Source organism: Nicotiana sylvestris, chromosome 5 (assembly GCF_000393655.2).
Source record: "Nicotiana sylvestris chromosome 5, ASM39365v2, whole genome shotgun sequence".
Classification (NCBI taxonomy): domain Eukaryota; kingdom Viridiplantae; phylum Streptophyta; class Magnoliopsida; order Solanales; family Solanaceae; genus Nicotiana; species Nicotiana sylvestris.
The window spans coordinates 121,002,126-121,074,214 of NC_091061.1; the positions used below are offsets into that span (position 1 = coordinate 121,002,126).

A 72,089-nucleotide genomic window follows, 5' to 3' on the forward strand; every position below is an offset into this window, starting at 1 on the left:
ATAGTAATAATAATAATAATAATAATCGTTACAGCGTGCAGCCCGATCCAATATATATAGTCGACTACGCTCACTACGGGTATACAGACTCTGAAGGGGCTCCTTCAGCCCAAGCGTCATATCTCTGCATGCACAGCCTAATCTAGTATATCCCTACGGCGTGTAGCCCGATCCATATATATATATATATCACTGCGGCATGCTGTCACGACCCAAACCGATGGGCCGCGACGGGCACCGGTACCTTACTTAACCGAGTACCAACGTAATGTATCTTTCATATCATTTTATCATAGGAAAATGAACCGGAGTAAAGTATGAGAGAATACAAACTTATACATATGAAGTACGGGCCTATAAAACTAAAATAGCCACTCCTGTACTGAACATGAGCCGACAAGTCCATACAATCTTTTACGTACATGACATCTATCTACAAGCCTTCAAGATATAATAATATCGCTCTCGTCACTCATGACTCAGCTCTCGTAACATAGTACTCACACTCAGCACTCTGACTCAATAAATATCTCATAGTAATAATAATAATAATAATAATAATAATTGTTGCAGCGTACAGCCCGATCCAATATATATAGTCGACTACGCTCACTGCGAGACATCTGTACTTATTCAGAGTCCCCTTCAAGATATAATAATATCGTTGCGGTGTGCAGTCCGATCCATATATATAATATAGTCCTAACCATCCGGTCCTCGACCTCGCTTTCAGTCATCAACCTCACAGCCACTCGGGCATTTCAGTAAAAAAATCAGGGAAACTCAGCCCCAACAGTTCTTGTAGTTTAAAAATAGAGTAATGAAAACCGGGCTAAGCAAATAACAGGTAAACATGACTGAGGATGCTTTCAAATAAATAGTGTGAGGAAAATCGGTAAAACGCCCCTAAGAGTCTAAACAGTTCGGCACGAAGGCCCCAAACATGGCATTCAGCCCAAGTTAACAAAACAACTTCTAAAACACATGGATATCATATACAATATATCAAAATACGCAACTACACAGTCTCTACGGGATGGACCAAGTCACAATCCCTACGGGTGCACGCCCACACACCCATCACCTAGCATGTGCATCACCTCATTTATCAAAACAGTAAGATATTCTGAGGTTTCATACCCTTAGTCTAGATGTACAATTGTGACTTATCTCAAGCCGGATGAAATACTACTCCGCGATGCCCTTTCCTCTTGACTCGGCCTCAACTCGCATCGAATCTACCCAAAATCATAATCATAACATTAGAATATGCTAAGGGAACGAAGCCCGTGCGAAAATAATCAAATTATATCAAGAAATTCGAAATTGACTAAACCTGACCCCTGGGCCCACGTCTCAAAATCTGATAAAAATCATGCCAATAGAATCCTTATCCTCCCACAAGTCCATACATACCAAGAATACCAAAATCCGACCAAAAACGACCCCTCAAATCCCTAAAATAAGGTCTCCAATTTCCAAGTCCTAAACCCCCAAATTTTTAACCATTATTTACCACAAAAATTTCAAGCTTAAATAGTTAAAACCCATCATAGAAACAAGTTTAGGGTCCAAAAACCTTACCTCCACAAAATCCCCTCGAAATCCCTTTTCAATTTGCTCCCTCAAGCTCAAACCCGAATAAAAATGGTGAAGAACAACTCAATTTTCGAGAAGGAGGGTTTATATACTTTCTGACCCAGGATTTTCGCACCTGCAGTCCCTTTACCGTACTTGTAGTACCGCTTCTGCATCCAAACAACTGCTTCTCTGGTTTCCACTTAAATTCCCTGAGCCGCACCTGCGCATATCCTTCCGCACCTGCGGTCTCGCAGGTGCGATCAACCTTCCGCACCTGCGCCTTCAGCTCCTCTCTCCTATTTCCGCATATGCACCTACTCTTCCACTTCTAGGGTTCTGCACCTGCGGACCCCAATCCGTAGGTGCGGTTATGATAGCAAATTCAGCAACTTCAGCTGCAATAATTCTAACTCTCAACCTCCCGTCAACCATCCGAAATCACCTCGAGGCCCCCGGGACCTCAACCAAAATTACAAACAAGTCATATCCATAACCGAACTTATACCAATCTTCAAAATACCTAAAACAACATCGAATCAACAAAATACCCTCGGATTCAAGCCTAATGATTCCAAAAACTTTTGAATTCCGCATTCAATCAAAAAGTCTATCGAACCTCGTCCGAATGACCTGAAATTTTTCAAACATGTCACAAATGACACAACGGGCCTATTGCAACTTCCGAAATTCCATTCCGACCCCGATACCCAAATCTCCATTACCAACCAGAAAACACCGAAATTCCAATTTCGTCAATTCAAGCCTAAATCTACCACGGGCCTCCAAAATACATTTTGATCGCACTCTTGAGTCCCAAGTCACCCAAAGGAGCTAACCAAATCATAAAAATCCAAATCGGAGATCAAATACTAAAAAGTCAAGACTGAGTCAAACCTTTCAAATTTAAAGTTTCAAGATGAGAATCATCCTTCCATATCTATTCTGATTAACCTGAAAACCAAAACCGACAATTTACATAAGTCACAATACATAATACGGGGCTAGTCGTGCCCAAAAACTGGCGAGCAAAGTACAAATGCTCGAAACAACCGGTCGGGTTGTTATATGTGCCATCTGCGGTAGAGGACACTTGGCCCAATGCCGAGCCAGTTTCGATGCTTGCTATACATGTGGAAGTCTGGGAAATATGATGCGAGATTACCCAAATAGAAATTCTGGGGGTATGGCGCAACCAGCAAATTTAGCATCAGGATCATCTATGTTTGTGCATCCTTCAAGGCGTGAGTCTTAGTCTTCGGCTGGTAGAGGTCGAGGCAGAGGTAGAGGTTCCAGTCCAGGTGGTAACCAGAATCGTTGCTATGCGTTAGCAGGTCGGCAGGACCAGGAATCCTCACCAGACATTGTCACAGGTATGTTGACCATTTGCTCTCTCGATGCTTATTCCTTGATAGACCAAGGATCTACTTTATCATGTATTGCCCCATTTGTCATGGGAAAGTTTGGTATAATGCCTGAAATACTAAGTGATCCTTTTGCGGTATGTACACCTGTTGGAGAACCGATTATTGCTAGACGGGTTTATCGAGGTTGTACAATATCAGTTTGTGGTTGTCAGACCTCAGCCAGCCTAGTTGAGCTAGAGATGTTAGATTGTGACACTATCATGGGCATGGACTGGTTGGCAGCTTGCTATGCCACAGTTGATTGTCGAGCAAAGATAGCTAGATTTCATTTTTCGAGTGAGCCTTTACTTGAATGGGTAGGTAATACAACGACACCCAAAGGTAATTTTATTTCCTATCTGAAGGCGAGGAAAATGATCGCAAAAGGGTGCATTTATCATATTGTGCGAGTTAAAGATGCAGATGCTAAGATACCTACACGTCAGTCTATTCCAGTAGCCAAAGAGTATGCAGATGTATTTCCAAATGAACTTCCAAATATTCCTCCAGAGCGAGAGATTGATTTTGGCATCGATTTGCTTCCGGGAACGCAACCAATATCCATCATTCCATATAGAATGGCACCTGCTGAATTGAAGGAGTTGAAGGAGTAGTTAAAAGATTTGCTAGAGAAAGGTTTCATCAAGGCCTAGTACTTCACCTTGGGGTGCACCGGTACTATTTATGCGAAAGAAAGACGGCTCGCTGAGGATGTGCATTGATAACAGGCAACTGAACAAGGTAACTATTAAGAATAAGTATCCACTTCCAAGGATAGACGATTTGTTCGATCAGTTGCAGGGATCTAGATGCTTTTCAAAGATAGATTTGAGGTCGGGGTACCACCAGGTTAGGGTTTGGGAGAGAGATATCCCTAAGATAGCTTTCAGGACCAGATATGGCCACTTTGAGTTTCTTGTCATGTTCTTCGGGTTAACGAATGCACCTGCCATATTTATGGACTTGATGAACAGCCTATTCCGGCCATATTTAGATATGTTCGTGATAGTCTTTATTGATAATATTTTGGTTTATTCACGTTCAGAGGATGAGCATGCAGACCACCTGCTAGCGATACTCCAAACCCTCTGTGATAATAAATTGTATGCTAAGTTTTCTAAATGTGAGTTCTGGTTGAAGTCTGTAGCATTCTTGGGGCACATTGTATCTGATGGAGGTATAAAGGTAGACACTCAGAAGATTGAGGCTGTGAAATCCTGGCCTAGACCTATCACTCCAATAGATTTTTGTTGCTTCTAGGATTAGCGGGATACTACCAGAGGTTCTTAGAGGGTTTTTCTTCTCTTTCAACACCATTAACGAAGTTGACACAGAAAGCAACTAAGTTTCAGTGGACAGAGGCTTGTGAGCAGAGTTTACAAGAGCTTAAGAACAGGTTGACCTCAGCGTCAGTTTTAGCTCTTCTAGAGGGTCCAAATGGTTATGCCATGATTGTGATGCCTCAAGTGTCGGGTTAGGGTATGTCCTGATGCAACATAGGAAGGTAATTGCATATGCTTCAAGGCAGTTAAGGAAGCATGAGCGGAATTACCCGACCCACGACCTCGAATTAGCTGTGGTTGCCTATGCACTTAAGATATGGTGGCATTATTTATATGGTGTTCATGTTGATGTGTTCACAAATCATAAAAACCTGCAATATATCTTCAAGCAAAAAGAGTTGAATTTGCAACAGATGCGATGGCTTGAGTTATTGAAAGATTACGATGTTAACATTCTCTACCATCTAGGGAAAGCTAATATTGTAGCAGATGCCTTAAGTCACCGATCTATGGGTAGCTTAACACATGTAGAGCCCGAAAAAAGAGAATTAACTAGAGAGATTCATCAATTAGCTTGTTTGGGGGTTCGGTTAGTAGACTCTGGCAATGGTGGAGTTATACTCCAAAATACTGTAAAATCATCTCTCATAGCTGAAGTAAAGGAGAGGCAGTACGAGGACCTAGAGTTGGTCGAATTGAGAGAGCGAGTTCCACAGCTACAGGGGTCGTTTGTGTGCTCCAGATGTAGTAGGGCTACAAGACAAGATTATGTCAGAGGCACATTATTCGTGGTACTCCATTCACCCTGGGTCTACGAAGATGTATCATGACATTAAGGATATGTATTGGTGGAACAATATGAAGAAGAACATTGCTGAGTATGTCGCTCAGTGTCCTAGTTGCTAGCAAGTGAAGATAGAGCACCAGAACCTCGGAGGGCTAATGCAGACTATAGAGATCCCGACATGGAAATGGGAGGCGATAAACATGGACTTTATCACAGGTTTACCTCATTCTTATAGTAAGTTTGATTCCATATGGGTGATAGTTGATAGGCTCACGAAATCAGCTCATTTCCTACCGGTCAGATCTACATATACAATAGAAGATTATGCAAAGTTGTATATTAAAGAGATAGTGCGACTACACGGAGTGCCAATATCCATTATATCTGACCATGGGGTCCAGTTTACAGCATATTTTTGGAGGTCATTTCAGAAGGGTCTAGGGACTCAGGTGAATATCAACACATCTTTTCATCCACAAACTGATGGACAGGCCTAGCGCACAATTTAGAAGCTCGAGGATACGTTATGAGCATGTGTGCTGTATTTTAAAAGAAGTTGGCATGAACATCTACCTCTTATCGAGTTTGCATATAATAATAGTTACCACTCCAGTATCCATATGGCTCTATACGAGGCTTTGTATGGGCGTAAGTGCAGATCTCCTATAGGGTGGTTTGATGTTAGAGAACCTAGGTTACATGGGTCAGACCTGGTTCAGCAGGCCATAGAAAAAGTAAAGCATATCCGGGAGCAACTATTGATAGCTCAAAGTCGTCAGAAGTCATATTCTGACGTGCGGCGACGAGATTTAGAGTTCAAGGTTAATGATTAGGTATTCTTGAAGGTGTCACCTATGAAGGGTGTGATGAGGTTTAGCAAGAAAGGCAAACTTAGACCACGGTATATTGGGCCATATAGTATTATTCGGAGAGTGGGCCAAGTAGCTTATGAGTTAGAATTGCCCTCGGAATTGGAGTCTGTCTATCCGGTATGTCACGTATCTATGTTACGAAAGTGCATCGGTGATCCTACCCGTGTGGTGCCCACGGATGATGTACATATTATAGAGGACTTGTCATACAAGGAAATTCCGGTTGTCATCCTAGACCGACAAATCCGCAAGCTATGAAATAAGGAGATAGCATCCGTGAAGGTTTTATGGAGAAGCAAGAAGGTGGAAGAGATAACGTGTAAAGTAGAGGAAGAAATGAAGTCTAAATACCCCCACCTATTTCAAACTGAAGATAAGGATCGAGGTGGGATACCTCAGCACAACTCTATTCAGGCTAGTAGGTCATCAGGTAAGCTCTCATTTTTTACTCTCAAAGTTTATAATGGACAGTTGTGTGAAGCCAAGTGTTGCTATTTATAGACAATGGTCATGTGTGGCATGTATAGTATATTTTCTAGCTGCATACAGGTTGGTTTTAGTCTAGTGTACGAAAAAGACTCCGGCAAAAATTTTCCCAAAGTATCTAAGAGTAGACATTCGAGGACGAATGTTTCTAATGGAGGGAAGGATGTTACATCTCGCATTTTTCGTACGTTAAAGTTTTGTCTTCAGTTAATTGACGTAGACTTGGGGATGAGATTATCTGGATGTTAGTATATTTATGCTATTTATAACAAGCAATAAGTAAGTGGCATGAAGGAAAGGGTACACGAATTAAAGAAAATGAGTTTTGCTGAACGTTGTCGATTTGGGATAAAATACGAGTCAAGCGATAATACCCGATATTTATGGACTAGTACCATACAAGGTACTATATGACCGTGATAGTAAGATGTATAAAGAAAATAAGTAGAATTTTAGATAATTTGAGATAATTCTTAATTATGCGAGTAATTGGTTAATTACCGGATAACGGGACATTACCTAATTACCTAATAAGTGGATAAAGATTAAAAAAAACCACCCCACCCCACCCCTACGTAGCAGCAAGCGACTAGCAAGTAAGTGACTCATGGTCACATTAGATTAAGTGGCATCGTGATACGATAATTGGAAGACACCTCAAACACTTTAAGACTTCCAAAAATGACCATACTACAATTCTTGCAAAAGCTCATTTCCTAATATTTCAATACTAAGGCATTATCAGAAGAGGGAGACATTAGAAATTCTTGCAAAACCCATTCCAAATATTTCAATACATGGACATTACAATCAGAAGAGAGAAAACATTAGCCATTCTTGTAACTCTTTCAAATTGCATTCTCAAAGACACTTAAGTCAGATCCTAAACGTTAGCCATTCAAATTTCATTCACAAATAATTATTGGAACTTTAGCAGCGTAAAATTTTGCAATTCTAACGGAGTACGGTGCAACATTGTCCAAGAATATCATACAGAATTTTTTCCTACTCTAGATATGTTAAGGCTAAGCTCTTCTTTCATTTTGGCATGATCTCATAATTACACGAGTTTGATAAAGAGGCATAAAGAAAAATTCATATCCCGGAATTTACGTATATTTTGCTAGACTCGCAAGTTACAATATTTTCTTTATCGAGACTTCATATTCATTTGAGTATTTTCTTCTTCTAGTCAAGAGAGCAGAGAGTCTATATATATACAGTACCACAGTATTTTCATTACATCGAGCTATAATCGATGGGCAGGTCCCTATTGGACAACCTCTGATCAGATGGTAAGTTATATACCGAGCTTACTGTGGTCGAGCGCCTATGAGCGAGCCCATCATGGCCGAAATACAGAGCCTAGTATGGTCGAGTGCCTATGAGTGAGCCTACTACGACAGAGCAAATATATATATATATATATATATATATATATATATATATATATATATATATATATATATATATATATATATATATATACCGAGCCTTAAAAGGCCGGGCAACTATTTTACTCACTATATTAAGAGAGTTGAGTCAGTATCAACAAATGAGCATATATTTAGATTTTCTTTGACTTCCAGTTGCTATCAGATATTATATTATCAGTTCAGTTTCAACTTTCAGTATATTGCCTTACATACTCGGTACATTATTTTGTATTGACGTCCCCTTCTAGGGGAGCTACATTTCATGTGTGCAGGTTCAGATAGACAGACGGGTAGACCTCCTCAATAGGTGTTGCCCGAGTTCAGCTTTATCGGTAAGTTCCCCGTCCTTCGGAGTTGCCGGGTCTAGAAGTTTGATATACATCTTGTGTATATATGTAGATAGGTTATGGGTAGGTCGGGGCCCTGTATCGGTAGAGGCTTGTAGACATATCCTGTCAGTTAATACAGTATGCTGGGCTTGTAGGCCCTGTACGCATATGTTGTTGGCTTGTCAGTTATACTAGTTATGATGGCCTTGCCGTCCCAGCTTTATATTGACATTTAGTCAGCATTAGCTTCCATTCAGCTTTATATTTTGCTTCGCAAATTATCTTGCAATGTGGCCTCTGGCCAAAGTATGACATTATATGTCCAGAGTTCCTGAGTCGCAAGTTAGTACGCAATGATAGATGAGGCACCGAGTGTTGGTCTCGCCCCCGGGCTTGGGGCATGACATAATCAACAAAAGTCAACCCCATGCTCGCTTGGTCAGAATCCAAAATTCAAACCAAAACCCAATTAACTATTCACCCCCGAGCCCGGTTATGTGATTTGTTTCGAAATTCGACCTAAATTTGAGGTCTAAATCTCAATTTTACAAAATTCTCAATTTTACAAAATTCTCAATTTCTACCAAATTTCCCAATTTCTCCCATGAAAAATCCTAGATTAAAGGTTAAAATCAATGGGTGTTTGTGAAAATGGAACAAAGCAAGTGAAAATTTACTCACCAATGAAGTTGGGATTAAAAAGCTCTTCAACATCGCCTCTAGGCTGAGCTCTAACTTGAAAATGATGAAACATGGTTCAAATACCGACTTTTAGATGTTTTAATACCTGTGCATCAGGTGTTCTTAGCGTTCGCGAAGCACCTGACGCGTTTGCAAAGGGCAGCGGCCAAAAGACCTTCGCATTCGTGAGGTACTATTCGCATTCGTAAAGTCTTACTCCCCCTGCCTTCGCGTTCATGAGCCAACATCCGCGTTCACGAAGAGTAACTGGTTGTCCTTCCCCAGATCCCCACAAAGCTTCACGTTCATGGTAGGCTTGACGTGTTTGCGAAAGGTAAGCCCCCCCCCCCCAACTACTTCGCATTCGCGACCAGATCCTCGAGTTCACGAAGAACAAATCTGCCCCAATACCAAACTCCCCTTCGCGATTGTGAGAGTAGTTTCTCGACCGTGAAGCACAAAACACCACACATCAGAAACAACTGAAAACCAATAATTCCTAAGTTCGAAATGGTTCGTAGGCGTAGCCTATCCAAAACTCATCCGAGCCCTCAGGCTCCAAACCAAATATGCACACAAATGTAATAACATCATACAAACTCGCTCGAATGATCAAAATACCAAAATAACATCTAGATCTACGAATCAGACATCAAAATGCATGAAATTTCAAAGAAAATTCAAGAACCTCTAAAATCACAACCAATCATCCGAATCCTATCAAACTAACTCCGACCTAGACCAAATTTTTCCAACAAGTTTTAATGAGCAAAACGGACCTATACCAAGTCCGAAAATCAAAATCTAAATCCAATAGCCACAACATAAACCTACGATCAAACCTTCAAATACTAGCTTTCGGCAAATTAAACAAGTTAAATCAACCTAAGGAGCTCTGAATTCACTTTTGGGTATACACGCAAGTCCAAAATCATAATACGGACCTACCAGAACCGTCAAATACCGATTCGAGGTCGTTTACATAAAATATTGATTATAGTCAACTCAAGTTATTTTTAAAGCCAAAAATCATATTTTCTTCAAATTTTTACGTAAAAACTTTCTGAAAAGACATGGGTTATGCACGCAAATCGAGAAATGTCAAATGAAGCTAATAGAGGTCACGTAATACAAAAATAAGGGCTAGTACTCAAAACAACCTATCGGGTCATCATACTTTCTAGGTCTATACATGCTGAATTTCACTCCCTTCTCCTTCTGCTGTTGTGGCTTGTGGGTAGGAAACGAAGAACATTTTCACCATGCATAACTACAACTTATGCATGCACCCTTGACTCGACATTTGTGTATTGTTAACTGGCAAGATCTTTACAATATATCTCCTCTCTACACCGTTCAAACTCAAGAGTCAAGAAGAAACATAATGATACTACTGCTTCATTAGAGCCTTGAAAAAGTTCCACCAAGGTAACTGTGAACCTGGCAATTTTGAAAGATTAAAACTTCAAGAGAATGGGATTATGTAGAATATTTTATATTTTTAGAAAATTTTTGTCCCAAAAAATTACAATTACTTAACACAAAGATATATTGTTTACATTAAAGAAATGTAGAAAAGTCGAATTTAGTATAAATATCAAAATAGTATAAAGTGATGAAATACTTATGGAACAAGAACAATATGTCATTGTAAACAGATGTTTTACGCTGGAACTGAGCAGAAAATTCGGGTACTTTATCTTTTGATTTTTTTTCAACTTCATGAGCAAAATCATATTAATGCAAAATATACCCAAACAACTTTCATTAAGAGAAAGCATAAGAACACTTTTTAAATATCCAAATAAGAACTTGTAATTGTGTCTTTTTTCCTCCACTTATTTAAAATTGTAGTTGCCTTTGATAAAGAAATATTGATGTTGTTGATAAAAAATCCCCTCTAATGTTTTAAATTAAAGAATATATCCCCTCTAGCATGGCAGGAATTAACATCAGCTCACACATATAAACTGCATAAATCCATCCTTGATGTGGAATCAAGAATTGTTGATACTATAAAAGCCTCCACATCAAAATCTACATATAGTTATAAATTAAAAAACATATAAAGCATATCAGCAACTAAGAATATTACCATGTAATGTAATATAATTATCAGGAATGTTAAATTTTTGACTTGCCTGCAACACACGGTAAAAATGCCAATATTGTGCATTATCGATTGGCCCAATTAATATTAACAAAAGACATAGCCTTGCAGTAAATTCTACATAAATTTTCAAAGCCCTCCATCGAGTATGCGTGAGCCACAACAAGGCACCATATAGTGAATATGTTAAGCTAAAAGACAGTCATAATAATGGAGATTGAATGAGAGAAAACCCTAGTCTCTAAGACGAGGAGAGAGAACTGATGTTGACTACATGAGGAAAATAAAAGAATGATTCTCATGAATTAAAAAATAGAAGAGAAGGTTCTATTTATATTTATAATGTATCTAACTAAACCGGATAAGGGTTGAAGTCCTTAAATGAAAATAAAGCCCAACTACAAATAGTCCCAATATGAAAAAGTCAGCCTGGATCTGGGCTTAGTATCTGAACTCCATCACCTCCCTCAAGCTGGAGGGTGGGAACACACCCAACTTGGACAACAATCTGTGATGAGGAACACCTGTCAAAGCTTTAGTCAAAATATCAGCAAGTTGGTGAGTAGTGGAGATATGCTGAAGAGAGATTAAGCTAGTGGAAAGAACATCACGCACATAAAGACAATCAAACTCTATATGCTTGGTACGCTCGTGAAATATGAGAATTTTAGCAATATGAGGTGCAGCTTGACTGTCACAAAACACAGAAATATGGGAAGAGATCATCAGACCTATATCACAAAGCAAACGAACCAACCAGGTAACCTCAACAACAACCTTTCTGAGAGTTTGATATTCAGCCTCTGCAATAGATAAAGAAATAATTTGTTGCTTCTTGGATTCTAAGAAATAGGAGAACCCCCAAGAATAATGTAGTACCCAGTGACAGATTTCTTGGAGATTAGGAAAGCATCCCAATCTGAATCAGAGTAGTCCTATAGTGAAAAGTCAGCTATGTGTTGAGGAGAATACCCTTGGAAGGAGAATTGATAAGATACCTAAGGACATGTAGAGCAACCAACATGTGAGGCACCTAAGAAGATACCAAAAACTAGCTGATATGCTGCACCGATAAAGAGATATGTGGCGTGATGTGTTGGAGGAAATTTAGCTTGCCAATGAGCCTCATATACAATGAAGGATCAGGAAGGGGATCCCCAACATCGGGGGAGTGCTTAGTATGCGAATCAAGTGGAGTAAGAACATGCTTCACATCAAGATAGTGAAATTCTTGAAGGAGGTCCCTAGTGTACTTGTACTAGTTGACAACATAACCTTGAAGAACTTTGGTGACCTCAAGACCAAGGAAGTAGTGCACAGAACCAAAGTCCATTATTTTAAACTGTTGATCTAGAAATGATTTCAAGGCAACCATTTAAATAGAGTCATTGCCAGCCAAGAGAATGTCATATACATAAACTACCAAAAGAACAATGGAGGAGGTAGAAAGCTTGGTAAATAGAGATGAGTCATTCTTGCTGGGGGAAAAAAGCTTGGAAAACTACTACCTTGAGGCCTGCTTGAAGCCATAAAGAGATTTCCTCAGCCTATAAGCCAAAAGAGGATCAGAGGATGTAGTGGTGACAGTGAGGCCCAAGGGGATCTTCATGTAGACCTCTTCATGAAGGTCACCATGCAAAAATGCATTGTTGACATCCAATTTATGAGCAGTCTAGTTGTGTTGGATAGAAAGGGTCGGGTGATATTTGATGGTAGTAATTTTTACCACATGGCTGAAAGTTTCAGTCTAATGTATGCTTTCTTGTTGAGAATACCCCTGATGACCAGCTTGGACTTATACCTTTTAATAGACTCATCACTCCTCTGTTTGACCTTATACACCTACTTGCAAGTAATAGCCTTCTTGCTAGGTGGTGAAGGCATAATATCTTAAGTATGATTGGCATCCAAGGTCTGAAATTCCTTGAGTATAGCATCTTGCCATGCAGGGTGAGGGGCAACTTGCTAAAAATGCTGAGGTTCATGAAAAGAGGAAGCTAGTGGGGAAAACTTGTATGGAGTAGCAGAACTGACAAAGGTACAGATGTAATTCTTAAGATAACTGGAGGATTAGTGTCTCTAGTGAAATGTATGTAAGGAAAAGGATCTAAAGAAGGTGCAGGAGGAGGGGCAAAAGAGGGGGGAGGTGTAGAAGAAAAAGGTACCTTAGTAGAAGGAGAAGAAGGGAAAGAGAGGAAAGGTGTAAAGGGATGGTCAGAAGGAGGAGTAGGAGCAGGAGGTTGAATATCCTCAAAGAAGGCAGGAGTAGGGGTAGACACTAAATAAGAAGGAGGGACAGAAGAAGGAATAGAAGAGTGGTAGGCAAAGATGTGCTCATGAAAGGTGACATTCCTAGAAAAGAAGATAGAATAAGTGTCTAAGTTCAAAAGTTTATAACCTTTTTTGCCCAAGGGGTAGCCCAGAAATATGCATAGAGAGGCTCTAGGTTGAAACTTGTCCCTCTTTATTTTAGGTAATGTGGCATAACACAAGCAGCCAAAAGTCCTCAAATATTTATAAATGGGAGGATGACCATGCAAGTTCTCATAGGGAGAGATGTTCTGAATAACATGGGGAGGAAACCTATTAATGAGATAGGTAGTTATTAAGACACAGTCACCCTAGTACTTTATAGGAAGTTTGGACTGAAAAAACAAGCCCCTAGAGGTTTCTAAGAGATGCTTATATTTCCTTTCAACCACCCCATTCTGCCGGGGAGTGTGAGGTACAGTGGTCTGATGAATGATGCTAGATTCATCAAAGAAGAAAGCAACTTATAGTTGGAACCAAGTTCAAAAGCATTGTCTGATCTAAGTGTTTGAATAGAAGTGTGAAAATGAATTTTGACCATAAAGACAAATGCTTTAATGAGATTGAAGGCATTGCTCTTACAAGAGAGCAAATGAGTCCAAGAGACTAGAGTAGTCATCCACAATAGTTAGAAAGTATATGAATCCATGATATGTTCTAGTATGATAGGGACCCCACAAGTCAACATGAACAAGTTGAAAGGGATGAGTAGATTTAATAGAACTATCTGGAAAAGGAAGTTTTTGTTGTCTAGATAAAGGACATACAGAACATATAAAAATTGCTTGGAAGACAACTTATCAGACAAATAAGAAATAGTTTTCATTTTAGAAAAAGGCATATGACCTAATTGTTGATGCCAAAAGAAATCAGCTTTATTGCTTGAAGTAATATGATTACAAGAGGTAGTACAAGCACTATGATCACATTTGGGTAAAGAAGTAGTAGCTGAAATGGCATTTACAAATGAAACAAGTTTAGGAAACTCAAAGGATGATTGAATGACATATAACCCATTTAGTGCTCTACCAATTTCCAATGGCCTCTTCAGAGAAAGGCCATGTATAAGACAAGAAAATTTGGTAAAGATGATTGTAAAGTTGAATTGAGAAACTAATTGGGGAACATAAATAAGATTGAACTGAAAAGAAGGAACTAGAAGTACATTAGACAAAGTAAAATCAGCACAAAGATGTAGAGAACCAGTGCATTTGACTTTTACTTTATAACCATTTGGAAGTGTTGCTAGAAAAGGAAAGGTTAAAGGTTGAATATTATGTAAGAGATCTTTGTGAGGTGTTATATGATTTGTTGTTCCTGAATCTAGAATCCAAGTGTTTGCTTTTAAATCTGAAAGACAACACAGGGCAACAGAATATACAGCAAGGCTACAGAACACAGCTGCAAAAGCACCCATGGCAGCATTGCTAGTGGGAGTATCCTGAATTAGTGTGGTCAAATGAGATTGTTGAAAGAGATTCATCAAGTGCTGGTATTGCTCCTTGGTGAATCCATCAGCAGGAGCAGGTGTTGTACCTTCAAAGGAAGATGAAGAATCCATCCTAAGTTTATCAACTTGAGCAGAAGCTGCAGACTTCTTTCCCTTAGTATATTTGAAGTCCATTGGGAAGCCATGGAGTATATAGCACTTGTCAACATAATGTCCAGGCTTCTTACAATATTTGCAAATACTAGTCACCCTCTTGTTGTCAAAATTGACCCTCTGAGTGCATAAATCTTGTTAGTATTATTGGGTTGAGAAAGAGCAGGAGAGGACTTGACAGAAAAGGAGGTAGACTCTGAGAGGAAGTTGACCCCTGATGACTGAATTTCTCTTTGATTTTCATCATTAAGAAGCATAAAGTAAGCTTTTCCTAGAGTTGGCACAAGAGTCATCATTAAGATGTTGCTTCTAACATTGGAATAGGTGTCAGTGAGCCCAGTTAGGAAGTGGATGAGTTTCTTCCCTTCACCACATTGTGGCTCGGTCGCACATGTGCAAGATGGACCAAAGGAAGCAGTCTTCAGCTCATCCCATAGCTTTTTAAGTTTGGTGTAGTAACTAGTAATATCAGAAGACCCTTGAGAGACACCAGTAATCTCTCTCTGAATTTGATAGTACCTACTAGCATTAAACTGCCAATACCTCTCCTATATATCTCTACAAATCTCCCTTGTAGTGTCACAATGCAAGACAAAGAATTGCTTAACTATGCCAATACCATGTTGTTGCATCTCACCCAGTGGCCATAGAGAGGGTAATCGAGAAGTAGCTGGGAGATTCTTCCGTTGATCATCCTAGCCTTGTTCTTTGCAGACAGTACAATAAGAAAAATTTTCTTCCAGGATGCACAACCAGTTCCATTAAAAGGTACTGGTACAAGTGAGCTTCTTGGACTATCAGATAGATGTACATATAGAGGATGGGAAGAGTCATGGAATGACTAATGGTGGATTCTACAGTTGAGGAGGTTATGGACGCGTCAATACTCATTTTCATCAAACAATACTATTGTTCAACTAACAATTAAATGGTTCTCGTAGTACATACAGCAAGTAATTGAAAGTGTATACATGCATCGAACAACAACCTCAAATACAATATTCAATATAAAAGAAATACCTAAAATTCTCAAGCTAGGTATAGAACTTATGACATCGATGAGAAATCTTGAGGAAATGGAAGATATTACCAATTCTAGTTCAGCTAATCGAAGGAGAGCAAGCTTCCATAGTGATTTCCCGAGAAACCCCCAAAATTATCCTGATGAAAAACACGAATTGTCCGTCGCCGACAAAATGAAACTCATGCAAATAAAAAAAATGAACCGATGAATCGACAAAACTCATCGAGAGCTATGTGAATCTCCGTTCTGATACCATGCTAAGCTAAAAGACAGCCATAAAAATGGAGATTGAATGAGAGAAAACTCTAGTCTCTAAGACGAGGAGAGAAAACTGATGTTGAACACATAATGTAAAAAAATGATTCTCATTAATTAAAAATAGAAGAGAAGATTCTAGTTATATTTATAATGTGTCTAACTAAACCGAACAAGGGTCAGGTCCCCAAATGAAAATAAAGCCCAACTACTAATAGGCCCAATATGAAAAAGTCAGCCTGGATCTAGGCTTAGTATCTGAACTTCATTAGAATATCAGTTCATTAACAATATTTAAAAAATACAAACAATTACCATGCCAGGTGAATTTTGATGACTTATAAATCAATGAAATTCTACTAAGGTGTAGGGTTCAGTAACATCTCAAAGCTAAGATATGGACGTTGCCATTCTGCTCACTTTGGGCTTTGGGCTTCTTTCTTTTATGGAAAACTTACAGAAATGTCCCAAATAGGTTTCAACTTACCAACCTCTAGCCATTAGTCATAGACTTACCGAAATTAGCCAAGCACATATAAAAATTGAAAATCCAAATAAATAAGGTTCTTTATCTCAAAGAATCACATACAAAAATCTTCTTCCATATTTTTAAGTATGATTAGTAATATTAGATGTAAGATGGAAAGGAAATTTCATGGATGAGGTAGCAAAATAAGGTGATGAAATACTATATATACACACAATATTCCAAAAATCTAAGCAAAAAGGGAACTTTTTCAATGGATATAATTGAAATTCATTGAAAACATATAGATAAGTCAATATACAAAATTCGAGGAAGATTGGAGGTGATTTGGACTGGGATTATCAAAATTCGTAATTAAATCGATTTCAAAATATTCTTCTGCGACACATGTATCAAACATGTATCACGCATGTATCTCACACACAGGTATACATGAATATACATGTGATACATAATTGATAAAAAGATGATACATATGTGATACACATATGATACACATATTCTTTTTTTCATGTTCAGTTTTTACTTAGAATTTTCAATTTAAACCACCTCAAAACTTCACCAAATCATCCCAAAACTGAGATTCAAGCTCCTTAAGATATACCCAATCTATTCTAATAACACTCACTCAAAAGAAAGAAAAAATTTGACATTTTTTGGCTACAAATAGCTAACTGACTAATATTAGTAATATTTTATGAATTAGCCAATTTTTGTAATGAGCTACTTATAAATGAACATAGCTGGTAGTTTTCCTTCTTTTATTATAGGTATCTACTTTTTAGAGATTTTTACATCGTAGATCACATATTTGAGACTATTTATCTAAAGAGCATTTTTTATTTATTCCAAATATAGCAGATTTATTTACAAAAAGAATGGATTTTTAACATTAAACGCCAATGACTTGCCCAAAAATCAAGGGATCAGTTATGATCTATTTTAATCTCTCTCATCATTATACTAAAACTATAGTTTTTCACTCCTAATTTATGCCATATTTTTAGCCTTACAAATATTCTCTTACATTCTTCCAAATCTAAAAAAATCTAACCTAATTTACTTTGTTGAATCAGCAGCTATAGAATCGTTTTCTATTTTTTTCTACTGATCTGTTTCTAATGTAAAAACCATTGGAATTCCAATTACCTCAATGGAAGCACTACCAGGTTCTGCAATCCCATACATATTCTCACTCGTAACTCTTTCTTGACTTTTTATTCTGAAATAACTCTATGTATTTCAGCCAAATATGAGAACGGAAAAATAATTGATTTTATCTCTTTTATGTGGAGATGGACTCCTCCAAAATAATCGTTCCATGGATTGTACATACTCACGATCACAGAGGATTCATTCCATAGGTACGAATCACATCTGAATCACCCTAAGGGCGTTAAACGGGTGGGCCGGGTAGGGAAAAATTGAAATAGGCCGGGTTTCGAATCGGACCAATTACGGGTTAGGATTTACCGGACTTAACGGGTTTATTTGGGTAAAAAATGAACTGTAAGGGTTACGGGTCCAAGAGGCCGGGCTAGGCCGGGTTAATGTTTTTTTTTTTTTTTTGTATTTTGTATAACTATTGTAATTTATATTAATATAAAGTAAAAATATAAAGAATACAATGAAAATGGAAAAAAAAAAATTGCACTTATAAATTGCAGGTGCTACATTTATTTCAAAATTTAAACTTACAAATTGAAAGGTTTACATTTAACAAGTAAATTCAGAGGTTTTGCATTGCCTTAGTAAGTTCTTCATAATCAATATGAACTGATTGGCCTTCTTCTGGAGTGTTAAATTCAGATGGGTTACCATGTGTTAATATATCTCCAAGTTTCTCGTATTCTGGGCTATCAACATCTTTACATCCTTGATTTCTTCGTTCTGATTTAATCCAATATCTGAAACTTACTAAAACTTCCAAAGCATTGCTTTCCAATGAGTGATGGGTGTCTCCAAGTTGTTGTCTTGCTTGGCTAAATGCATTCTCTGATGCAACAGTTGAATTGGGACATTCAGCACGTCCAGAGCCATAGTGGAAAGAACAGGAAATTGCTTTTCATTCTCATGTCACCATCCCAACGGTGATTTTTTTTTTTGTGCGAGGCTCTTTTTGCTTTTGCAAGTAGAATTGAAGTTCATTAATGTTCCTGCTACTGGTTTGAGTGTTAGAAAATATAGAAAAAATATTAAAACTGTCAAGGCCTTCATCATCATCCATAGTAGTAGAAGTGGTACAATGCATAGTGGGATTAACATTGCCTACATTAAGAGTAGCATCATCGAATATTTTTGCATAATAATTATATAATTGTTGTAAAGAATCATTTAGCTTGTTCATACAAACATATATATATCTGGGGTTTCAGTTGGTCCAATCTCCATATAAGTATATAAAATATTGATTAATTGGTGACAATCAGACATCTAAATAGAAGGATTTAAAACAACACCAATTAAGTAAATCGGAGAAATTAAAAAGAAATATTTTTTGAATTTTGCTTGCAATTTTTCAACAACATCCTTATATTTTTCTTTCTTCTTAAATTAAGATAATAGAAAAGAAATTTCAGCTATATGTACTAAAGTCATGGTAACAGTAGGGTAATATGCTCCACAAAACGCAACAATAGTTGTATAAAATTTATGTAAAAATTTAACATCATTTATGGCCTCCCAAGTAGTAGTTGTTCACATACGGTTTGGATCAGTACAGTGCGCATTAGCAACTTTAGTTATTGGGAATCTATATTTGTAGCAATATTTTAAAAATATATATGTATAATTCCATCTAGTAACAATTTCGCCTGGCATGAATCTGGGCTTAAGGTTATGCTCGGTACACTTATTCTTAAATTCCTTAATTCTAGATTGTCTATTATTTCATTGAATAACACCAACTGCTCTTCTAACATGAGTAATCTCAGTTGAAAATAAATCAATGCCACTTTTAACAATTAAATTACAAACATGACATGCACACCTAACATGAAAAATTTCGTCAAGTGGTGGTTGCAAATGCAGTTTTAATATTGAAATTGCGGCATTATTGTTAGAAGCTTATCAAAAGACATACACAATACTTTTTTCTAAAGATTATAAAATTTAACAACTTCACAAATAGTAGTACTTATAAACACAACATTATGACTCTGATCTTCATCATATTTAAAAGCGATAATACGTTTTTGCATACAATAATTATCATCTATCCAATGACATATAATTATCAAATAATCATTTCCATTAACAGCATGGCTAATATCAGAAGTTAGAGAAACTCTACAAGGAAGGTGGCTAAACAAATAACGTATGTATGTTTGATATTATCCATGAAATTTAAAGATATCAGATCTACAAGTACTTCTAGGGCACTTTTAAATAAAGGATTATAAATCCTTTGAATATACATAATAAGATATGATGAAGAAGCAAAAGAAAAAGGTAGACAACCCAAAGCAATCATTTTTGCAAACTCCTCACGATCCTTCATTTTATCGTATTTCATAAGTCCTCCAGTCAAAGGGTTTAGAGTTGCTTGATTTCTATCTCCATCAGAGCCCCATTTTATAGGAGTGTCCCAGTCCCCCCTAATTGTCCTCCAGTCATATGTTTAAAATCACCATTACAAAGTCTGCATTTAACTCTATCAGTACCTACTATTTCGTCAAAAAATTTCCAAACCTTAATTCTTTTTCTCCAATTAGTTGTTGGGGCAACATGTGGTCTACTACTAGCACCACGACCACACCCCTTCTATCAACTCCAACATTACTAGGTGTAAGTGGTGTCTCATCTTTAATTTCTAATTCATTATCTTCTATACCGAAATCTTCATGTAATTGTTCATAATCTATATTATTATCAGGCAATGTTTCAGAAATATGTGTAGATTCATTTAAATTACTACCAGATGCTGAAGTAGTACCTCTTTTTCTATTTCCCCGATTAGTAACCTTATTACAAATTCTTTTTGCAACATTAAACATATTATAAAAATTTAACTACTAGCAAAAATTAAATATGCAAATAAAATAGTAAATAAGAGAAAGAGTTGGAAGGAGTGCACCGAATTCGGCAATAAATTAAACACTTGATGATTTCGCAACTTCAATGTTACCACGAAGAAACGTCAATTGTTCAAACTTCAAATAATAAATAATACGATAAATTAAATTTTTAAAAAAATGAGAGCCAAATACTTGATTGCACTATAGGTGAAGAATGAGAGAATGATAACTGAGAATACGAGTTTGAGAATATGAGTTTGAGAAATGAGAGATGAGTGAAAAAATGAAGAAGGGGGAAGGGGGTGTATTTGTAGTTTTTTTAAAGGGCTAAATTAGTAATTACAAAAAGTGTTAATTTAAAAAAAATGGCCCAAAAAGGGCTGTTTGTGCAAAACAGCCGTTGGGCAACGACCCCTTGGCCCAGCTAACTGTTGCCAACGGTAACAATCATTTGAAAAAAATTTGAAACAACTAGCCGTTAACCGGTTTGGGCTGGACCGGGCTGGTTAACCGGTTCTACAGTGAATCTCGTTGACCGGGTCTGACCAGTCCGGTTAACCGGTTGAACAAAGGTGAAAGAACCAACCCCCTTACCCCATTAACCCATCCCACCCGGTCCCCTTTGTACCGGTTGGTTCGGGTTTCAACCGGGCTGGGCCAGTCCGGAAACGGGTTGACCCGGCCCGTTAGACACCCTTAAATCATCCATGAATCATTAAACACCCGGCCATGATACTATAATTATACAACTATTATTTCATATATAATATTAAAACTAATTTACATTAAAAAAAATACATCTAAAAGGTCTTGAAACATCAAGATACTATTATTGTACAAGCATAACACCATGTATCATTATTATATCAAAATTATATCATATATGATTTGCAAATACATAACAACACAGTCATCATAATACCATTATTAATTATACTAGCATTATACAATATATAAGACCTTCCATTGATATTATGTAGTTAATAATTGCAAAAACATACTTGTAATATATTTATATTTGAAATATTTATTGGTACTTGAATTATATCATCATTATACAGTTAAATATTCAAAATACATACATTGATAGTTTCAGTTGAAAAAAATACTTCAAATAAACCTTTATTATATTAAAAGTATAATGTGAATATAATAAATTATACTAAAATTCTATTGTAAACATACTAAATTATACTGAAATTATATTGTGGTACTCGTGGAAGTTATATATGATCCTACGGGGAGTGAATCAAATCATACGAAAATTATACGAATGGATATTTTGAAGACAAAGTGTATACAAGTTTTATACCTAAACACAATTAGATAAACATAATATACCATGGATTTTAATTGTGTTTATGTTATGGAATGAATTGGTATCAAGAGAAAAAATACAGAAAGATATTAAATATTAGGACTGCCTTTTTAAGCATCATTATTTTTTGTTTGAATTGAATGAAATATGCTATATATATAAATATTTTACTGCCATACTTGTTAATCATTAATTAGTACTAATCTTTTGTATTATATTATTAATAGTTTGCTATTAATGAAAGTCTCTTAATGGGCTAGATCTAAATGATTAAGATTGTGCAAACAAATGAGGCCTCTTGGACTTTAGGCCCATGGGTTCAAAATCACAAAAAAGCCCACATTCATTACGAAATCGGGCAAGTATAATTGAATTTAGGATAAACCCGTCCACCTAATCCGAAGTCGGCAAAGTAAGTTATAACCCTTGCAATTTTGACGCTCAACTCATTGAAGCTGTTTTTGCGGAGCAACATCTGTTCCTCTCCATCGAAACCAAGTTGTTAGTATCTCTCTTTCTCTCCCCCAGATTTCGCAAAATGGCCAGAAACCCTAGTACCTTTCTTATGCTGATTTTTGGATGATTTCTGCTTTGTCTATTTGGATTGAGAAAGCCTGCTCAGATTCGTATTTTTCTGTTTTGCGATCTTTTATAATATAATTTGCCAATTATTATTTGTTTCCCATGTATCAATCTTTCTTTTTGTGCTTTCGTAATCTTTTTCTGAATTAGGAAAAAGGGGGGAAAAAGGAATAAGGTTGTCAAAGATAGAATAGTATCTGTTCCTTTGATATGTAGGATGCATATCCTTTAATTAACTAATTAACCTACTAGAATATCTAAGCAAACATTCAACATCGATTGATTTTGAAGTACACAAATACCTCCCTTAATTAGTAATTCTGTTAACTTAGACCCGTAATTGAAAAGAATACTAGACTTTGGTTTTATTGGGTTTTGGAATGAAATGGGGCTGAGTAGATGCTATGATTTATATAGCTGACACCAACTAGCTTGGGATTGAGGCATTATCTTTTGATTTTTACTTGGGGATGCACTGTACTTGGAAGAGTATAAATTGTATCGAAAAATGTGGTTGAAAGAATATACTTTGATTACTTTAATGTTTTGGCTGGGTTTTGGTTATCTTTTTACTAACCTTAACTCTTTGTGCTGTTCTCTAGTTTTCTGTCCAGGGTACTGGTAGAGATTAAGGTTTAACTCGAAGAGGGGACTCTTCATTGTTGAGTGCCAATATCATGGCATCCTCTAAGAATGAGGAAAGTGGTGCTCAGGATGCAGCAGAAAGGATTAAGGTTGCAGCCTTGTCAGCTGCAAAGGGTTTGAGTCGTGCTCAGGCTGAGCGTGCCGCCGCCGCTGCTGCTAGAAATGTCAATGCATATGGCCAGAAGGAAGAAGGACCCAGTCGATGGCAGGAAAGAAAAGAAGCAAAGAGGCAGATGTATTTGATGAGTACTGAGAAACAGGTGAGATTGGGTGAAAGGAAAGACCTCAAGGCTTCAGGTTCTACCCTTTCTGCAGCTTCTCAATGTCAGAAATGTTTCCAGCCAGGGCACTGGACTTATGAGTGCAAGAATGAGAGGGTTTACATATCACGACCGTCTCGTACACAGCAGCTGAAAAATCCAAAACTGAGAATGAAAGTATCAATATCGTATGATCTAGAAAACCCAGATATTGAGAAGGAGAGGAAGAGTGAAAAATCTGTGAAGAAGAGTAAGAGGAAGCATAAGTCGGATACAGAGTCCGGGAGTGATAGTGAGGCTTCAGTGTTTGAATCTGACAGTGAGGCGTCATCAGTGACAAGGTCTGATGATTCTTCTGGGGAAAGTGAATCAAGTTATAGTTCTTCAACTGATTCAGAGGAAGAGAGGAGGAGGAAGAGGAAGAAGAAGAAGAAGCAGCAGAAGAAGAGAAGACACCGGAAATACAGCTCAACCTCTGAGTCTTCTGATTCATATTCAGATTCTGGGTCTGATTCTGAAGAGCGAACTAGCCGTAAGAAGAGCAGCAGGAGGCATACCAGAAAGCGGTGAAGCATTGAACAATATGAGTAATCAGATGTGTGGTATCTGGTTCTTTAACCTTGAAAATATTGATATTTCTGTTCTCATGTGATAAAAGAGCTTTTGAGCAATGCACCTAAGATAACTAGGATTTGCTGTTTCAAATGAATATGATTTTACTGTAAGTTTATCTTGTGGATGTAGAATTCAGCGTGGCAAGAGTTGTCTCTTGTATTTTCTTTTTTTCCATGTTGCTGGCTTTCTCATTTCCCAGCTCGTATTTGACTGTCTTTCTTGTCCCTTGCCTGCTTGAAATTGTCCTACTTATTTAACTTTCGCAGAGTTGTCCTTTTCTGGAGACTTGTACCATGTGGCTTTGACCTTAACGGGAATTAGCTGGACTTGCCAAGAGAAATTGTCTGTAGCATTTGATGATTTTGCAGCTGGTTAGTTGCTGCTATGTCTTGCATAACTTGAGCCAGCCTATTGGAGGAAGTCTCTAGAACTTATTGCCTGGTTTCTTAGTACTTGTCTTGTTCTTTGAAGGGAAAAATTAGTCAATTGCCGTTGATCCAAGTAACGATTCCTCCATAGGACAGATTTTAACTCTTATATTGTTGACCTTGACTGATAGTTTAATAGTGACTACGATCAACTTTGATGTCGTACTTGAGTTGAAGGGCTTTCCCTCCATCTGTCGAGTCAAGTAATTGGTTATCTCATCTTTTCCGCCTATTTTCTTCTTTTTTCTTTTGGGACTATTTTATGTTTAGGGGAGTAGATACTTGATTGTTGGGCCATCCGAAGACCTTCCTCTTTGTTGTTATCTGTATTCTGCTGTCTATAGTGTGACAATTGGTATGTATTTGCCGGTCTCGGGTCATGGTTAGTGCAGTTGATGACTTAATTTCTTGTGAGCTGAGAAGAGGAAACCATGCGGTTCCAGATGACTCATCAGGCGCTCGATGCTGGTCCTCTTAGTATCTCTTGCCGACTAAGCAATCCTATGATCTAATTAAATCTGCGAAGACTGAAGATTGAGGTTATGCCTTGCTATAGTCATGCCTGGTAGCATTGACTAGGGTAATTTATTTTCTCGATATTGTGTCGTATCTTGTGTTTAGTTGCAAAATAAGGCGTGGACACAATTTTACTGGGCAGTTCCCTTGAATTTCTTTTCTTTGCCACTAGTCAGTAATAGTTTTTCGGGGGAACAATACTCTTTTATCCCTTGAATCAAGCACTCCCTTCCCTTTTATGTCAAAACTTCTTATCCAGAAAAGTGAGGATTATTGATTCTTTATTTCTATTGCAGTCAACGATATGTCTTCTGTCGCTTTTGAATAAGTACTGCTAGCATGTGCAAACATAAAATTGTTTACAAGTTTCCCGTGAATTTGCTGCTTTTTTTTTTCGGTTTTAATTTTTGCATTCTGCTATTTTCTATGTATCGTGTAATTTGGGAAGTTATAAGCTCTTCTTGGAGTTATGTAACCTACACAATTTTTTTGTAATGTTAGTATAGTTTGACCTGTTTTAGCATGTACTTAGTGGTAGGGGTGTGCATTCGAATCGGTTTATCTATAAATCGAATCGATTATTTGTTATCGGTTTATCGATTTATTGATTTCGATTTCAAAATTTTCCTTATCGATTTATCGATTTCGATTTCGATTTTGTCCTCTTCGATTATCAGTTTATCGATAAACCGATAAGCTACAGTAATTTTTTTTTTAATTTTTTTAATTTTTTTTACCCTTATTCTATAATACCCTTTCCTTTACCCTAAGTCCCTAACCCTATTATTTCCTCTACCACATTTAAGGAATGATCATATTTAAAGCTCAAGTGAATGAAGTTCAAATTAATGGAAAACAGAATTAGCCGTGATGATGTATTTTGATTTTTTGTTTGTTTATACCGTTGGAGTGTTGGTGCCATACATTTGATCCCTTACTTTAGTTTTGTTGCATGTGCTTGTTGACACAATTTTTATGTTATAAACGATGCTCTTCTTATTTTAGCTTCCTTTTGTCCATATTAGTTAGGTGTGTTTGTGGCGATATACTTTCCGTGGAATCCCGTAAATTTTCTTATTGGTGTAATCGATAACCGAATCGATATGCCCCAAAAATCGATAAATCGAAATCGAAAAAATCGAAACCTTATTTAAACGATAACGATAAGCATATGTACAAATCGATAATCGATAAGTAATTATCGATAAGGGTCAAAATCGAATCGATAAATCGAATGCATACCCCTACTTAGTGGTGACAAAATGGTTAAAAGAAAATAGTTATTCACCTATATTATCCATTAAAAAATGGGGTGGATAATGAACTTTTTAAAAACGGATCAAATACGGATAAGAATCATATTATCCACTTAGACTAATCAATGCTTTTAACTTTTACATTTGTAAAGGCTCAAAATATGGGTTTCTAAAGTTTGGGAGACTAGAAACTCTCCAAAGTGACCATATTCAAGAAGCCATGAATAATATGAATATTCGTTATCTGTTTTTGATTGGCTCATATTTGACCCGACCCGTCCGTTTGCTGCCCTTGCATGTGCTTATCCAGTTATGTCGACCAGCAACCTATAAAAATTATTCCCCCTCCATTTTAATGTATGTCAACTTATTTAACTAGTCATAGAATTTAAGAAAGAAATAGACTTAAAAAACTTGTGGCCTTAAACAAACTATAACATTTTTGTGCTTATAATTATTTTGAAACTTGTGATGTTACACATGCCAAAGTGTTTGTAAAGCTATGAAAGCTTCCCAGAGAATAGAAATAGAAATTTAAGTTAAATTATTTTCAAAATTTAGAAAGAGATTATTCTTTTGGAATGACAGATTGAGTACCTTGTTTTAGGATGCCTTATGGCGCGCTAAGACATAATAATTTGAGGGAAAATAGCACGGCGCGCCAGTTTTCGGACTGGCCATTCAAAAATAGTCAGCTTTTGCAAAGTAATTGAAAAATAACCACTATTTTGCTGTAACAAAGAAAGCTCCAACATAATATACTGGAGATTGGTACACCTGTGTATAAACTTCTAGCATATTATGCTGGAACTCCAACACGCGAAAAGTTCCAGCATAATATACTGGAGATTGGAGCACCTGTGTATGAACTTCCAAAATACAATGCTGGGCCGGTATATTATACTAGAACTCTAGTATATTATACTGGAACTCCAGTATATTCTACTGGAGTATTTTCTTGATTTTGGACAGTGTTTTTGTTCAGATTTGTTTAAATTTCGATTACTTTTGAAACTATGGTTATTTTTGAATTTCTCGCTATTTTTTCTACTTGAAAAAGGGTTTATTTTCTACTATTAAGTAAAGTCCATACCCATGTTATAATTTTATGCCATTTCAGTGCTATTTTAATAAAGTATTACCATTTCAGAAGGGAAAAAAAACTTATGCCATTTACTACAAGGTTCTTAATGTTTAGAGTTTACATATATTCTCTACTAGATTTTGAGGTGTAATCCCTTTGAAATTTTGATTTCGTTGTTGTAATCGATGTAGAGTATGTGATTTTAAGCTCATAAAGATGATAAATTGGTAATTAGTTTTTGAATCATTTTATAGTTTAACCGAAAAAAACAAAGGAGAAAACAGTAATTTCAGCTTGCACCTTTAATGTACTAACATACATTAGGTCTCGTCGGTTAAGGCAGCATGAAGAAACTATATAGAAGGTTGTGAGCTTATAAAATGCGCACGATATAACTTTTTGTGAAAACTAGATATAGTTGTCCGGTCACAGCACGAGCAGCACCCGGAATGCCTTTAAAGAACGATTTTATTATGTCGTATCGCATTCATATTGCATATGCTTAAAATTCTTTACTACTAACTTACTAGAAAAGAATCTCCTGACCTCAAGCAAATCTATATGAATAGAATTAACCTGTTAATTTTGAGCTACCATTTTATAGTAAAGTTTATTTATTTCATATCATATGTAATTGAAACAACAAGTATTGACATACTTTCTTTCTTTTCTTTGGCATGTAATATAATTCTAATCCGCTATCCGAATCACAAAAAAGAGGAATAACTTATCAGTAAAAATATATAGAATAGTTAAAGGCAGTTAAAGAGAAGAATGATAAGTGGGAAAAAAATATGTTCTTAATACATTGAATAAGAATGTTAGATTCAAATATATGTCAAACATATATGCTCAAAACATAAAGACTCATCAACTGAGATATCTTTCTATCATTTTTCTCATTCAACTGAAACATTTTCCATAGAATTTTAAGGAAAATACTGCAGAGGGCATAGAAATTCTGGTGCTTTCCCTATGGACACCCTGTGGACATGGATGGATATGATTCTCTTTTTCAGGTGGATTGCTGTTAGGGGTGGCAAATGGGCGGGTTAGGCTGAATTTGGCGGGTCAAGATGGGTTAGGTCAATAAATGGGTTATTGCCCAACCTGTCCAAAGTGTACTTGATCTAAGATGGACTGGGTCACAATGGGCTAAACAATTGGTCATAACCCAACCCGCCCAACTTGACCCATGTTTTAGAGTCATGCTCATCTTGCATAAAAAAGTCTTTTACCTTAAAATGTATAAGTTGAAAGATATTTTACGAGTGGGGGTGGGGGATTGAGGTGGGTGGGTGGTGCAGAAAAAAGAAAAAAAAAGGAAATTAAAAATAAAAAAAAGTAAAGTTTTTTTTGAGGGGGTTTGCCGGGGGAGGGGGGGTAAAGGGTTAGAGTGAGTGGTGCAGAAAAATAAAAAATAAAAAATACAAAAAAAAGTAAAATTTTTTTGAGGGGGTTTTGGGGGGGGGGGGAGGGTAAATGTCCAAAAAAATTTGTAAAAAAAAAAAAGAAAATGTAAAAAAAAAATTTAGGGAGTTTGCGGGTAAGGGGGTAGGGGTAGTGTGGCTGAGTGGTGTAGAAAGACAAAAGAACAGAAAATTGAAAATACAAAAAAAAAAGTAAAATTGGGACAACTAAATAAATTTCTAGATAACTTGGGTTGAGATCCCTTTGTTTTGGGCGAGTTTCATGGGTTGTATTTGGATTCCTTAATGGGTCAGAATGGACTATAAAAAATAATGAGTTAACTTGGGTTCAGCCCAAATTGATCCATGAGCTAATATGTTTGTAGCCCAACCCATTAATCTTTGGGCGGGTTGGATAAGTTTGGGCTCAAATTGCCACCCATAATTGCTGCAACTAACAAGAAAAGGTTAATATTGATTTATATGCAAAAACTATATTTTTACCATCTCTAACAAAAGATCATTCAATTCTCTACTTGCTAATTCTTTCTAAATTCTTAAGTATGTACTGATAGAAACATGCCTCTCTACCTTCATAAGGTAGGGGTAAGGTCTACGTATGCACTACCCTTCCTAAACCCCACTTGTGAGATTACACTGAATTTATTGTTGTTGTCAATAAATTCAAGTTCTTTATTCTAAGATTAATATCATTACTTTCTATATTTGAATTGCTCATGCACAGAGATGAAAACACTAACTTCTTGTGGATCAATTGATAGGTTGTGATCAAGTTGAAAGAACAAACACGTTGGTGGAACTTTTTCTAAAAATAATAAATGTAGGCTCTCTCCTACAATATCGTGGTAATTAACAACCAGAGAGAGAGCGAGTGATATTGATGAATGAGTCTAGTTACTTTTTAGTTATAGGAGTACTAGTACAGTCATCTTACTTCTTAGTTTAATGTGTAAATTTGGCTAGTTTTCTGTACAAAGGTTATTATTGGAATAAATAATCTTTCTTGACATTCTTTTCAGCTATTTTCTTGACAGCAAGACGCTCCCTAAAAAGAATGGCTGGCTTGACTCTTGAGTGAGACAAACATCATGTGAGGCTAGCCACAAAAAATAGTTGACTTTATAGGGCGCCTTCGACTTCCATAACTGTTTCCAAGGCCAAACTATGTTGCTGTCCCCTTCACTGTTTCATGCCCTGTATTAACAGAGGAGATTCTGTCTAATCCATTGTATAGTGTAAGGTTCTTATTCATTCAATGCCACCTTCTCTAAATCCTGCGATAGTAGCGCCATTCCGGGAACTTCCCAATATCTGCAAAGCTCTTCAACTTTGATTAATCTCAAATCCATTCCGACAATCACTTCAACTTTGATTAACCTCAAATCCAATCTTCCCCACCTTCCACAACCAACTGATACCAAATTAAAATCGCGTTCATGAGATTTACATTCTTGCTCACAAGTTCCATGAAAATTTTCTTCAACTTTGTCCAAACCAAATCCAAGAACCCAACAATTTTTCATATGCTACAACACTTCATATTTACACTATTCCCATATTACAACCCTTTATCTTTGCAATATATCGCTATATAGCATATTCTCCACAGTTTCTCCATGAGCGGGAAGAAGGGGAGCCTTGGCGTACCTGGTAAAGTTGCTGCCATGTGACCAGGAGGTCACAGGTTCGAGCCGTGGAAATCCGGCCCTTCTCCGGACCCCGCGCATAGCGGGAGCTTAGTGCACTGTGCTGCCATTTTCTCAATGACCGGGAAGTGGTCCCAAAATCTGTAACCTAGAGTTTCATCCCAGGCGAATTATGTCCTCAATACATCTATCCTAGTATGGTCAATCATGCAGGACCTAAAACTCATTTGGTTTGATAACACAACTGCAACTAGATCTTTGACACACTTAGAACTACCACTAGAATCTTTTTCATGCTCATTGATGAATGACTACCACCAACAGAACAATCAACTAGCAAATGAAGAGAAGGTAATGGCAGCCATATGTAATAACATATACCTTTGACGTCAAGTTCACATAAGATAGGCATATGCGTAATTGTTTTGGTGCGCTTGTCTCAGCATAGTAGTCCCTGAAGAAAAAGCATTAGGTTTAATTTTCAGCTATTAACGAAACAAGAATTTCACCAAAAAAAAATTATAACTTGGAGGCACAAGGAAACAAAATAGACATCATTGAGTAAAGCATTTGATACCATTATATACCGGATAGGGAACGGATAGGGAAACACATAAACCAGAGAGTAGACACACAGACTCCCCCCCCCCCAAAACAAACATAACTCAAGAATATTGTCCTAACATGGGTTGGACACCATAAACAAGCTCAAGGAAAACACAAAGTCCTATATGAAGAGTCCTTGGCTATTTGCAAACATTGTGCATCTTTTGCAAAAGTTGCAACCAATTTGGGGAAAATATTGATTTGCAGTATTAGAACTAGTCAATTACGCCTTTCGAAAGATCTTTTCTTATATGTTATATCTAATATGATAAATATCATCACCAGGAAGTGGCAGCAAGTGGGGACTGGGGAGCCAAGAAACTGACTAAACTCAAAACTTTGACAAAGACTGTCATTGTGATTCCAAAGCATGAACTGCCAAACTGGTTCATTAAAGAACTTATGCCTAGAAGCTTAAGGAAATCGAGGTATTCAACCTTGGTGGAAATATTTATCACAGCTCTACCAAAAGGCCCTCTTAAGTCCAAAAGCACATTTCTGAAAAAGAAGCACCGCTCTCTGCCAGGATGATGGTCTCACTAACAGGCAGCTCTTGGAAAGCAGATGACAAGTTGAGCACCAATAAGGGTCTCCCAGATTTCAGTTAGCTAGCAATTCCCTAATGTCAAAATATCAAATTTAGAAGAGGGCTTATTTGCAATTCTACATAAATGAAAAAGATATAGCTTTTCTCCAAGCAAGCCCTGCGGATTAGATAATTTCGAGAAGAATAGAGAAAAAACAAGGAGCAGAAAACTCTCTTAAAGACAATATTAACTATATAGAAATAGTACTCCCTGCATTTCAATTTTTGGAAGCCTATTTCCTTTTTAGTCCGTCTCAAAATAAATGATCCCTTTCTAAATCTAAAAACAATGTAACTTTAAACTTCCATTTTACCCTTATTGAGATGATTTATACCCACACAAATATCTATGGATTATTTTAGACCAAAAGTTTCAAAAGTCCACCATTCTTTCTTAAACTACGTGCCCAGTCAAATAGGTTCACATGAATTGAAACGGAGGGAGTTAGACAGCAACTAGTAGCACAATTGCATACCTTTATTGTACACCAGCAAGGGGAGTTGCAAAAAGGAAGAAGCGGAAATCTCAAAATGGCAGAATTTGATAGTCAAAAGCTTCATTTGCATAAACAGCAAGGAGGTTAGAACTTATCATCCGGAACGAAGCCTCTCTGCAACATTTCATCATGGAAACGAAAAGCCTCCTTCAAGTTATCCTGAGAGACATGTCCATTTATCAATGATGTATATGTGGATTTGTCAGGGTTAATACCCCTCTCGACCATTTTCCTATACAGCATGTTGGCTTCCTTCATTCGACCAAATTTACAGAAACCATCCAGTATGGTATTATAGGTAATCACATCAGGTGACAGCCCTCGATTTCCCATTTCATTAACCAAGTCTAAAGCTTTATCCATATTCTCCTCTCTTATAAAACCATCAAGAAGAGTATTGTACGTAACTGAATCAGGATATATTCTTTGGGATCGCATGTTGTTCAGAAACTTATCTGCCCTCGAAGCATCACCAGACCTGCAATAGCCCTTGATAATAGAGTTGCAAGTCACAATAGTAGGTTTGATACCTAGGTCAATCATCTCATCCCATAGTCTTAATGCATCGGATACACAACCCTTGTTACAAAAGCCATTTATGAAAATACTATAGGTAATATAATTAGGAGAAATATTCACAGAGATCATCTCATCCCTTAAGCTGAAAGCTTTTTCCATATCACCAACCTTACAAAATCCATCAATCAAGCTGTTGTATGTCACAACGTCAGGCTTGAGATTTCTCAGCAGCATGGCCTCAAATAGGGTCAGTGCTTTGTCCATGTTACCGCACTTGCAACATCCATTTATAACCGTAGTGAAAGTGTAAAAATCAGGATTTACACCTCTTTCCACCATCTCATTGAAAAGCTCATCAGCTTCATGAAGCATCTTTTCTTTGCATAATCCATTCAATATAGTATTGTAAGTCACCACATCCATATGTAAACCCTGCTCCAGCATTTCATCACGCATCTTCATAGCCTCCTTCATAGAGCCAATTCTACAAAAACCACCGATGAGAATTGTGTAGACTACGTTATCTGGTGTAAGACCCTTGGATTTCATATCCTCATAGTACGCCAATGAGCAGTGGAGACGACCCGTTCTTGAAAACAACCCAATAAGAGAACTATAACTAACCAAATCAGGGATGATAGCTCGACACGACATTTCTTTGAAAACAGATTCTGCTTCCTGCAGGTTACCTGTTCTACAGCACTCAGCAAGTAAAGTGTTATAACTAGCGGTATCAGGGGCCAGTCCACTCTCTACCATCTCAACCAAAAGTTGCCTTGCTCTCCTGTACTGTCCATTCTTACATAAACCATTGATTATTGAATTATATGTCAAAAGACACGGTCTCAACCCTGTAACTTTCATCAAGTTTATCACTTCATAGGCTTCTTCCAGAAGCCCCACATGACAATATGCATTTATCAAAGTATTGTAAGTCACCATATCCGGAAAAATTCCCTTTTCTTCCATTTCTTTAATAAATGGATTCGCGTTTTCAATTTTCCCATCTTTACACAAAGCATTCACCATTATATTAAGGGTATATACATTTGGCTGAATGTCACTTCCTCTCATCTCACCATACACTTCCCATGCCAAGTCGACCCAACCAATCCTAACAAGCCCGCCTAGAAGACCATTACATGCATTAATCGAAACACAAAGATTCCTACTTTGCAACAACCTAAATGCTTCTACAGCCTCCCTAATCTTCCTAGCTTGTACATAAGTCCTAATCAACAAATCAAAAGAATATGGATTCGACCCGGATATCCCATAAGTTGACACCAAAGATTCCACAATCTCAATTCTTGAAACACCACTCCTTCTAATCATCCTAAGGATAAAAGCCTGTGCATCAGCTACCCTCTTACACCTAATCAACACATGTACCACAGTGCTCAATGAAGTCGAGGAATGCTTGAAATTAGGACAATTTACAGTAACCAAGTTGATGAATTTTTGAGCTAAATGCAAATTATCACGACAATTACCAAGAACTTCAAGAAAAGTAGACGGGTTTAAACGATGTAATAATAGTGATGAATTGGTGATTGGCTTACCTTGTTTTAGGTTCCATAAAATTTTCTGGACTAAAAAAGTGTCATCAGATGGTGGGGTTGTTGTGGTTGAGGTGGGAAGTGAAGCACAAGTTGTTGATGTGCCTCTGATGGTGGATTTAGGAAGGCATAGTAGGCGTTGTGCCTGTGCTGCTGCCATGGGAAATTGACGTTTTGGGACTGCCATAGTAGTGCCGCTGAAGTCTGGAGCTATATATTTGGCTCTTGGAACATGCTAGTTTTCCATTGCCAAACTAAGGCAAGGCCAAATAGGGGAAAATGAAAGAACTATTTGGGGAAGAAAGAGGTAAAAACACCTTCTATTTTGTTGTTTTGAAGGAGAGTGATTAGGGAGCAGAGGCGGGTCCAGATGAGAATTATTAAAAATGAGAGAATTGGCGATTGGAAATTAAAAACCAAAGAAAATAAAAAAGAGCCACCTAATCTCCTCTCTCCTTCTTCTCTAATCCTCTTCCTCCTCTACTCCCGTTTGTTCTTTGATTGTTAGAGGTGATTTAGACCACTTTTGAATTTTTGAAGTCCATTATCATTAAAAACCAATCTTGAAGTTTTAAAATGGATTTGAAAATTCGGCCGTGTTCTTTTGAAGTGGGTAACAAAACAACAACAATATACCCAGTATAATTTCACATGTGGAGTTTGAAAAGGATAATGTGGACGCAGTCCTTACCCTATCTGAAGAGGTAAAGATACTATTTTCATAGATTTTCGGCTCAAGAAAAGATGAAAAGGAAGAAAAGGGAAGAAGAAAAGAGGAAGAGGGAGAAAGAAAGGAGAGGGAGACAAAAAACATATGGAAAAAGAGGAGAAAAAGTAGCATCAAATAGTAACAATTAGGGAGCAACAATTTTTAGTAAAAGGGAGGAAAGAGTAGCATTAAATAGTAACAATCAGGGAGAAACAAATTTCAGTAGAAATTTTCAAAAATAATAGACGCGGTTGCTAAGTACCAGATATAATAACAAACTAGAAGGAAGTAACTTTCAACCAACAACAAAAATATTACTAGTATACTAGTAAACATAGGAGAAACTTACAACTGTCTGTCAACCCACCACTTTAATCCTCGACTTTCACGTCTTCCTATCGCTAGTCATGTCCTTGGTTAGGTGAAGCACCGACATGTCCTGCCTAATCACCTCTCCCTAATACTTCTTTGGCCTACCTCTGCCCTTCCTCAAGCCCGTCATGGTTCAACCTCTCACACCTCCTGACCGGGGCATCCATATCTCTTCTTCTCACATGCCCAAACCATTGCAGCCTCGATTCCCGTAACTTGGCTTCCACGGATGTGACTCTTACCTTGTCCCTAATAACTTCATTCCTGATCTTGTCTTTCCTGGTATGTCCACACATCCATCTCAATATCCTTATTTCAGCTACGCTCATTTTCTGGATATGGAACTTCTTGACGGGAAACACTCAGCTCCATACAGTATAGCCGGTCTAACCATCACCCTGTAAAACTTGCCTTTAAGTCTAGGCGGCACATTCTTATCGCATAAAACCCCCCAAAACTAGCCTCCATCTCATCCAACCCGCTCCAATGCTGTGAGTAACATCCTCGTCAATCTCCCCGTTGCCTTGGATTATAGACCCAAGATACTTGAAACTATCTCTTATGGGAATGACTTGAGTATCAATCTTTACTTCCACTTATTATTCATGCCTCTCATCATTGAACTTGCACTCTAAGTATTCAGTTTTTGACCTACTCAACTTGAAATCTTTGGACTCCGACGTCTGTCTCCAAACTTCCAACCTAGCATTAACACCCCATCGCGTCTTGTCAATTAGTACTATGTCATCAGCAAATAACATATATCATGGCACCCTCCGTTGTATGTGTCGTGTCAGCACATCCAACACTAGGGCAAACAAAAACGGGCTAAGGGATAATCCCTGATACAACCCCATCTCCACAGGAAAATGTTCAGAGTCTTCTCCCACAGTTCTCACCCGAGTCTTAGCACCTTCATACATATCCTTAATCATCATAATGTATGCTACTGGAACTCTGCTAAGCTCCAAATTGTCACGACCCAAATCGATGGGCCGCGACGAGCACCCGATACCTTACTCAACCGAGTACATCATCATAAGTGGGTCAGAAGGTGCGTATCTTTCTTATTACATCATCATAGATAAGTGGGCCAGAAGGCGCGTCATGATACAACCACAGTAACCATGAGGGAATATCCGACATAGAACTATCCAACCTGATATAGAAACTTATACCTGTGACATACGGGCCTATAAGGCCAATATGATCCATTATATACTTTAAATATAGGCCGACAAGGCCATACAAATATCCATATATATGACATCTTTCTACAAGCCTCTTAAGAGTACATACTTATCATAAAGGTCGGGATAAATCCCTGTCATATCAAACACTACACGTCTAGATCATACTGACCAAACAAGCAACTCCGGAGCAAATGGAGCGCACCAACATCTTCCGTTGAGCTGATAGCCTACTTGGAGGACTCTCGACCTGTCTATTGGGGCTTGCGGGCATGAAACGCAGTGTCTCCAAGCAAAAAGGACGTCAGTACAAATGATGTACTAAGTATGTAAGGAATGAAATTCAGTAAATAATAGACATGAGAGAAACATGGAGTAAAAGACTCAACATATAAGTCTGGATAACTCTACAAATCATGAAATACTTATAGTGCCATGCCTATATGTATGCATGTCATGTCGTGTATAAGTGCATGTTCTCATAACATCATCAAGCCTCTGAGGGCATTCCATCATATCATCTCGGGCCACTGTGGGCAAAATCATCAACGATCAATGTATACCAGCTGATCAGGTGGTGGTGCGTATATAACGCCATAACCTTTCCCATATCTCATATACATATATATACACGCGTATATAATGCCATCTGGTCATGGGTCAATGTGCATGTATAAATGTATGAAATGCAATATGAAATACATTAATAAAATCTCTTGGTACGTGATAAGACCATTATGCCTCTGATTAATATCATGAAATAAACTTTACCAACTTAGTATTTTCCGAGACCCATGAACAGATGATAGAATAATATGACACATGTGGAATCAAGAACATAAGCATCTCTAGTATTTCTATGAATAGAGTCATTTATGAAAGTTGTGTATTTGCTCGTTTTGTTTGTATCGTATGGATCATGCCAAAAGGAAAGAAGGAATAGCCTTAACATACCTAAGCCGATTCTCTTAACAATCCCTCTAATATGCGTCAATTGCAATAAAAATGTAACGGCGGGTTGAATTAGGGAGAATCAGTATGATATTTTTGAGAAAGATTGCACCGTACTCCCTTAGAATCGCAAAATCTCACGTTGCTAAGATACAATCTCGTATGAATTTTTGAAGTAACTCACGTTGCCATTCAAATTCAAATGATGTCTCTCTTTGAATTTGAGAAGTCTCTTTTCCTTACTTTGTAGAGACATCAACATTTCTTGAACGATTTATAGAAGCTTTTAATTGTTGTGGGTATGGGCCCCTCTTATGTGGTGACTTAGCCACAAAAACTCTCTTAAAATGCCACCTTGTAATGAGAGTTAAGAGTCACTTAAATGCCCAAATCTTGCTAGAACGTTGGGTTTCAAAGACTTATCCAAAAGATTTTAATAAATTATCCACCAATTTCTTAATAACTTGTTAATCTCCCATTAACCGATACCCCATATACTTAAGAATTATCTTAAATTACTTAAAATACTACCTACTTTTAACATACCTTACTATCATGGTCATGTGGTACCTTGTATGGAACTAATCCATAAATACCGAGTATTTTAGCTCGGGCTGTATTTTATCCCAACATGTCAAACTTTGATGAAAATTTATTTTCTTTGATTTTCTTACCCCCTCACCTTCACGATTTACTCATCACTTGTTTGAAATAGCATACTGCTTATAATCTCATTCCCGAACTTATGTCGATTAACTTACGATAAAACTTTAACATACGAAAATGTGGGTTGTAACATCTCATTTTCGAGCTTCTATCAATATACTTATGGAATATTTTCACGTACGAAAACATGGGGTGTAACATCATTCCCTTCTTTGGAACATTCGTCCTCGAATGTTGACTGATGCACTTATCATTTTCATGACTTATGTCTTCCGAATACTTTAGTACTCTCCTTGCCATCTAGGCAACTATTCTATGAATAATTCCAAAGGCAAGGGCATTCCCCCCTTTAGGCCACTTTCTCGCATCACGACTTATGGTCAGAATCCTTCCAATCTCGTAATCGTTGCTACCTTCTATCATGTAGCCTATATGACTCTGACCTTGTAAGTGCGCCTATGCGACTCTTCTCTCATTTTTCCTCCAACTTTTAGCCCATCTCTAGGCCTCACTTTGTAAACATATACAGAGCTTGACAAGATGTACCTCTAGGCATCTATAGGTATATTGAAGTTCTTCGCTCGGTACTTTGTTGAACTTATGAATATTGTTATACCTTATTTCATAGATCCGTTTATCCATCTATATGACTTTACTGCCATAACTCTTACTTTGATTTATCGTTACTGATATATGCTACCAAACTCCAGGTTACTCTTGTTGCTTAATCTAAGTCCTTTAAAGCTTCTTTAGTACTGTTTATCTTGAGAATGATGGCCTAATCTCACCTCATACTTTGTGACTTTTGTCCATCCATTGTTGATTCACCTTAATATTGATCTACAATCTACCACTGATAACTTGAAACCTCTTATGAAATCTCTAGGGCTCAAGTTGCCTCATGGAACATTTGAAGTGATTTTCCTGATCCACCTGGGGGCGATACGATACTATACTTCCATAATTGTATTTCATAGCATACCAATGTGATTTAACTTATGTGGGTATTTTAATTATGTACAATTCATGAAATCATTACTCAATCGAAGGCCCAAACGTCATCCTTCATCGATCACAATTACACCTTCATTCGACTAATAGGGCAACATTGCATCTTTTCTAAATGCTACTAGTCTTAGACTCCTTTGAGTTTATTCAGGCTAAACTGAGCTTTCTATAACTTAGAGAAACAATCAGCTCTTTTTTTTCATGGGCTTAATCTTGAGGACTTATCCATTCTCATCACCTTCTCACTTTCCCTTTCTTATCCTTATTCCTATCTTCCTAAAATCTTGTCGCTTTACCATACTTTAGCTTGCGACCTATACATATTCATTAATACTACTCGCAACCTTCCTTCAACTTGCTTGTACCATAGATTTCCTTATGTTATTCTGGAACATCAAGTGAGACATCACATCCTCTATAACTCTTCTTTACTCTCTTGGGTAGATCTCTCGGTACCTAGAAACCATAGGCTAGAACATATGCTACTGACGATGCTGCTATTATTCCTGGATACTAAATCCCTGCGCTTCTAGCCTTTTATCCGAAGTATGGACTATTCACAACCTTCTGTATTTGAGTATTTCGTACATTGTTCACCTTTACCTTACTACCTTAAAATCTTGCATCGTATCTTCTATTTCTTTCATGACCTCCCTTCTACACAGGTATAATTCACGTCCATAACTTGAAGCTCTATTATAATACTTGCACCTCTGGTGCATACACAATCTGGTGGGAGCTTCGTACTGACTTCTTATGAGGCTAGTACTTTTCTAACTGGCTTTATCGTAGAGGCCATTATAGAATATGGTTGTTGTACTTTCTCTCTTGTACCTATGATATTAAGAGTGATTCCCATATGTTCTCAATCACAATTTCTATAATTTTCTGGGTCCAATAATCAGACTCCTGATTTACTTAGTTGATGTAACTTTTTAGTTTCTTCTTTCCTCTGATCAACCTTTATGCAGGCTTAATGATAGGTTTTCAATGTCTTTGACTTATGTTTTGATGATCTAACAACTTTTTCAAGAACCAGATAGGGAACCTGACACATTTGGGCTACACTGCAAGTTAATGGATTCCAGCTCAATGTGAACTGCTATAGCTTCAGGGTATAGAGAACTAAAAAGGACCTGATACCCTTGTTGTTCCCTCATAGCAGTACAAAGTCAATGGGACACATCTAGAAGCGACGTGACTGCCTGCACTATTTCTGCCTGCACTGCACTGTTTCCAGTGGCCACTTATTCCTTGACCAACTAAAGTGCTTACATCATTTCAAGTGATGCCATCAAGGTGTATCAACAATGAGTTATATCAAAACATCACTTGAACACTTCAGTTTCTCATTCAAGCCTTTTGCAAAAATAGAGAAATTAATTCTCACGAGCTTGAAGAACAAAGTTAAACGCTACTACGGACTAGTTCCTAAAGCTAGTATTTTGTTGTCCTTATTTGTGTTGTAACTTTGTGATTGTTCTTGTGGGCACGTGATTTTTGCCTCATACGAATTACTCCAAAATAATTCCCAAAATTAGGTCTTTTCTTTAATTATGTGTTATTTTTAGGAAATGTTGTGCGATTTTCCTGTTTGTTTGCATAGATCTCTGTGCATGTTTAATTTTATTAATGCATTAAAAAATAAAAAATATATAGCATTTGCATTTAGGATTGGATTTTTATATTTTTGGAATTAATTAATAATTAGGTGTTTTACAAAAATAAAAATTCAAAAAAATAATAATAACATATTTTTGTAATTTTAGTTAAATTGTGTGATTTTCTTTTAATTTGGCATTTAATTATTTGTGATAATTATTAGTCAGAGTTAATTATTATTTTAAGTTAATTTGGTGTTTTATAATTTAATTTAAGATTTTTGAGTTTAATTTTTGAGAGGAAAAGAAAAAAAAAAAGAGTTAATAAAGAGAGGAAATAAAATTTGGGCCAAATATAAATTAAATCCCAAAGCCCAAATCTATTAACCCAGCCCAAAAACATGCCCCATACCCGGTCCAAACTTCCAGCCTCTGAAACTATCGAAACGACGTAGTATAGGGACAGAACTACGTCGTTTCGATTTCAATAGATCTCAACCGTCCATTCATCCACATCCAACGACTAGAACTTTGTCCTTTTTCCATTACCCGACCCTGAACCCGATCCAGCCACTAACCTTAACAAACGACACCGTTCAAACCAATCAAAAGCCGTTGATCTTGTTTGATCGAACGGCTTGGATCCAATCCCCACGTACGTATATAAGGGATCCAAACGAACCCCGCCCCCTAAACCAAGCCCCCCCTTCTCATTCTCTCCCAAACCTCGTCTCTTTCAGAGACGAGGAACCCTAGTAGCCGCCACCCCATCCCTTCACCGTAAACCCGGCGGCAACGATGTCGGTGACCACCAAAAACACACCCCTGAACCCCCAGACCCTCTCCTCTATGAATCCACAACCCTTTCTCCGCGAATCATTACCAAACGTCTCGAATCTTCATCTGAAGAATCGGACCAAAACCTTAGTTCACCCAATCGCCCCCAAATCAACACCCAACGTCCACCTAACTTCCCTCGTCACTAATCCCTAACCAGATTGGCTCGAATCCGAGTAAAAACTCATCGAATGGCAGATCTAGGGCTCGACAGTTCGGATTGTTTCAAAGCTGTCAGGGTCGAACGGTTTCTGGTTAGTATTATAAGTCTATTTCTGATGAAATAGACATATAATACTAACTGGAAATCAAGTTCGAAAGGGCATATGGTTGAAATCCAAGAAAAGAACAGTGAGCTCTTCTTAACCTCTTTTTCTTTTTTCTATGTGTTTGTTTGTCTGTGTGATTAGTCGTTTCTTTAGGGTTTTTAGTTTAAGTTAATCCATTATGTATATTCTGTTTCTTTTTCTGATTTTGGTGAGATTAAATATTCCAATGCTGTTTGAGTAGTTCAATCAACTCTTGGTTTACCTAAATTAGGTTCCTTGTAATTCATCTATTGTCCGTTATTTTCTCTCTTCTCCATCAGCTTATGTTCTGTTGATTAATAACATAGGTTATAAATAGTTCATCGATTAGTTCGTTCTTGTTTGTAAACCAATAAGCTCGTCGGTTGTTGCGCATGCTTGATCTATGGACACTTAGCTTCAGGGCATTATCAATAGGCTGACAATGAACCTGCATTCATGTTACATGCATTCATGTGCATTTTGATTCAATTTGTCAATTTCAGTTTAAATGATTCTGTTGAGTTCTGTGTGGTGATTTAAATTCAGTTCATTTGTTTCAATTGGAATTGAACCTTAGTCATTTAGCTGTAAATAAGTTTGGTTATAGCTGTTAGTCAGGTTTAAATTTCAAATCTTTGTTAGCTGGAACAGATTTCAGAATTAAAAGTTTTAATACAGTTGAATAATTGTATTAGGGGCAGTAATATTAAGGGGTTTTCAGGGGTAATTTAGGAATGAAACAGTTAGGATAATATTTTAATGTTAGTGTTTTGTTAGTGGGATATTAGTGTCTTTAAATTAATACACTAATGGGGAACAAAAGGGAATAAGGGGCTGAAAATAAGGAAAAATTTTCCTTAGTGGGATTTAAAGTGGAAAAATTCAGATTTTTAGTGGAAAAAGGGGGGGTAAGGCAGTAAGTATAAGAGGGCAGAGGGAGAGGTCTGTAAAGAAGGAGAGGAAAAATTGAATTCTGAAAGCTGAAAAATTGAAAAAGAATAGCTATTTTTTATTGCCTGGTTTAGAATCTGAAATAGCTAGAACCTTCTTCCTTTTACTTCTGCTCTATACTTGGGGAAGTTTATAGTTGCTGATTTTGTTGCTGCACTGTTGTTGCCACTTCTGTTTGCTACTACTGCTGCTGCTGACTCTCTTCTTCTTCTTCTTCTTCTTCTTCTTCTTCTTCTTCTTCTTCTTCTTCTTCTTCTTCTTCTTCTTATTCTTCTTCTTCTTGTGTTGTCAATACCAGGTGCATATTTCGAACTCCTTTGATGTAGTTCCTTGAAGTTCACAAAAAATAGAAATATTCACAGATTTGTGTTCATTAGTAGGCTGTCCGTTGTTTATAATTGGATGAATTGTTAGTCAGTTATACCTAGTCAATATTGGCTATGTGTTTTGTATTATGTGAACAGTGGAGACATACGGATTGTAATTAAGAGCTAACTAAACTATTATGTTCATGTTGACATGCTTTTAATTTACAAATTTGAACTGCTAGGCTCATGTTGACATGCTATTAGTTTACAACTTTGAGCTGCTAGGTTATCAGTATGCCTTACCTAAACATGATTTGAGCTAGAGTTTGTGGTTATAACTGCTGCACCAGTATTTTAGGAGTGAGTTTACTTAAAGGATGATTTTGTAATTGTTGGCATTAGAACGTATTCAGCCATTGTTTAGCGTATCTGTTTGTTGGTGATCTTAAGGTAGAACTCAATTGTTATAAGGTTTTGTTGACCTTCTTGACTAGTTGGAAGTTTGATTCCTATTATGGCTCCACCTTGGTGATTGATTGAAATATGTTTGTGATTTATTGCTTACTGCTAATTGACAAAGGGTACAATCTATTGCTTCTATTTCTATACCATGTTCTTTCCAGAAGTCCAGGCAACAAAATCCATTAAAAGGAAATATAACAACCCATTTCTTCATGCTTGAATACTAGTTGATTATTGTTACCAAAAAGCTTATGTCTAAAGCAACGAAAACAGAGGCGAACGAACTTGAGATTTTGAATGATGTCATATAATATTTATTTGATTGTGCTGATATTGGTTCTGAATTATTCTGTTAATGAGCCGTTTCGATAATTGTTTAAGCCATAAGGCCATTATGAAATAAGGAATGTATAGCCTTGCAACTCATTTGGGCCAGCTGCCGACCCAATGCCATTTCAGTTGAACGCTTAGCTTTAATTTAACACAAACCCAATAGTTATTAAGTTAGTTTGAACATTAGCCTAAAAATAATTAGAATTCCTTTAAGCTCACCTTAATTAATTAGACTCTTTCAATTGGTTTGAGATGTGCCATATTAGCCAGGCCAACAATTATAGCCCTCACTTAATTAACTTTAATCCTTTAGAAATCAAGGTGTACCATTTAGTGAATTTTCCGTGGCTGCGCAAAGTTAAAATGTATAGTGGCTTTTAAGGGCGATATTTTAATAAAGTTATTTCCGTAAATTTGGGTGTGCATTTATGTGACCCAAATCCAAATCTCAACAAAGTCGAAATGTGTTGCTAACCACGGGTACATTGATTGTGACGTGATTCGAGGTGCATTTCCATGACGTTGCAAATTCCTTTAAAAAAATAATAATGAATGAGATGAGCCTCGACAAACAAGAATACACAAACTGCGGGGCCCTCAACGGACAATTATTTCAAATGCTTAGATTTCGAGACAGGCCACATAGCGAATTTTACGGTTTTTCTCAAAATAACAACGCGTTAGTATCTTTAGGCGCGTATTTAATAATGTTATCTTCCTAAACTCGGGTGCACATTTATGTGACCCAAATCCAAATCTCAACGAAGTTGGAACGTATTGAAAATTGCGGGTACATTTATGTGGCGCTATTCGAGATGCATTCTCACGACGTTGCAATTCTTTGAATAAATAATAACAAAAGCGGTAAACAGTTAAAATTTGCACATAGGTTCATAAATTGTATAAAATCAGATAATCAAGCCGAATATGACAGTTGAGCGACCGTGCTAGAACCACGGAATTCGGGAATGCCTAACACCTTCTCCCGGGTTAACAAAATTCCTTATCCGGATTTCTGGTGCGCAGACTGTTAAACGGAGTCACTCTTTTCCTCGATTCGGGATTCAACCGGTGCCTTGGGACACCATAAATCTCCCAAGTGGCGACTCTAACTCTTTAAGTAAAATCCCGTTTCGATTGTCCTTTAATTGGAAAAACTCCCTTTACGTCCCTTAGCGGGGATGTAGGTAAAAAAAGGAGGTGTGACAGCTCTAGCGACTCTGCTGGGGACGTAACCTAGAATCTCTGGTTCAGGGTTCAGAATTCGAGCTTAGATGAATTGTTATATTTGGCTTTATTTATCATCTGATTTTATTACATGTTTTGTCCTAATGTGCTAAAATGTTGCTTTTTACCGCTTTGATATTATCTGAACTGTATATATAACTGCTACGAAATCCCTCTCTTCTCTCTCTTGAGGAGTGCACGCTGGTCGTGACTTCTTTCTGTTAGTGTCATATCCCAAAATAGAACGAGGATTCGGAGGAGTTGCAAAATCGGATGATCTTTTGGTTACCGGTACGCAGTTCCCATCCTCGGCTCGAGTTGTCCGCTCGGGTAAGCCAGGTCTAGAACAAACACCCAGGATAAACCTAGTATAACAAAACCTCATGCCGGATCCCTAGTAGGAACACTTATTTGCATTATGTGCACTTAACTTAGGGGACTCAACATAGGGGTTGGGTCCGTTTAGGACAAGCAACCTGAAATGAAAAGACCATCATGCTGCATCCTGTTTGTTTTACGCATTTATTTGCTGCAGACTTGCATGCTGACCGGCTTCTGAAAATACTGGAATATTGAAAAAAAAAAAGAAAAAAAGAAAAGAAAATAGCAGTGTAGAGAGATACTTCTGAGTTACCGGCGAACTCTGCCAAAATTTTGTGAAAATGAAAAAAAAATGTCTTTTTTAGTGTAATTTGTTTAAACAAGTCTTGTTGTCAGAATTAGTTTATTGTCGTGGCCCGAACTACGCCGGTTTGATTCTCACCGGATGTGAGATACTTAGGCAATCCTCATCGGGTCCAACCTCCCCTTTTTGCAAAAATAGCCAAAAAATGTCAAAAATTGTAATCTTTCATCATAAATAAGTCGGGTGATTCCATTCTTGTAAAAATAGCCGAATATCCCTAAAAAGACACCGAAAGGCTGCTTTTGCGAAAATAGCCACTTTAGGTCATTTTCAAGGTTTTGTCCGGTTGGTAAAACACAACCTTTAAATCTTCTTCGAAGTGCTGAAAGGCCGTATTGACAAGACCAGAGTTTTATCTAAATGTGTGTAAATTTTAGTTTATTCTTTCTTTGAGTCCAATGAGTGTTAATCACCCCACACAAACATACAGAATGAGCCCAGGTCCAAGCTTGCGGGACCAGTTAGGAGCAAGATCCCTTTGGAGTTGCATTTGTGGTGGAGGATTTGGAAAAGTCAGAGCGAGATAAGATCAAACTACATCTGGGAGGTCTCACCAGTTTGTTGAACGTCAGACCTAGATGTGACATCATAAAGGCTTTGGTTACATTTTGGGACCCGGCCCACAACGTATTCCACTTCTCGGATTTTGAACTCACCCCAACCTTAGAGGAGGTAGCAGGTTATATGGACATAACTGAGAGGCTAAGGCACAAATATCTGATTGCTCCAAGAGCCGTCAATTCACACAAGTTCATGGATCTGCTGAAGATAAGCAAGGGAGTCCTGTACTCTGATTTGGATAGAGGTTTTTCTACTCTGCAGTTCATATACCTGAGGTATGGGAATATATGAGGGTTTGACGATCTGGAAAGCGGGGTTTGTAGCAGAGGAAATCAAACAAAATGGGATAAACATAGGCGGTTCACCTTCATGGTAGCGTTCTTAGGCATTGTGGTATTTCATCGGAAAGATAGAAATATTGATTTGAAGGTGGCTGGAGTCGTCAAGGTCCTAATTACCAACAACAAAAGCACACTTGCCCCTATGATAATGTCCGAGATATACCGAGCTTTCACAGCTTGTAAAGCCGGGGCAGATTTTTTCGAAGGATGCAATTTGTTATTGCAAATGTGGATGATCGAGCACTTGTGTCATCATCCTCAGTATATAAGCTATAGATCTACAAACGAAGGTTAAATTGAAGAATATAACACGAGGGTTTCAGGGCTCAAATTGCCAGAAGGGTTTGAAGATTGGGTATCTTGCCTTCGCGCCATCACTACAGCACAAATAGGGTGGACATTGGGTTGGCTTCCTGTTGAAGAAATTGTGTACATGCCCGCCACGGGTCCTTACTTCCTCTTAATGGGACTCCGAGGCATTCAGCCTTATGCGCCTTATCGGGTGATGAGATAGTTAGGGAGGTGTCAGGTGGTACACCCAGATGAAGATCTCAGTATTTATGCAATCGAGGTTGGTACCAACGGCCAATTTCATGAAGAAGCCGTTCGTTCTATATTTAATGAATGCCAGTATTTAACGGTAAATACTCGAGTGCACGACCTATCCAGAGGTGAAGTCTCACCGGCTTATATCGCTTGGTATAGTAAGAGAGATGTTGTAAGAGATGAGCCAGAACGGCCAACCAAAAAACCTCACATTCAAGAGTTTGTTGAGGCGTCACAAGAACCGTGGGACTGGTTGGCCAAAGAGCGCGAATACCGGGCCGAAATAGGCAAGCTGAAACAACGGATTAAGGATCTAAAATTTGAGAACAAAGTGCAAGTTGCTGCTGATGAAGGAGAAAAGAACAAATTAGCTCGGGAAAGCAAGGTCGTCAAAGCTCAAATCCGGGAAATGAAAATAGCTGCCCAAAACCCGAAGAGAAGCCGGGCTGATGAAAAGCTCATAAACGGTCTGAAGAAGAAAGTCCTCGAGTATCAAGAAGACCTGGAAAAATCTAAAGTTGGTCTAGCGAGAATCTAGGTGAAATGGATAAAGAAGGCAGAAGAGCGAGCACGGTCTATGCAACAAATGAAGAGGGACTATGAAAGGAGCATCACTCTATTGAGAGAAACAATATCCACTCTCGAAGAGCGGATCTTCAGACAAGCTCGAGATTCCAGAGCAGATAGGAAACACTACTATGATCTACTGGCCCGAATGGAGAAACAGATGAATGAGTTTCAGGATCAACTCCTTTACAACGCGCAAATGTTGGGGATGCGGAATCAACAAATAGAGCGATTGCTTATGGAAAGGGACAGAATCAAGGGAAGAATCGACGATATCGGGCACTACATCACCATAAAGTGCCTAGCTTGTGAAGATATGTCCCGTACCACCTTCTTTGCTTCAATAATTATTTATGTCCACCAGATCATAGAAGATTTGAAAGATCTGCAAAGGGGCCTTGCACCAAAACCGCGTCGAGACCGAACGACGCCCCGCGGGCGCCAAAATTCAAAACTCTGAAACATTCATAGTTTGAGTCTGTATTTTCCTTGTCTTCAGAGTCTGTTGTCCGTCGGAGTTTGTATTTCCCTTTTTGGCATAAAAGTCTGTAGTCTGTATCAAGTCTGTCAATTTCCTTTCAAAAATGTTTTGTCTTGTAATAAAACGTTTTGCTAGTAAAGGTTGAAAAATCCAAAAATGGTGTCTTTATTTTCCCCACTTGAGTCAGAACTACGCACGGTCTGATTCATGCGGGGACATGATACGTAGGCAATCCACATAAGATTCGACCACCACTAAAAAAAGGAAAGTTTAGAGGCACTTAAAAGAAGTCGAAATGACGCATGCAGTCAGAACAAAGACATGATAGAAATGGTTAAACTGCTTAGGAACATTGCATCCCCAACGTGAAATTGCAATATGTGTTAAAACTCTAACGCTAACAAGTTTGTTGTTGATCCAGAGATTTCAAAACAGTTAGCTCGTTAGAACGTTCTGGCAGATTACCATTACCACACAAGATCTAAAGGGCCCATTCCGAAAAGTATGTCTGGTTCGGACAAAAGTGTTGAGGAGGAAAAGACAAAGATGCAAATGATGAAGGAGAAAGTAGACAGGTTGAGATAAGAGATAGCTGGGATGCACTTAGCCTGGGATAAGGGACAAACATCACCAATACTTCCCCCTACTCCTACCCTTTCACAGGCTCGGACTCCAAAATACCCTTCCACTGGTCCATCAACGAGATTCCCCATTTCCCAATACTATCAGGGAGAAACTTCCTATAATCCCCAAGCTCCACCACCTAAACAAAACCCTTATACACCAACTGTTCCTATTTTTGTGGCACCTCCACCCGCCACATTGCAAAATTCATCCGATGAACCAGTGTTTCAGGTTCACGATAACCAATACTATCCTCCTGAACTCACCTTCAAAGCACCTGAGCCATACACTTACACCCCTCACCTTCAGCTCCCGACAGAAATTGAGAGACCGGCTAAAAATCCGGAGCAGGACGAATGCTTCGTAAAGTGAAAAGCCTGGAGCAATCCTTCAGGAATATGCATGGATTGGGCAGCCAAGTTAGCGTGGCCTACAAAGATCTGTGTCCCTTCCCCGATGTTAAATTGCCGGCAGGTTTTAAGATGCCAAAGTTTGATCTATATGAGGGACATGGTGATCCCATGGCACATCTACGAGGTTTTTGTAGTAAGATAAGAGGGGAAGGTGGAAAGGATGAGCTGCTGATAGCTTATTTTGGTCAAAGTTTAAGCGGGTCCGCACTGGAATGGTACACCAGGCAGGATCCTAGCAGGTGGTATACTTGGGACGATCTAGCACAAGCATTTGCAGGTCACTTCCAGTATAACCTTGAGATCGTCCCTGACCGTCTCACACTGTTGAAACTTGAGAAAAAGCCTGGAGAGAGCTTCAGGGAATTTGGATTCCGTTGGAGAGAACAAGCAGCAAGAGTCGATCCACCAATGAGGGAAGGAGAAATGGTGGACTACTTCTTACAAACTTTGGAGCCAACTTACTTTGGTCACCTGGTGACGTCAGTTGGTAAATCTTTCAATGAAGTAGTAAAAATGGGCGGTATGGTTGAAGAGGGACTCAGGTCCAATAAGATAATGAGCTATTCGGCAATCAAGTCCACGACTCAGGCTATACAAAGCGGCACGGGAGGTGCGTTCGGGAAAAAGAAGAGAGAAGAGGTTGCAACAATCAAAGAAGGTACTTGGTCCAGATCCAGAGGTCCTTCCCCTCTCTACTAACCCAGACCCCATCACCCAAATTACCCACACACTCCATACAACCCTCCACAACCCTATTATCCACCACAAGAGCCACATTTCTCCGTCCATCACACCCAAACTTACATCCAGCCTCCGGCTCGCCCACAATTGCGTGCGCCGTTTCCCCAGAATACATATCCACCTCCACAAAACACATACCCATGACCAAGGGCCTACAGGAATCCTTCGGGGCCAGGCTTCCGTGGAAATCAGGCTTTCAGGAATGAAAAGGTGCACAGGCAGAGAACGTTTACTCCGCTGGGAGAAACCTATACTACTTTGTTCCACAAATTGAGGCAATTAGGCCTATTGAGTCCTGTTGAGCCCAAATTGCCAAATCCCCTTCCCAAAAATTTGGACCACTCGGTAAGCTGTGAATATTGTTCGGGGGCTCCCGGGCATGATACTGAGAAGTGTTGGAAGTTGAAGACTGCCGTACAAGATCTTATTGACACAAATAAGATCGAGGTTCAGGCACTAGAGGCACCCAACATCAATGAGAACTCGCTGCCGGTGCACCATGAGGCCTACATGATCGAACTAGTGCACGAAGGAGGGGAGCCCAAGAAACCCACACAAACGATAATGATGATTCGTGCCAGTCCAAACGAAAAGCCGACCAGTGGAAAGGTAGTGGTACAGTTGGGAAGGGTAGATGACAAGCCAGTTGTGGTAATAGGGAAAGGTGAGTCTATTGTTGCGAAGAAGCCAGAGCCGGTCAAGGTAGTGCTGTAGGGAGTACCAAGCACACCAGTATTAGTTGTGAAGTCGGCCCACGTGGAACCAGTTGTTATCATGCCAGTAATACAGTTGTCGATAACAAGTGAGAAAGCTGTGCCATGGAGCTACAATCAAGTGACGGTGATGCATAAGGGGAAGGAGGTTGTGGAAGAAGTATGCGAGGCCCAGGGGTTAACTCGTTCGGGAAGGTGTTTTGCTCCCGCAGAATTGAGAAGGGCCAATCCAATAACAGTAAAGAAGCCAGTGACGGAGGAAGAAGCAGAGGAGTTTTTGAAGAGGATGAAGGCACATGACTACTCCATTATAGAGCAGTTGAGGAAGACCCCGACCCAGATTTCGTTGCTATCCTTGTTGATCCATTCAAGCGATCATTGTCGGGCATTAATGAAGATTCTAAACGAAGCCCATGTTCCGGACAAGCTCTCAGTGAACCATTTGGAGAAAATAGTGCACAAAATCTTCGAGGTAAACCGAGTGATATTTTCTGATGATGAGTTGCCAATAGAGGGTACAGAACACAACAAAGCACTCTATTTGACTGCGAAATGCGAAGACTCGGTGGTCACTCAAGTACTGATTGATAATGGGTCCAGTGCCAATATCTGTCCTTTGGCCACTCTGAACAAACTGAAAGTTGATGATGATAGGATTCACAAGAACAACGTCTGCGTCTGAGGTTTTGATGGGGGTGGTACTGACACAGTGGGTGATATCATGTTGGAATTGACAATTGGTCCAGTCGAGTTCACCATGGAATTTCAAGTGATAGACGTGGCGGTGTCGTACAATCTTCTGTTGGGGCGACCCTGGATCCACGCAGCCAAAGTAGTGCCTTCTACACTGCATCAGATGGTCAAATTTGAGTGGGATAGACAAGAGATTGTGGTACACGGAGATGACGGTACAGGCGCCGTCAGTGATGCCATTGTGCCCTTCATAGAAACCGACGATGACAAAGGCCCATGGGTTTATCATGTTTTTGACGCAGTCTCAGTGGACAAAATTCCTGAGGGCGGGGGCCTTCCACTTCCCAGAATCGCAGCTGCGACCTTCATGATAGCCTCGGAAATGTTAAACAGCGGGTTTGTACCCGGAAAAGGTTTGGGGGTTGATCTGCAGGGTATTGTCCGGCTAGTTTCTTTGCTTAAGAACCTGGATACTTTTGGGCTGGGATTCAAGCCTACCGCAGCGGATGTGAGACGGGCCCGCAAGTTGAAGAAAAGAGTCTGGGTCCTTCCCAAGCCAGTCCCGCGCCTATCCAGATCATTTGTCAGAGCAGGTATCAGAAAGCTTTCGATCCCAAAAGTTCTCGGACCACTAATTGGGCCAGATGGAGATTTGAATGAAGGCTTTGAAAGGCTGTTCGCTGATGTCAACATGATAGAAGCTGGAGAAGGTTCCAGTAAGGCTGACATACAGTTTGTGGGGCCTAGGGCCAATGTCAACAATTGGACAACTACTCCTCTTCCTACCCGGAGGGAGTCGTGGTAGTGGGCTTTGATTTTTCTTTCTTATTTTTGGATTATTCCAGGGTTGTAATCCAGTTTTGTTTTGTATTCGGCCAAGTGTGAAACTCTGTTATCCCGTTTCTGAACAGTTCTCTTTATATTGGTTCTAATGACATGGCATGAACAACGGATCTTCAACTTAGTCTAAAAAATCAATCTAATTTCGAACTAATTGTACAAGAGGTCAATTATGATGATGAATCGGAATACGGTGAGGATGAAGCCTTTGAAGAGATAAACAGAGAATTAAGCCAGTTCGAAAAGAAACCCAAGCCCAACTTAAATGACACAGAAGCCATCAATTTAGGGGATGCAGACAATATCAGGGAAACTAAAATAAGCATCCACATTGAACCAGATATCAGGGAAGAACTAGTCAAAGCACTCATTGAATTCAAAGACGTTTTTGCATGGTCGTACGATGACATGCCGGGATTAAGCACTGATTTAGTGGTTCATAAATTGCCCACTGACCCGGCATGCCCTCCTGTCAAGCAGAAATTGAGGAAGTTCAAAACAGACATGAGTGTGAAGATTAAAGAGGAAGTAACCAAGCAACTGCAAGCAAAGGTTATTCGGGTCACCCGATACCCTGATTGGTTGGCTAATGTGGTGCCAGTGCCGAAGAAAGATGGGAAGGTCAGGGTGTGTGTCGATTACCGCAATCTGAACAGGGCAAGACCAAAAGATAACTTTCCATTACCCAACATCCATATCTTGATCGATAATTGTGCCGGATGTGAGATCGGGTTTTTTGTGGATTGTTACGCTGGGTATCATCAGATTCTGATGGATGAAGAAGACGCGTAAAAGACGGCTTTCATTACGCCGTGGGGGACTTATTGCTACCGGGTAATGCCATTTGGTTTGAAGAACGCTGGGGCAACGTACATAAGAGCAATGACTACTGTGTTTCAAGACATGATACACAAAGAGATTGAGGTATACGTGGACGATGTGATCATAAAATCCAAGCATCAGGAAGATCACATAACAGACCTAAGGAAGTTTTTCCAAAGACTTCGAAGGTGCGACATTAAGCTCAACCCGGCCAAATGTGCATTTGGTGTCCCATCTGGAAAGTTGTTGGGATTCATCGTCAGTCGACGAGGTATTGAGTTGGACCCGTCAAAGATCAAATCCATCCAAGATTTGCCACCGCCGAAGAACAAGATAGAAGTAATGAGTCTGTTGGGAAAGTTGAATTATATTAGCAGGTTTATTGCACAACTCACAGCAACCTGTGAACCAATTTTTCGGCTACTAAAGAAAGATGCTGTGGTAGAATGGACGGTAGAATGTCAGGAGGTATTTGACCAAATCAAAGGATATTTATCAAATCCACCTGTGTTGGTTCCACCTGAGCCGGGGAGACCGTTAATTCTTTATCTAACGGTCCTGGAGAATTCGTTTGGCTGTGTACTAGGGCAACACGACATTACAGGAAGGAATGAGCAAGCTAGCTATTATCTCAGCAAGAAGTTTACAAGCTATGAGGTTAAGTACACTCAACTCGAGAGGACATGTTGCGCCCTAACTTGGGTGGCCCAGAAATTGAAGCATTATCTGTCATCATATACTACTTATCTCATTTCACGCTTGGATCCGCTGAAGTATATTTTCAAGAAGCCTATGCCCACAGGGAGGTTGGCGAAATGGCAGATACTACTCACAGAATTCGACATCGTCTATGTGACGAGGACGACCATGAAGGCCCAAGCATTGGCGGATAATTTGGCTGAGAATCCTGTTGATGAAGAATACGAGCCCTTGAGAACGTATTTTCCTGATGAAGAAGTGATGCATATAGATGAGTTGGAAATAACCAAAGAACCAGGTTGGAAGCTCTTCTTTGATGGAGCCGCAAATGCGAAAGGAGTTGGAATAGGAGCGGTACTTATTTCTGAAACAGGACATCATTATCCTGTTATGGCTCAACTACGTTTCTATTGTACCAATAACATGGCTGAATATGAGGCATGCATTTTGGGTTTAAGGTTAGCTGCGGACATGGATGTCCAGGACGTCTTGGTTTTGGGAGACTCGGACCTCCTGGTGCATCAGATTCAGGGTGAATGGGAAACAAGGGATTTGAAGCTTATACCCTATCGACAATGCTTGCTTGATCTGAGTAAACGATTTCGATCAGTAGAGTTCAGACACATCCCAAGAGTTCACAATGAGGTTGCCGATGCTTTGGCCACTTTGGCATCGATGTTGCATCACCCAGACAAAATTCATGTTGACCCATTGCATATTCAGGTTCGTGATCAACATGCTTATTGCAACATGATAGAGGAATAAATGGATGGCGAGCCATGGTTTTATGACGTCAAGGAGTACCTCAGGATGGGGATATACCCAGAGCAGGCCACCGGAGATCAAAAGAGAGCCATTCAGCGACTGGCAAATGGATTTTTCCTCAGTGGAGGAGTGTTGTACAAAAGAACATCAGATTTGGGATTGCTGAGATGTATAGATGCCAGTCAAGCCACGACAGTTATGACAGAGGTACATGCTGGAGTTTGTGGGCCCCATATGAGCGGATTCATATTGGCGAAGAAGATTCTTCGAGCAGGGTACTATTGGCTCACTATGGAGCGTGATTGTATCAAATTCGTGCGAAAATGTCATCAGTGTCAGATACACGGAGATTTGATTCATTCTCCGCCAACAGAATTGCACACAATGTCAGCACCATGGCCGTTTGTTGCCCGGGGCATGGATGTCATTGGACCTATTGAGCTGGCAGCTACCAACGGTCATAGGTTCATTCTGGTGACCATCGACTATTTTACTAAGTGGGTTGAAGCTAAAACTTTCAAGTCAGTAACCAAGTAGGTAGTGGTGGATTTTGTTCATTCCCATATCATCTGTAGATTTGGGATCCCGAAAGTGATCATCACGGACAATGGCGCTAATCTTAACAACGGTTTGATGAAAGAGGTATGTCAACAGTTCAAGATTACACACCGCAATTCCACCCCATATCGTCCCAAGGCAAATGGAGCGGTCGAGGCAGCCAACAAGAACATAAAGAAGATACTAAGGAAGATGATAGAAGGATCCAGACAATGGCATGAGAAATTACCATTTGCATTGTTGGGTTACCGCACTACTGTTCGTACTTCAGTAGGTGCAACTCCTTATTTGTTGGTATACGGAACTGAAGCAGTGATACCGGCAGAAGTTGAAATTCCATCCCTTCGGATTGTCGCTGAGGCTGAGATTGATGATGATGAGTGGGTCAAAGCCCGGTTGGAACAGTTGAACTTGATTGATGAAAAGAGATTGGCAGCTGTGTGTCATGGCCAGTTGTATCAAAAGAGAATGGCAAAAGCATACAACAAAAAGGTGCGTCCCCGGAAGTTTGAAGTGGGCCAGCAAGTGCTGAAATGCATCCTCCCACATCAAGCTGAGGCAAAGGGCAAGTTCGCCCCGAATTGGCAAGGGCCATTCATTGTAACCAGAGTGTTGTCCAATGACGCTTTGTGTTTAACAGATATCGAAGGGAAATGCGTTGACATGACTATCAATTCTGACGCAGTTAAGATATATTATGTATGATTTCTTTTAATTGTAATTGTTATTTGTTTGTACTTGGCATTTATCGGAGAATGAAATGACGGAGGCAATTCTTTCTTCTATCCAAACACTTTAACCTTTTCTTCCCCTTTTGAGCCTTATTTATTCTTTCATACCCCTCTTTTGGAATCAGTAATGAAAATGAAAGAAAAAGAGAAGAGAAAAATAATGATAATAAAGACAAAAGAAAAGTCACAAGAAAAACAAAGGAATTGGGAACTACGTTTGACCTGATTCCTCAAAGAAGGATACGTAGGCACCTCACGGCTTGGTCATAGTGTAACACAGTGCGCGTAATGTAACATAGTGTAACAAAAAATAAAAATCCCCAAGCAAGAAAAACTGGGGCAGAAGTTTGTGTTTGTAATTTTGGAAAGAAAGTGTGATTCCAAGAGTTGTACTGTTTTACCCCTCAAAATTATTTTGAACTCTTGATACCCCTTTTCCTTAGCCATACACGAAAACCTATATTGATGTCCAAAAAAGACCTCCCGATCAGCTTCCCAGAAGAGTCAAGTCAAGCAAACGAAAGTCGGAAATAGCACTCTGATCCCCAGCAGAGAAAAAGATCATATACTGGAAATGAATTGATAGCCGAAAAGAATCCCCAGCAAAGAGAGTTATATCGGCAGCACTCCAATCCCCAGCTGAAAAATAAAATAAAATGAGAGAGTCTTATCGGTGAAAACCTTCACAGGCACCATAAGGTGACGGGAGTTGAGAGAAATGAGAGAGTCTTATTAGTGAATACCCCTCGAAGGGCACTATGAGGCGAAAAGGCAAGATTGACGGAAAGGGTCCGCATTTGGCAAAGCGTTGAGTGTTTGTTTATCCCTAGCAAGATGAGGCCGTCCGAAAGATTGATGGATACGAATAGACTGAGTTGATTAATCCGGAATGCACGACATGATCGTTGGGATCAGTTATATCATTCAGATGAGTTCTTTTCTTTCTTTTTCCCCAACATTTGTTCAGAAAGACTTCTTCTTTTTGTATTTTTTGAAATCATCACTTTTTCATTTCTTGGTTTAAAGACTTTAACTCCCCAGCAGTTTGTTTTTGAAAAGGATTTTCAGAGCTTACTACCAGTTGCCAAAATGGTGCAAAACAAAATGCGAATAGGACAGGCCAAAGATAAGGCGACAAAGCGAAAAGAAGTTGGTCGCAAAACCAAATGATGAATGGGTCTAGATCCCAAGAGGACCAAATTTCCAGGGGAAGTTGGAGAAAAACGGAAAAGCAACAGTTAAAAGGTTATGAGGATCCCCAGCAGATTTGCGAGATACAGGAACAACTCCAACAGATTCTCGACCAAGTTCCGCATTGGTCGGACAACACAGAGCGGGGAAGGAAGAGAAAAGAAAAACCATCCCCAACAGGAATATCATCCCCATCAAATAATATCATCCCCAACAAGTTTTGTAGCAAAGCAGGGAAAGGAAAAAGGAAAAAACCATCCCCAACAGAAGTGACACGACCACTCATCATGTTTTAAACTAACAAATTTTTCTTTGATTGGAAGCAGGGAAAGGAAATATTATTGACAGTAGGAAGACATGGCCACAAAGAAGATTATCAAACTGGGGCAAAAAAATTTCTCTCATTGCGAAAATTTTCTTGAAATCAGATAGCCACTTGGGGAACATGGAAGATAACATAAGTTTTGAAGGAAGTGAAATCCCCAGTAGTATACGGGAGAAGGCGATACGAGCTTTAAAGAAAGGGATCTTGGAGGAAGCGAGATAACCCGAGTTTTAAGGGTAGTGGTCTTTGAATCAGTGCCACCCCCACCATTGTTAAAAGGAGGAAAGTAACTAGTCTTGAAGAAGGAAGATAATTCCCCAGCGGTGTTATTCCCGGCAGGTTTCAGAGAAGTAAAAACATTAGTCGGAGGGAAGTAATTCCAGTGGAAGGAAAGCGCTAACTTTAAAGGAAGTAGTCTTTGAAGTAGGAAAATAACATATTTTTGAATAAAACACCGGTGTTATACCCAACAGTGTTCGAGGAATAAGACACTAGTTTTGAGGGAAGCAGTTGAAAGAAGATGATTCAAGTTAGAAGGAAAATGGTTCGGGAGGCAGGAAGGAGCAACATCAATAAAACGCATTTTTAAGAAATAGTTGAAGTCAGGAGCCCTCCTGGAGAATGGAGGTGTTGTTACATTTTTATGTTGTTGATGGAGTCAGGAGCCCGCCTGGAGAATGGAGGCTGATTTATTTTCAAGTTGCTGATGAAGTCAGGAGCCTGCCTGGAGAATGGAGGCTAAATTATTTTTAAGTTGTTGTTGGAGTCAGGAGCCCACCTGGATAATGGAGGTTGATTTATTTTCAAAGTTGCTGAAGAAGTCCGGAGCCCGCCTGTAGAATGGAGGTTGTTAAATTTTAAGTTGTTGAAGTTGGTAGCAAAAAGATCGCAAAAATGACCTGCCCCCAGCCCAAACCATCTTCGCATTTGCGAGGCTGGCTTCACAAATGCAAAGCCTGCCACCCCACTATCCCTTTTGCAATTGCGATGTACATTTTGCAAATGTAGTACTCGCAAATGCAATTGATGCTTGCATTTGCAATAACTGTAGCACCAACACACTAGCTACAATGAAACAAGTCCAAACCAATCCGAAACTGACTCGAGCCCACAAGCTCAATAGCAAACATCCACACAAGTCTAAAACAACATATAAACTCACTCGCTTGCTCAAAACACCAAAATAACATCTAGAACTATGAATTAGAGACTAAAACGCATAGGATTCACAATGAAACTCAAGAATCGCTAAAATTATAACTCAGCATCTGATTCCTATCAAACCAACTCGGAATGATGCCAAACTTTACAAACAAGCTCCAAATAACAAAACAGACCTATTCCAAGTCCCAAAAATAAAATCCGAACCCGATATCTACAAAGTCAACCTATGATCAAACTTAGGAAATTTCTAAACCTTCAAATTGTCAACTTTTGGCAAAAAGAGTCAATTCAACCTAGAAACCTCAAAATTCAATTACGGGAATACGCCTAAGTCCAAAATCACCATACAGACCTATTAGAACCATCAAAAATTGTTCCATGGTCGTTTTCACAAAATTCAAACCTTGGTTAATATTTCCAACTTAAGCTTCCAAACTAAGAACCAATTGATTCAATTAAAACCAAAACCTCCCCGAAATGAAACCAACCATTCCCTCAAGTTATAAAATCTCAAATACATATATAGGAATCTTCAAAAGGGGAAAGAGGCTCAAATACACAAAACGATCGGTGAGGTCATTATATTCTTCCCCTCTTAAACAAACGTTTATCCTCGAATGAGTATAAAGACATACCTGAAGTGCAAAAAAGATAAGGATACTGGCTCTGCATATCATGCTCAGTCTCCCAAGTCACGTCTTCGACCGGTTGACCTTTCCATTGAACCTTCAACGATGCAATATTCTTTAAACTCAACTTCCGGCCTTGCCTGTCCAAAATAAGAATCGGCTCCTCAACATAGGTCAAATCCTTGTCCAATTGAACCAAGCTGAAATTTAACATATGTGACGGATCACCATAGTACTTCTGGAGTATGAAAACATGTAACACTAGGTGAACTCTTGATAAGTTGGGTGGCAATGTAAGTATATAGGCCACCTCACCTACACTCTCAAGAACCTCAAAAGGACCACTATATCAAGGGTTCAACTTACCCTACTTCCTGAACCCCATCACACCCTTCATGGGCAAAGCTCTAAGTAGAACCCTATCACCCACTACGAATTCTACAACACGAGCCCTCTGATCAGCATAACTCTTCTTCCTGGACTGCAATGTACGAAGTTGATCCTGAATCAACTTCACTTTCTTCAAAGCATCTCGAACCAAATCAGCGCGCAACAACCTAGACTCCCCAGTCTCAAACCAACCAATAAGAGAGTGACATTGCCTCCCATATAAGGCCTGGTATGGAGCCATCCGGATGCTTGATTGATAGTTGTTGTTGTAGGAGAACTTTGCTAGCAGTAGAAAGTGATCCCATGAGCCCCCAAAATCAATAATACAGCACATAACATGTCCTCTAATATCTGAATAGTGCACTCAGAATGTCCATCCGTTGGGGATGAAATGTCGCACTCAACTCAACCAGTGTACCTAACTCACACTACATAGCTCTCCAAAAATGTAATGTGAACTATGTGCCTCGATTAGAGATAATAGACACTGGCACACCATAAAGGTGAAAAATTTCACGAAAATAAATTCGAGCCAGCTACTCTGAAGAGTAGGTAGTCATGACTGTAATGAAGTGTGCAGACTTGGTCAGTCTCCACAATGACCCACACAACGTTGAATCTCCTCAAGGTCGGTAGAAGTCTAACTACAAAATCTACGGTGATGTGCTCCTGATCACGCCTAACTATGACTTATAAAAGACAAAGCGGTCGTTGCAAATATAATTTGGTTTTCTAGTCTGGAGTCGAATCCTCAGGGAACTAACCTATCTATTACAACTCTTGGTGATGCTATTACCAGCTCAAACAATTTCCAGATGCAAGATTCTTATCAATAAATATTGGGTTTTGTTTTTAACTAATTCAAATATTAAAACTAACAATATTCTAAATCAAAGATAATTCAATGGTAGAATGGTCTAGGGGATTGGTTTCCCCAATTGCTAGTTTAAGTCTTAACTCTTTTACTATAATCTCGTCGTAATACTCAATGAGGATTATGAGCTATGGGTTATCGCAATTATCTCTCAATCAATTACGATAATTTACTAGAGCATTCTTTCGAACTACTCTAGCTGATAATTTATGCAGCTCTGAATTATCCGACCAAAGTTTCGTTATCTCTAGCTCCACTTTTAAGTTCAAGTAATGAATCTCTTCAATTACCCAAAAAATGGTGTTGTTCAACAACAGTCTATCCTAGTATTCTTTCTCAAGCAACACAAGGCAATTAGACACGATTAATCAAGGGCCCATTCAAGTAATCACCATACAACACATAGTCAAACAATCATATAATAAACCCGGCTCGATTATAACAAAATTGAGTCAAAACTTCATCCAACAATTGGTTCTATCAACCCTAGATTAAATGTTTAGATACTCATAGCAAAGCAAGATAAAACTACAAAAGTATTCATGATGTGCAATTGAAATAACAAAGAGAAGATAGAAAAACTCTAATGGTTGATTGCTCTTCTCACACTTGTTCTTGCCTCCAAATTAGTCTAAAAACAAACATAACCTTTTCTTGGGCAAGTTTGTTGAGTTTATAAGGGGTTAGGATAAGTTTCCCCCAATTTACACTTTAGTCCCACAGTTTCTGACAGTTACACAGTCGACCGCGGCCGCGGCAGAACGCGGCGCGACCGTGGTGAAACCAAACATTCTGCCTCGCTTTCTTGGCCTACATCGGTCCAGTCGCGGTGGCCTTCAGCCTAGTCCTCATTTGCCTCTTTCTTGTTTAGATTTGCTCGGGTTCTTCTTGATTGGCCTTTTATCCGCGTTATTGACTCCAAAACACTCCATAGTCTCTTCCTAACTTGGATTAGTCCCTGCAAAGCAAAAGAACACCAATTAGAGTATTTTGTTATCATTTAGCCTTTAAAACAACAAGAAAACATGATACATTTCGGGTGTAAATATAGTCTATATAGCCTATTATCAACACCCCACACTTAAATCATTGCTAGTCCTCAAGCAACCACTACACTCTGCAAGGGTTCCTTCCCTAAGCTTTCTCCCTAACGTATCACACCAAGAACAACTCACCAAAGTTGCGCCTAGTAGTGAACATCCTTTGCCTCAAAAGTCGAATCTCACGTACCGTGCAATATTCGTACTTACTCAAACTACTCTATACAGAAGTCAAGACTTACCTTTCCTTCGTGAATCACATGCCCTCATGTCACACAAGAGAGTAGTTTCACAAATAATATCATTAAGAACAAGTAGGAACTCAGATAGACAAAATTCGCTCACTCTCAAAAAGAACATTCACATGCCACAAAGCTGCGCCATAGGCTTGCCCGTAGTGTACTACTCTACTAATCGAGCCCATTTAGTCTAAGATTAATTAGGACTTCACTTGGTTGTAATGTAGACTAAGGGACGGGTAGGATATATTTGGATATAGTGACTAACCTCCCTAAGCACTTTTAATACAATCATATTAACCTTCAAAATTATACTTATGTCAACCAGACATTCCACCACATTTATATTTATAACATCCTACTCCATTAGGTGCAATTGTATCAAGTCACCACTTATCAACTAATACATTTACTCATTCTCTTTTTTCTTAAGTGGTGCTTATTCTTTTACTTTTTCAAAAACTGCACCTTTTCTCTATTTCATTGGTTCCACTCAAAAACCAAACCACCACCCCACACTTTAGCTTTTGCATATTTCAAGGCCATTCAAGTGCTCATGGGAGGTAAAAGGGGTTCAAACAGATGGGCCATTCAAACAATTGGGTAAGGTTCACAATGTGGTTGCCAAAGAAACAAGCTTATAGGCTCAACGGGGTTGCCTACAATGTATTACCTTTAGGTGGGTCTACTTTATATATCTGGCTTAATAAAGAAATGCCCATATCACTTGTAAGACTGAATGAATCTACTATTTTGCTTTGGAAACACACGGGGCAAGTTCTAGGCATCAAATGTAAAGCATATAATATAGTACACCTCTCACACACATGGCACATGACTCTAGATTAGCTTAACAAAACACTCTCTTTTGAGTGTTCAAGTCAGTTACAAACATACAATTTAAGGCACTTTAGCAAGAGTAAACCACTGAGACTAAATGTTACACTCTAGTGTCTACTGTGTTCAGGTGTATCAACGCCAAGGGTTTCTCTTTCTAGTTCAGCTCGTAGCCCATCAATACTAACTAAAAACTAAAAACAAAATAAATAAAAACTACCTACACCCAGTTCAAGCTAAACCCTTGGAAAAGAACCGTGGCCCAAAGAAAAACCAAGGGGGAGTTACTACACTACCTAAAACAAAGCAATTCTTGTTGGTATTTTCTTTAAACTTACTTCCCTCAAGAAAACTGTCTAAAAGATCTGTCATCAGAAAGAGTCCCCATAGTCCTTTTTTTACAATAACAGCAACCAACATCCATCCCCCACCCTACACTGAAAACTTTGCCATGTCCCTATGTCAACAAATATAAAGTAGAGTAAGGTAAGGGGACTTCCCTGATGCTCAATCCTGATCAGAGACGGTGCCAGGATCGAGGTGACACGCTCGTCCTAGTGCCCGAAGCCATCCCATGATCTTTTTCTCCGACTTGGCCTATTGAGTGGTCAAATTGTTGACTTTGGTGTCCAGGTCAGTGACAGAAGTGCAGAGACCAGCCATTTCTTGCTCTAGGGCTGTCATACGGGTACTTCGGCGGGCCTGTGATGGGCCCACCTCATCAACTCTCGGTGGTGGTGGAATAGCAACATCCTCATAAGCTTCATCATCATCCTCAACCATCACTACCGGCTCCCTCCCAATTGTGATTTTGCTAGCCCGAAATGGGGCTTTCAATGGCAATTTCCCATCAACTCTGGGATTTTCCGGAACTCTTGCAGCACAACATAGCTTGGTAACCAGAGAGGGGAAGTAAAATCCTTTGAGTACCTCTGGGGAGCGAATGAACATCTCATCATGGAGGAGTTTGGCGACATCAAAATCCTGGTGGGTCATAAAAGAGTAGATAGATGTTGCGCGTGGCCCATTGACATCGGTAGTATTACTGGAGGGTAGCAATCGGCTGTTGATAATTGTGAGCCAACACTTAGCCTCCCAATTGAGAGACTGTGAGTTCAATGTGATTCAGTGCTTTATCCATATATGCTCCCCGTCAGACACACATATTGCTTCAAGAATTGGTGCCTACCAGATAGTTGGGCAATGAGAAGCAATATAAGTATCTCTATCCCCAGTGAATACCGGCAGCCGGTACACTCAGCGGATGGCCTCAAGTGATGCATTTACCCGGGTGTTTCGTGCTATGACTACCCCATTCTCAAGCTCCGAGCAGTTAGCATAGAACTCCCTCACCATCTCTACATTTGCCTCCTCCGGTTCCTCAAAGAAGATGTCCAGATGACACTTCCTCAACTCAGCAAAGATATTTGGGCATTCCACTTGCAAGGCTTCCCGGTCAATATGCACTTCAGGTAACAATTTCTTGGACGTCGTGGCATTATACCTGTCCTCAACTAGTTTGGAGACATACCTAGCACGGTCAAATTGTTCCGCACTAGCTTGACCCCGAGCTCTAGAAGAACTGCCCGGTCCACTAGCGGAGGACCTTGTGGTACATCTCTTCCTGGATGTATGCATTGTACCTGCCAAAACAGAGTCTCCTATTATTGAGGGTTTAAGTTGTGTGAACCCTGGGTGGTTACTCAGACTTCACCATCACCCTGGTCACATTAGCCATTAGAACTTCATTGGGGCAATTTCACAAACACCTTGGGAGAAAGGCTCTATCCTAGCACATTAGCCCTCATGGGAACATCAATTCTTCCCCCAAATCAACAATTTGTACTTCACCATTCCACCCCACAACAATTAGTCTTATGCACACAAGCACACACTTCTCTACAACATTGTGCACATAACCCATTAAAAAGCAGAAAAGAAAATCCAAAAAAAAGGAAAAAAATCTACTAGAAATACTACACAATTAAAGCATTGAACTAACATAAAACCAAAACAAAAATACAAGAGAAGAGAGAGAGAAGCTTGCCATATCTGGATGTGGGAGAGGGTGAGAGGAATGGAGGTTGGGGGAGATGGGTTTATGTGTGAGAGAGGTGAAAAAGAAGAAGAAAAGAGGATAGAGACGTTAGGGTTAGAGAGAGAAAGAGTATGGGGAAAGTAAGGAGTGGGAAACGGGTCTTTTGCTATATTTAGGGAGGGGGAATTAGAAAAGAAAAGAAAAGAAAAAAGAAAAAAATGAAATTAACTTACCTGGGTGACGGAAAGTCGCGAATTACAACGGTCGTACCGCGGTCCCCCCACGGCCGCGGTGAATGAAATAGGTGAGAGACAAAATACTCACATTTTACCGCGGTCGCGGTGAATCACGCAAGCCTGGGGAAGAATACTCCTCTTTAGCCACGGTCGAGCCGTGGTCGCGGTCACAAGGATTATTTTTCATAAGGAGGTTATAGAAGAAAACAAAAACAACAACATTCTTGGGTTGCCTCCCACGCAGCGCCTGATTTAATATCGCGACACGATGCAGGCTTTGATCATCACTCCTCATTCGCGTACTGGGGCTCTTCCAAAGTTATTATCTCTCTATCCCCTTTTTCTTCTGCCATTCCAAGGTAATGTTTCAACCTTTTCCCATTCACTGTGAACTTATTCGTCCCATCTTCTGATTCAATCTCAACAGCTCCACTTAAGAACATTTGCAGCACTCTAAAGGGTCCTGACCATCTGAACTTCAACTTACCCGGGAACAATCTCAATCTCGAGTTGTATAACAATATTAGATCTCCGGATTTGAAGTTCGGATCCAAGATGTGCTTATCATGCATTAGTTTCGTCCTTTCTTTGTATAATCTAGCACTCTCAAATGCCTGGAACTTGAATTCCTCGAGCTCATGTAACCCAGTGACTCTGCTAGTGCCTGCCGTCTCCATATCCAAATTCAACTGCCGCAGTTCCCAAAGTGCTTTATGTTCGAGCTCCACTGGAAGGTGGCATGCCTTTCCAAATACCAACTTGTACGGTGACATACTAATTGGAGTTTTGAATGTTGTGCGGTACGCCCACAATGCATCATCCATCTTCTTCGCCCAATCGGTCCTTGTTGCATTCACTGTTTTGGTAAGGACACTTTTAATTTCTCTATTTGACACTTCAACTTGCCCGCTCGACTGTGGGTGATAAGGGGTGGTCACTTTATGATGAACTCCCTACTTTTCCAACACCCGTGCAAACTCTCTATTGCAAAAATAGTTTCCACCATCACTGATTATAGCTCTCGGGGTGCCAAAACATGTGAAGATGTTTTTCTTTAGAAAGCCTATTACCCCTTTTGCATCACTGGTTAGGAGAGCCACCGCTTCGACCCACTTAGATACATAGTCAACCATTACCAATATATATTTGTTACCATAAGAGCTGACAAATGGTCCCATAAAGTCTATCCCTCACATGTCAAAAACCTCCACCTCTTGAATTGTGGTCATTGGCATTTCGTGATGGCAAGATATGTTGCTTGTCCTTTGGCATTCATCGCAACTTTTGACCCAAGCGTGGGCATCCATGAATAGAGTTGGCCAATATAACCCCGATTCCAACACCTTAGTTGCTGTCCGAATTCCTCCAAAGTGTCCACCATATGGTGAAGCATAGCAAGCCTGCAAAACAGAATGTTGATCTTTCTCGGGGATACAGCTCTGGACTATGTTTTCTACACATATTTTAAACAGTAGAGGTTCATCCGAATAATAAGACTGACAATCGCGAAAGAACTTTTTCTTTTGAATTGAAGAGAGTACATAAGGTGCAATACCGCTTGCTAAATAATTAGCAATATCAGCATACCACGGCGTCTCCTCCATTGTCACTACTAGTAACTGTTCATCCGGGAATGTCTCTGTTATATCCTCAACCTCTACCTTCCTTTCAGCTCCTTCCAACCATGAGAGGTGGTTAGCTACTTGGTTCTCTGTCCCTTTTCTGTCACGGATCTCCCGATCGAATTCTTATAGCAAAAGAACCCAGCGAATCATCAAGCGTGGCTTTGACACCTATATTTTTCTATCAGGTACCTAATTGCTGCATGGTCAGTATAAACAATAACTTTTGAACCAATCAAGTATGACCTGAATTTGTTGAATGCAAAAACGACAACCAACATCTCTTTTTCTGTCACAGTGTAATTGAGTTATGCACCGCTTAGCGTTCTACTTACATAGTAAATTGGGTGCATCAGTTTATCCTTTCGCTGCCCCAAGACTGCTCTTATAGCATAGTCACTTGCGTCGCACATGAGCTCGAACGGTTGCTCCCAGTAGGGTGCAACAATGATGGGTGTAGTCACCAATCTCTTCTTCAGTTCCTCAAATGCCAACCTGCAATCATTAGAAAACACAAAGGGCTAATCCTTTTCAAGGAGTTTACATAAAGGGTTAGTAATCTTAGAGAAATCTTTTATGAATCGCCTGTAGAACCCGGCGTGCCCCAGGAAAATTCTCACTACCTTGACTGAAGTAGGTAGTGACAACTTCTTAATCGCGTCAACCTTAGTATGGTCAACCTCGATTCCTTTACTGGACACTCGATGCCCCAAGACTATCCCTTCTTGTACCATAAAATGGCACGTTTTCCAATTCAGCACTAAATTTGTCTTCACACATCTTTTGAGCACTCTTCTTAAATTGTGAAGATAGTCCTCGAATGAATCCTCCCCCTCAGAGAAATTATCCATAAATACCTCCATAATATTTTCAACCATGTCCGTGAAAATGGCTAACATACACCATTGAAATGTCGTCGGTGCATTACAAAGCCCAAAAGGCATTCTCTGAAAGGCAAAGATGCCATATGGACAGGTGATGTATGTTTTGTCTCTGTCTTTGGGGGCTATTGAGATTTGATTGATCCCCAAATATCTATCAAAGAAACAGAAGTGAGATCGCCCAGCCAACCTGTCCAACATTTGGTCAATTAATGGCAAGGGAAAATGGTCCTTCCGAGTGGCTGTGTTCAATTTCTGGTAATCCATGCAAATACGCCATCTCGTGACTGTACGAGTCGAGATCAACTCGTTATTCTCATTTTGTACGACCGTCATTCCTCCTTTTTTCGGCACACACTGAACAGGGCTGACCCAATTGCTGTCAAAGATGGGGAAGATAATACCCGTATATAACCATTTGATCACTTCCTTCTTCACCACCTCTTTCATATTCGGGTTCAGACTTCGTTGATGTTATCTGGAAGGTTTGTGCCCTTCTTCCAAGAGAATCTTGTGCATACAAAAAGCTGGGCTGATACCCTTTATGTCTGCCATGGTCCAACCAATGGCAGTCTTACATTCCTGTAACACTTGTAGGAGTTGCTTTACCTGCACAGCTAGCAAACCGGATGATATAATAACAGGTAAAGTAGAATTAGGCCCTAAGAAAGTGTACCTGAGGTGAGTTGGAAGCGGTTTCAGCTCCAGTCGGGGTGGTTCTTCTACTGATGGTTTTGCCGGTGGTGTAGCTCTCTTTTCTAACTCAAGGGACTCGAACTGAGGTTCCCTCTTCCAGAATCCTTGGCCTTCGAGTGCCATGACCCACTCTGCCAACCCTTCACCATCCATCTCCTCTAAATTTATCAAGCAAGCTCCCAATGGATCTTTATCATTCAGGATCTCATCATCTTCATGCAGGCTCACATCCACTGCCTCCGCTAGAGAGCAATTAGCATATTCACTGGGTTTCCTCATGGATTGCTAAACGTTGCATATAACCTCTTCATCGTTCAACCTCATTTTTAATTCCCTAGTTTCACAATCAATCAATGCTCTCCCAGTTGCTAAGAATGGCCTAAGTAGAATGATGGGTATCTCCTCATCTACCTGGCAATCCAGAATAACAAAGTCTGCCGGGAATACAAACTTTTCCACTTGTACCAGCACATCATCAAGAATCCATGTCGGCCTTTTAACTATCCAGTCTGCCAGTTACAACAGCATTGAAGTCGGTCTAGCTCTACCAATGCCCAGTTTTGTATATATTGACAAAGGCATCAAGTTTATGCTGGCTCCTAAGTCACACAATGCTTTTGCAAAGGCATAACTCCCAATAGTACACGTAATAGAAAAGCTACCTGGGTTAGACATCATTTGAGCCATGGGTCTTGTCACTACTGCATTGCATGTCTGTGTCAGAGTTACTGTGGATAGGTCCTGAAAGTCAAATTTTCGTGACATTAGGTCCTTCATCATCTTTGCATAGCCTAGCATTTCCCTCAAAGCATCCATCAGAGGAATATTCAATTGAATTTGACGAAGCATCTCCATGAATTTCCTGTATTGATCTTCTTTCTTTTGTTTTGCTAGTCTCTGAGGGAATGGTGTAAGTATCACCCTTTATGCACTGTGTTGATACCCAATTTTTCATTGTATATTTTTCATATATACAAAATACTTTCAAAATAACATATGTACACATATATAAGCATGCCCAAGTATTTTAGTATTTTTTCCCAATTTTTAAAATCAATTTATTGCTCATTTCAGCAGTATAAAAACCAATAATTATTCCCAAAATTATCATTTTGGTGGATAATTTGTTTTATTTCTCATATTTATACCAAAATATAGTTAAGGTAAGTTTTATATATTTTTACAAATTTATTTGGTATTTTTAAAGCTAAATTGCATATAATTGCAATTCTAGCCTACTTTAAGATTTAATAGCATTTTTATAATTATAAAATTGGTTCCAACATTTTTAAATCAATATTTATATATTATTAACTTATCCAGTACTCTTAATTTACTTTCAAAATCATTTTATTATTTTTTATAAAATTAAAAGGGAAAAACTGGCAATTTAAAACTTGGCCCATTTTTATTTCAATCATAGCCAAATTGACCCCCCCTAATTAACCCAATATTGAAACCAAATTGGGCCGGCCCAATTCTAATCTAACCCGATCTCCGACCTAACCAATTAACCCGCCTGGCCCTTTCTTTCAATCCAGGCCATTGATCATTTAGATCAACAGCCACAATTCCCCCTTACCTTTTTTAATTCACTAACCCTACCCTAATCCCCTCATTTCCATCTCTCAGCCGCCTTTGAATACTCTCCCTCTCTCAACAGTCTCTCGAAGGTTCCTGAAACCCTAGCCTCTCTCACCCCCCTTCAACCGCAATCTCACCGGAACCCATGGCTTCTCAGGCCATAGATGGCCTGTACTCACCCTCCTCCACCATTAAACCCTGGGTGTTCGAAGTTTCGAGGTCCGACCTCTATGGTATCCTTTCAGATCTCTACAGATCCAAGGTTCTATGGACTCTCCGGCCTGGCTCCAGCGTATTCAAGCATCAGAAGCCTATTTCTGACCTCTCTGACTCAAGATCGGACCTTCTTCCAAGCCTTTCTCATTTCTAAGGTTTCTGTGAAACCCTAAGCTATTCGAGGTTTTTCTCTGGTTGTTTTCTTATATTTATGCTATGTCTGTGCTCTACTTGAGTTCTTAAAAGTTTTCCCTAATTTTCTTTCAAAAATTACTTCTCTTCGATTTAGGGTCTCTGAAAAGGTGTTAAAATATTTTCTGACTCCTCTTCTTCTTCTCCTTGTGTGAATCTGTCTATGCTATGTTTTTATGTTCTCTTTTCTACCTCGCATATCCTTCTCCTGTGTTCTTATGTTTGCTTTATTTTGCATGTCCTTCTATTGTGCTCCGTTCTTTCTTCTACTGGTTTCTATATCATGCTTTCACATGTTTATCTTATGTATTCGCTTACCCCTATGTTCCTTTACTGTATTTTCTGCTAAGCTTTTAGGTCTTTAGTTGTCTTCTTCTAGATTTTGTTTGAGTTCTTTGTTAAACATGTTTCCTCTACTGTTCTCTTAAGTGCTATACTATCTCGTTTCTCTTCTGAAACTTGTTTAAGTTCCAAGCTTTCTTCAAACGTGTTCTTTATACTTCAAATCAGTTCTTCATTCTATTTGCCTTGAACGTGCTATTTTATCTGTTTGTTTTCACATGAATCCCTGAAAGAGACCTCTGAGCCTATTTCAGTTATTTGTTTTCTCTTCTCTGTATCTGACTCGAGTTGAAAACCCTGGGATTTGGGGGGTTTTGGCGAGTTTGATCTTGTGTTTTGGGACCCTGGAGACTCTCAAACTCATTTGAGTCTATGTACTGGATTTGAGCCTCTTTGTTATGACCCGGAACTCTTCTATACTAGGCTTTTTTGCATGATTCTTCTTTCTTGTTTGATATGTCTGTATGCTTTATATATGAGGAATTTTGCCTTCAAAAGGTTTTGTCAACTTGTGATTGATTCGGAATTCCTCTTAATAAGGTTTGATTGATTGTTACTGATTTTCCTTAAGTAAAACCCTTTCCTCATTTTTCCTGACTTGGTTCATTCGAACAAAGCCTGCAATTTTGAATTCACTAGCTGTTGAGTGATCGCCTTTCCTTATTTGCACAAATCATGTACCACTGGACTTTTGCCTTAAATAACTTCTGTTTATTTACCCTTCTTTTGCTACTTTGGAAAAGATTTTGATCAAACTCTTTCCTTAATTATCTTGCCCGTTTGAAATCAGAATCCCTTAATTGAAGGGAGACCTTATGTGATTGATTTCGAAACTATTTTCTTACCTTTCCTTACTTGATTTCTGCACTATGAAAGGCATGACCCTTCTACACTTTTACACACTTCCAATTCAATACTCTTTAAGACCTTGAGTTCAATACTCTGACAATACTTATTGAACACTTTCAATTTCAATACTCCTACATTCTCATTTCAACATTCTACTCTATTCTAAAACCTTCTGGCTGTGTGTTTGCAATTTGGCTTTACTACTGCTATTCTCTTCTTATTTCCCTGAAACCGGTTTGTTCTAATTTAACTTTCAGCTTCATTCCTATGTGTTTGCTTTACAGTTTCAACAATCTTATCTACTTTGCTGTTTATGTTCTGTATTGAATATGTTGTCTCTTTTCATCTATTGTTGTGTGAATTCCCCATACCTTTATTCCCTTCTATGTGTTTGAGTTAAAGTTCAAAGCATGGCAATATCCAAATTGTTGCTCATATCTGGACTTGATCCTTTAATGGATCCTAACTCCCAAACAATGTGGCTAACATGCTTGTTGGGGTGTGCCAGCACTTCCAATTGCTGGGTATGACCACCAGCCTATCTTGGCTTTCCCCAAAATCCCCTCTATACACTTTCACTCTCTCTTAGATTCTAAGTTCTGCCCCCCCCCCTCCTATGAGCCTTGCTTTGTGACCTTGAGCTCCCTCTGAACTTGGACATTTAAGGGCTGGCCCTTCCACACTGCACTATAATCCAATTCTGCAATATATTTGGGTGTAAGCACTGCTCGGAGTCCACTTGAGACTGTTAGGGAACTCTGACACATCCCGAATAGGAGAAAGGCTTTGGAATTTGATCTTTGGAGTTGGTTTACTTCATGCTTCAGACAGAAGTCTGAATGAGGCTCT

General features: G+C 39.0%; 5 protein-coding genes across 8 annotated transcripts; 1 reads left to right on the plus strand and 4 right to left on the minus strand.

Moving 5' to 3' along the window:
- Positions 1–11,409: 11,409 nt before the first annotated feature.
- Positions 11,410–14,902, minus strand: LOC138869237 (uncharacterized). Its single transcript, XM_070146839.1, has 4 exons — positions 14,046–14,902; positions 13,134–13,320; positions 12,477–12,640; positions 11,410–11,887 (listed from the first exon to the last, which is right to left on the minus strand). Exons 1-4 carry the CDS (start codon positions 14,900–14,902, stop codon positions 11,410–11,412), a joined length of 1,686 nt encoding a protein of 561 aa, XP_070002940.1.
- A 7,474-nt stretch (positions 14,903–22,376) lies between these two features.
- On the plus strand, positions 22,377–24,257 carry LOC104230811 (uncharacterized). 2 transcript variants are annotated; one of them, XM_009783699.2, is made up of 2 exons: positions 22,377–22,482; positions 23,166–24,257. In XM_009783699.2, exon 2 carries the CDS (start codon positions 23,241–23,243, stop codon positions 24,036–24,038), a length of 798 nt encoding a protein of 265 aa, XP_009782001.1. In that variant the 5' UTR covers positions 22,377–22,482; positions 23,166–23,240; the 3' UTR covers positions 24,039–24,257. The 2 variants fall into 2 exon arrangements, with proteins under 2 accessions (XP_009782001.1, XP_009782002.1); XM_009783700.2 differs by having other exon boundaries at positions 22,454–22,607.
- A 2,334-nt stretch (positions 24,258–26,591) lies between these two features.
- On the minus strand, positions 26,592–34,688 carry LOC104230810 (pentatricopeptide repeat-containing protein At5g01110). 3 transcript variants are annotated; one of them, XM_070174617.1, is made up of 4 exons: positions 32,112–34,688; positions 31,487–31,668; positions 30,825–30,897; positions 26,592–26,610 (listed from the first exon to the last, which is right to left on the minus strand). In XM_070174617.1, the coding sequence occupies exon 1, from the start codon at positions 34,395–34,397 to the stop codon at positions 32,217–32,219; it is 2,181 nt and encodes a 726-aa protein (XP_070030718.1). In that variant the 5' UTR covers positions 34,398–34,688; the 3' UTR covers positions 26,592–26,610; positions 30,825–30,897; positions 31,487–31,668; positions 32,112–32,216. The 3 variants fall into 3 exon arrangements, with proteins under 3 accessions (XP_070030718.1, XP_009781997.1, XP_009781998.1); XM_009783695.2 differs by lacking the exon at positions 26,592–26,610 and having other exon boundaries at positions 29,594–30,897; XM_009783696.2 differs by lacking the exons at positions 26,592–26,610; positions 31,487–31,668 and having other exon boundaries at positions 29,594–30,897.
- Positions 34,689–56,382: 21,694 nt separating this feature from the next.
- On the minus strand, positions 56,383–59,835 carry LOC138869239 (uncharacterized). The gene is made up of 3 exons (XM_070146840.1): positions 59,576–59,835; positions 59,211–59,404; positions 56,383–56,534 (listed from the first exon to the last, which is right to left on the minus strand). The coding sequence occupies exons 1-3, from the start codon at positions 59,833–59,835 to the stop codon at positions 56,383–56,385; spliced, it is 606 nt and encodes a 201-aa protein (XP_070002941.1).
- An 8,507-nt stretch (positions 59,836–68,342) lies between these two features.
- On the minus strand, positions 68,343–68,912 carry LOC138869240 (uncharacterized). The gene is made up of 2 exons (XM_070146841.1): positions 68,720–68,912; positions 68,343–68,566 (listed from the first exon to the last, which is right to left on the minus strand). Exons 1-2 carry the CDS (start codon positions 68,910–68,912, stop codon positions 68,343–68,345), a joined length of 417 nt encoding a protein of 138 aa, XP_070002942.1.
- Between the last annotated feature and the right edge of the window lie 3,177 nt (positions 68,913–72,089).

Excerpts from the sequence above, each read along its gene's own strand:
- LOC138869240 (XM_070146841.1), bottom strand. The coding sequence starts at position 68,912 with ATGGAGATGCTTCGTCAAATTCAATTGAATATTCCTCTGATGGATGCT. Across the intron at positions 68,567-68,719 it reads TCAAATGATGTCTAACCCAG|ACTGGATAGTTAAAAGGCCG; the intron begins GTAGCTTTTCTA and ends TGTAACTGGCAG.
- LOC138869239 (XM_070146840.1), bottom strand. The coding sequence starts at position 59,835 with ATGGCTCCATACCAGGCCTTATATGGGAGGCAATGTCACTCTCTTATT. Across the intron at positions 59,405-59,575 it reads GGTGTGATGGGGTTCAGGAA|CTTGGTTCAATTGGACAAGG; the intron begins GTAGGGTAAGTT and ends GTTAAATTTCAG. Across the intron at positions 56,535-59,210 it reads TTATCTTTTTTGCACTTCAG|CTGGGGATTGGAGTGCTGCC; the intron begins GTATGTCTTTAT and ends TTTATTTTTCAG.
- LOC104230811 (XM_009783699.2), top strand. The coding sequence starts at position 23,241 with ATGGCATCCTCTAAGAATGAGGAAAGTGGTGCTCAGGATGCAGCAGAA.
- LOC104230810 (XM_070174617.1), bottom strand. The coding sequence starts at position 34,397 with ATGGCAGTCCCAAAACGTCAATTTCCCATGGCAGCAGCACAGGCACAA.
- LOC138869237 (XM_070146839.1), bottom strand. The coding sequence starts at position 14,902 with ATGGACTTCAAATATACTAAGGGAAAGAAGTCTGCAGCTTCTGCTCAA. Across the intron at positions 12,641-13,133 it reads CTTCTTCTCCTTCTACTAAG|ACTGCTCATAAATTGGATGT; the intron begins GTACCTTTTTCT and ends CAACACAACTAG. Across the intron at positions 11,888-12,476 it reads GGCTTCAAGCAGGCCTCAAG|ATTGGGATGCTTTCCTAATC; the intron begins GTAGTAGTTTTC and ends ACTCTGATTCAG.